The sequence below is a fragment of the Saccoglossus kowalevskii genome, chromosome 12 (assembly GCF_978046115.1).
Source record: "Saccoglossus kowalevskii chromosome 12, keSacKowa6.1, whole genome shotgun sequence".
NCBI classification, from domain to species: Eukaryota; Metazoa; Hemichordata; class Enteropneusta; family Harrimaniidae; genus Saccoglossus; species Saccoglossus kowalevskii.
This window is the reverse complement of record NC_140652.1, coordinates 29,047,098-29,119,186: the sequence shown is the minus strand read 5'-3', so window position 1 is coordinate 29,119,186 and position 72,089 is coordinate 29,047,098. Positions and strand designations below refer to the sequence as shown.

The following is a 72,089-nucleotide window of genomic DNA, read 5'->3' as shown; positions in this document are numbered from 1 at the left end:
CTTTTTAGCACTAGATCTAGTACTTTTTCGGATTAGTGCTACTAGCAATAGCCACTCGCACTACACCCATTTCGACATATTTACATACATGCCATAAAAATACGCCCTCATGAGGTATAAACAGGTAAGGTAACAAAGCATGATAACGAAATAGTATCTGATTAAATATAAGCAACTTAGGGAGCCATAGTTGGCTGGACAGGTGAATTGACTTCTAGTCTAGGTTGTTTCGACTTTTACGTTAATGTTATTTACAAAGCTTATCAACATACAAACATAGTTATGCGCCAACATGTCTCGTCGTTCAAACCCTAGGCCTTTCATGGTAGTCTCAAAGTAAACCATGCCCAATAACCAGGTACACGACTTAACGATCGCATTTTTGGCTTTTCGAAAGCTACTACTCAAAGCAATATCGATTACTTCAGAATTGCAACATCGGGGTTCATCCTGAGTAAATGACAGAATAGAAAGGATGCGAACCACGTTGTGTACGTTCGCCATGCACTCTGAATTTAATGCGAGTTTTCTCATAAAACTAAAAGCATGAACCAAACTACCATGCCAATCACGATTATTATGAAATGAAACGCACCTTTTACACGCATATTTTAAAGAATATCGTCGACGCCCAGTAAAAACACTCTGGGCTTATAATCGTGAATGCTCTCAACTCGAAAAATACCAAGTAAAAATATAGGGATGGGCTTCATACTCGGGAGGGGCTTACGATCGGGGAAGTACGGTACTTTAACGTAACTGGGCTTTCACTCTCAGAATACCGTGGTTCAAACGCATAAGGCTCTAACCCAAGTTATAAAAAGCACATTGTGCATATAAAAGTTGAGTTTATACTAGTAGTACACAATGCTTGGCAGCAAGAACGGCTATGTACAATGGCGTATACGAATGCGATCAGATACTAAAACGTCATAGCTTTGAAAAGTACCCGGATGTTAAATATGTTCGTTCGTTATTTATTCCCCTCCATGAAAGGCCTCCATGGTGTTTAATTGCAAGCACTTCAAATGCCTATCCAAGCTACAGTTATAATTAAAAAAAAATTAAACCACTGCAATATTATTTCGAATACAGTTTAGACTATACACAACTATAAATTAAGGCCGCATTTAGGTTCGCTTTAACTATTTTTTCTAGAAGCTTGCTAATAAGGGGTAACACCGAGATTGGTCTATAGTTTCCGGGGATGTTGTTCGGGCTTTTTTTGTAGATGGGCGTTACCTTTGCCATTTTTAATACATTTGGAAAATGTCCCTGTAAAAATGATCAATTAAAAATAAAAGAGAGTGGTTTAGAAATGATATCAGCTCCATCTACAAGAAGTCGTGCCAGTAAACAGTCATAGCCTGACGATTTATTCTGTTCAAGATGGCTTAATTTCAAAGCTACCTCCTGTTATGTGGTTGGTGCAAGGAAGAAAAAAGAATTCACATTGGGGTCATTAAGATAGTGATCAAAATTGTTTGGGAGAATGGTGATATTTGAGGCAAGCTTGGGTCCAATATTAACAAATTAGTTATTGAAGGCTCCTGCAATGTCAGTGGGATTGGATAGTATTTTATCGGTGTTATCAACATTAATTTTTAGTTCTTTGGGTAAAGTTTGTTTTATGTTTTCAGTGGAACCAAGTAAGTCATTGATAATTTCCCAAGTTTTACCAGAATTATTATGATACTTAGTAAATAGATCCGAATAATAATTTTTCTCTGCTTTTCTCAATACACTGGTAAGCATGTTGCGATATATTTTATAGGTGACAAATTTATGAGAGGCGTGATTACTATTTAAAACTTTGATGTACAGTTTATGTTTTTTCTTAATTGACTTTATAATTGCTTATCTAATCCTAGGCTTTTCCTTCTTCAAATCGTTACACTTTACAATTTTACTCACAATGGGTGCATGTTTATTACATATCTCATTAAAACTGGTGTAGAATGTGTTGTATGCCAAGTTAACACCCTGTTGTCTGTAGACCCTGTCCCAAGATTGAATAGACAAATCGTTTTTAAAATTGTTTGACTTATTGTTATTAAATTCTCTGTAATAATTTTTGTACTGTATGACATATTAACAGAAAGTACATTTTCAAAAATATCATATATTAGGAAGTGGTCAGTTACATCAGTTGTAATCGTACCAACATGTGTGCAACATATATTAATATTGGAATACATGTGGTCAATAATAGTACTTCTGATGTTATGTTTTGAGACATCATTGTTTGCTTGGGTAGCTTCCTGGGTGGCTCCCTGCTTCATGATCTGGAGGCCAGTATCTCCCTAGACAATTGACTGCGTTACTGCTGTAGTTGCGTTATTGGCGTCTGGGTGTTCCATGGTCTATGTTTCTGCACTGATACTAGACTGTGTTGGTGAAAAGGGCATATCAACTCATGTATACTAAAAATACGCCTTTGGTAGCTTTGCTGGTGGATTCCTGCTCATTAGTATGTGTGTCTGAACTAATACATGACTGTGTTACTACTATAGTTTCTTTTGTTGTGCATGGTTGTTCCATGATTACAGTTTCTGTACTGATACTTTTTTGTCTACAGAAGAATCGCGCCAGCAAACAAGCAGTGATACACTGTTGTGACTCCAGTAGCTTATCGAGATGTTGGAAAACATGAAATTCAGGATAATGAGGACTTGCCTTGGGATTAGGTGCCCCGATGATATTACATGACAATAACTCTACACCAGTTAATGGTACATTCTTCAACTTCATAGTGGGAGAATTCGTACTTAGCTGTAGTGGTCCAACTATGGGTTCAACAGTTTCTCCTTGTTGAGCTCTTTACTGAAATGCAGTTACTGCGAGTGCATGAAATGAGATTTTACCATCTGGGGTATCTACCTTTGCATCGATATTGTCGATAGCCGCATAAATAGTTTGGCCCTTACCCAAACCAAAAGGTACATAAACACCTTTGTTGTCATTCGTGTTTGCCTGTACTTCGCCTGTAATCTGTGATATATGTCCTAATGTAGATTTGTATGAGGTTCCAACCCCAGCATGTGCATGTTTTTACTTGTTGCATGGTAACAGTGCGGGGACATTCCGGTCATTAAAGGGGGTTCAGTTGTGTTGCGAAAGCAAGCCATGAGCGACTTAGGTTTATATGCAATCTGTATCTTTGATTGCAAGCGTGTTTTATCTGTTGGGCTAGGGTGTTACAACTGCAGTGAATCATATTAGCACAGAATACTGTCTGGGGTACAGTATGTTTCTGTATTATCCATCTCAGTAGTATGTCAAGCTCAGACAGTCCATTTGTTGCTGCTAGTGAACCACTAAATGTCCATGTCTTGGCTTGTTTGATGGTCCTGCGCACAATTTGTGCCATGTCTTTAGGACTTTATTAATTGAAATAATAAAATAAGTATTATTTCTATCCACTACAATATATATCCAACTTGTTACAGTGATAATTATCACAATATTCAAGAAAGCATCACAGACAATGAACACAAATTTTATTTCTATGATAGCCATTTTGAATTTGGCAGCCATTTTGAATTTTCAGTGTCATCTTTAGTTATATTTCATCAATGTAAATTGATATAGTATTGAAGTAGAATTGAAAAACATAAATTATTCCAAAGAAAGATGGAAAAGGAATGTAAAATAATCAATATGTGTTTTTATGTCAAATTCAAGATGGCTGCCACAAATCCAAGATGGCGTCCGGAAAAAGGTAAACCATATTTTTTTATAATGTTATGATGTACTAAAAAAATTGATTGCAAGATTCTACCCAAATTGTTCACGGGATTTGTTATTGTGACACGAGGGTATGCACTAGTGTGTGTAATAAACGTTGTGACGACTTCCATTTAAATTAACACCTACTAATATGAGTATGAGTATTACAAAAGTGTGCCAAATTTTCAAGACAATCAGGATTCTCCCCTGACCACTTGCCTCCAAAATTTGACATGTCATGCTGGCTACACAAGGTACTTGCATACCAAGATTGAAGATCTACAAATTAGAGTAGAGTTTGACGAGGATACATTATAGGGCATTGACCATTTCTTTGAATTGAATTTATTTCAACAATGGCATTTGTCTGAAATGCAGAATTGACGTATCACATGCATTTGCCATCGTTGTGTCGTTGAACTACGACACCACGGAGATGGCCACGATGCACATATGTTTAGAATCCTGTCAAACTCGCTACGGTCAACAAACTCGCATGAATGCTGCTAAAGAGAATACATTTTAGACGATGCATCACTGTGTGCGAACACCTGATGACCGACCACACCACTTGTAACGCAAAGTAAAATTGTTATATATATGCCGACTAATTTACATTTTCTAATGTGAACCAGGTCGGCGTGACTGTAATTTTTATAAAAAGATTAGATTTAGTAGTCACGTTAAAAAAAAATAATTTTGGAGAAAACAAAAATGTTCATGATTTAGCTATGGGCCGGCGAGTGGGTACACATTTACGGCACGAATTTGGCATTTTTCTTAAACAGCTGTAAAAGAGCCACGAATAAACCAGTAAATTGATTAATTCGTACCGAGTCACATGTAACATTATTGGTCCGTCATCGTCAACTTCAAAGATCGTCTGGTTCGAGTCTCATTCCTGTTACATTTATCCTCATATGTTGCGCTATTTCCGGAATACGCTCTTTATTACCAAGTAAAAGTAAACAATACTAAACACAGTGCATTAATACACGACTAAGGGAATTTCTTGCTCATACCCTCTGTGGCAACTTTTTAAAATTGCGAACACAATTTTCATTGTTTTCGTGGTAATGAGAAAAGCATTAAGAACTGTGTAAATGTTTTTCGAGATTAGATGACGCATCCTGTTTTAGCGGCCCAACGTCACGTGATATTGATTGACAGCAATTAATTATTCAAGCCTAGTGGCGCGTCCTTTTTCCCGGTTTGTGTTTTTGACATTTATCCGACAAAATCCAAACTCGTATACTATATATTGTCATAAATACTATCTGTTGTGATATCCAAAAAAGCACATCAAAGTGGAGTTCTTAGCCATTTTTAGATAGGACTGGGAATTTCTAAATTTTGCAAAAAAACACCAGGCAGCTATCGATTTCTGGCGAACCAGATTTTAACAATATTACATCAGTAGGGTAGGCATCGTAAATAAGCCTCCACAGCAGATCTCCGTTATTTTTGAGAGAGGTGAAATGTAGCACCTGAAGTCGTTTACCCTTTTCATGGAGTGACAGCAAATCGCACACGTTTTCCTGCCAGAATGAATTTCTAGGACAGGACTAAAAATCCATCAATTCTGCCTTACTCTAAATTAAAAGTAGCTTGTAGCGTTGTATATGGAATTAACGTTATACACTAACATTATCATTCACTTTTTTTCAATTGCAATTACCAAATTTATCTGAATTTTGCGTGTTTTGATTCTGGCCTCTTGGAAACTTCCCGACTCAAAGACTTGCAGCAATAGAAACCTTCCCATTCATATTCTTTATAAAATTGATTATAATTGTATTTTGAGTGGATGATTTCATCTCTGATGTGGAAGAACATGTAGCTGAGCACCCATTATTTGCTTCTAATCATTTTGCTCTTGTGACTTTCTTGAAATTGTAATTGTATTTTTTTGTTTCCACACTAATAATACTATTTGTATCACAGGTAAATGGCTCAGATATATGGTCATTTTCTGAAATATGATAAAAAATATTGATAAAATATAATTAGTTATTTGAAATGTAATCAACTTGGTTCATTTTCATATTCAGAAGGATCCCTCTAACATTCCAAATTTGAAATATGTTAATTTGAACCCACGTTCTACTCAAAGACTCCATTGGATTAACTTTTAATATAGTTGCAATATTCTGGGGTAAAACGTAACTCTTTATATGGTTGCAATTAAATTAAACTCAATTAAATTGCAATTCTAAATAATTTTAAGTCAAAGTTAAGGAATAGTATATATGCTATAATTGTGGCTCTGCGTGAATATGTATATTGAAATAATCTAGTACAGCTTAGCATTTCATTGTTGTGAATTATATCTAGTTTTTGATTATAATGCGACCATTCAGTCTAGATTGGTTGGGTATAACGAACTGATGCATTGAAACACACATTTTTGGCCCAATAGTACTACACGTTTGCTAAGCAATTGTGGACTGTGCCCATGTTGGTGTGTCTGACAGGTCACTGCGTTGACGTTCAATAATAGAACAGACCAATCAAGAAAAAGAACTACTAATCTACAACCTACTAATTTTGCATCAAGGTTTTTATCCCCATGTATTATATGACTGCATGTTTATCTGCGTGTCATTTCTAATTTCTGATAAGCGTATTCATCTTCCTGTCCCTTCAAATTATTGAAAATATTGTATTTATTGACATTTATTTTGTAGTAACATTTTTATGCACATGTATACCATAGTATATTTTGTTTACTGATTTGACAACACTTGACTTGACAGTTTCTAGTACTTGTGTTCTGTGTTATCCAGCATAAATATCGGATTGTTCCGTCGGAAGCATAATATAGTAATGTGAATTTCGATCATCAATACTGTATGATGACGCTATCTTCCAGGCCCACCTGTCATTCAGAGTCCCATATTTAGGGGGGCAAGAGGGTAACTGGAAATTCAATTTACAGCTAAAAAATAGGGTTTTACACTTTACAGATAACGCTAATTAAAGATTACGGATGAATAAAATAGCTGATTACATTTTACACCTTCTCTATGTCTACGAAATTACGGTTTTTATTTATTTAAATTACTAGTACATTATTATAATAATGAAAAAAAAATGATTACAGAACACAGAACCAAACCAATATGTCAGCCGTCGCCGTTCACACCAGCGAAATGAGTTTACACATACAAATTGAGAATCACAATCGCATAGAAATGAACACTAATTACAGCTATCCCGGTCAGCAATCGAATCACCAATCTCCATGAATGATGTAACTGGTATTTCCACCCATTTACTTAGTGGTCTGTAAGTGAATGTTGTCAAGTTCGAGAGTGTGTTTTGACGTACAGCCACGTGAACATTATTTCAACAATTTTGGGCTTGAACGTGTTCTATAATCATCCAAAACAACAACGAACCTGAAACAAAAGTAACCGTCCGATCTAAACGACCTGCGTCTGTCTCCTTTGCGTTTCCGAGCGAGAGATGGTCAAGGCCACTCTGCCATGATTGTGTGGTTATCATCAATTCAACCAAGCTGTTAGATAAGGTGACAGGGAACACAAATTTAGGACGTGAATCCCTCCGGCACCGTAAACGGTGATAATAACCAAGGGATGAGAGAATTTTTACCTCGGCGATAGCTACGGTAATTGCGACCCAATCAATTCCGGGAGAACTAGAAACCAGTGAGTCCCTAAATGACACACACTTTTATGACGTGGATTCAGTTTTATTACAGACTCCTGGGGAAATAAACGTGCGTGATTCTCTTTGGCGAGAGAATAGTCAAAGATATTAAATAAACATGGCGACAATAATGCAACATTGTATTCCCCGTCTTTGCTAGTTTTCGGACCCAGGAGGTTTTATAAACTTATGGTAGTGAAATATGTTGCATTGTTTACCGGCCTATTGAATTCTTTCGTTGAAACCATGATTGGGCAGAAAATTGGGAAACTTTCTTATCGGACATACATAAATGTTTCGTAAATGTAAAGTTACACCAAAAATAAACGCAGTTCCAAAATTGCATAGTGACACCATTTGTATTACTTGATTATGAATTCCCGGGGAACAAATATTAGTGTTGTGATTCACCCTGGTGAGGGAATAGGTGACAAAATTCAAAAAAACGTTTTCAAACGTGAATTTCACGACGAACGTTTTAGAAATAGTGACACCATTGTATTACTTGATTATAGTGTAATGAACACTAGCGTTGTGTTCAGGGATCAGGGAACTCCGTCTCGCTTGACCGATATCACACGTAGAGGGCCTAGATTCGACTCAAATGAATACACATAAGTTCATTACAGATAGTCCAGCTTTATTCTCCCAATCGATCAGCCGAGGAAACCCCTCACTGTGCCGGTCTCTCTTTCTCTTTCTCCGTTCACAAAAGTTTACAAACACTTCATTAAAAAGTAAAATGTCTAAGGCGTAGTAGAGTAACCATACGACCAGCCAATCGCTGCAGTCGTTGGCACGATCGCGTGATTACCAGGGTTGTGTCTCACGGTTAAAGCCTTGCGAAGTCGCCACTACTAAATAGAATAAGTAAACAATCTATTTATAAATTCTTGTAATATATGTTTATAATCTCCACCCTAAACATGCAAATTGTTGATTCTAAATAATAGTCTAACGGCATGTGAACAGAGTGTACGAACGTGAAGTCGCTATCATAACACAATCCCTCGCTGACAAATTTGAACTCTCCCTTAGTTCAAGTGGGTGAAGCTAAAATTATAAATAATATAATTCTTTAAATGATCTAATCTACAAAGAATAGAAATAGGTAAATATACAATGTTTTATATACTGAGAGTAACGTTAATACAGTGTTTACATACAGGTTTTATAAATCACTTATCTACTAAGTTATCGCTATCTTCAACTTTATAATATAAGTAAATGCAAAATTACAGTAAAGCAGAGTAAACGTACACTAAGCGTAATTTACATAACACGACTTTGCTTATTGACAGGGTGCTTTAGGCTACACATGGAAGTCAGAGGTTGCTAGTACTTGGCCTACCCCGCATGTCTTCACGAAACGGAGGTAGACCTGAGCTTGTCCCACCAACAAGTGGTACTCCGCCTCATTATTCTCCATGGCAGATATTAATCCGGGATTTAGTCTAGGCAATTTAAGCCATGGTGGAAACTTTCGAACTTTAATTGGACCATCTCCTTCGTTTACGACTTCAGGCCAGGCAAATTTTAATATCGTGTCCGAATCATGTTTTTGCGTGGTTATTATGAATTTCTGATATTGCGTTGTCGATTCGTTTGTTAGGTAATATGTTATTTGAGTTTAATTCTTTTTGAAATATTATGATATTGACGTCTTCAGCGTGATCAATATGTTTTTTTTATTTCATAAACATTACATCTTCTGTTGTCGCTGTTCCAAATAATTTTTTTGATATCTTTCCATTAGAAGGGACACAGGGACCAAGTGTTCCGAATGTGATGTGCGTTATGTGGGATCGCTCCACACATCGGCACGAATGATAGGGTGCGGCTATTACATTAGTATAATATCAGATTTGTTTTGAGTTATCAGAATGAATGATAGTTTGGGAAGAATTTCGTGTTTATCCAATAGTAGTGGGTGACGTAATTTGTATATAATTTCCAGAATGAATAGTTATTAAAATCAATAATAAAAGTTTAGGCTATTTGCTTTTTCCCTATAATATTTTTTGTTTTCACTGCGCCCTCCCATTTTTATGTTTTCTATTCAGCTAAATCTTAAACTGTTTATCAACTTATCTCTAGCTTTACGATTCGAATATGGTGACCCAGTTATCTCGACTGTTTCTTTCTCTAGACCTCGTATTGCTCTGTTGTCCAAATTACTAACCAGTTCCCACGTATTCTATGATGTTGGATACCCCAACCAATAATCAAGTAGAATAGACGTCTGTTTTTATATTTTCCTCGTATTATCTTTTCGATTCCAAAGAATTCTTGTTTCTTTTTCTGACGTCTTTTTTTTTATTTTCCTCTTTATTTGTTAAGAAATTCGCGTCTTTGTTTTTAGAATTTTGCTCCGCGACTATGTTATCGTGTTGAGCATTTGTGGTGTCTATTAATGTTTTGGCCTTTGCAGGGTAAATGTATTTTAGTTGTTTTGAGGCGGCTGATCTGCACTGGCTCGGAAGATGAATTCTGATTGGCTAAAAAAACAAAACAAAAAACTTGTGGCGTTGAATGCACGTTCATTGTCAGTATTGTTATGCAAATTCACACTAGCTAATCATTTACAACCTTCCGAGCCAGTGCAGATTAGCCCTTTTGAGGCCGGGCTTTTGTCTTTGTTAGCGGAATGTGCATCATTTTCTTCTTTATTGAATTTTGTTCCAATAGAGGCTTTTTATAGTCTATTTACGTGTACCACGTTTCTAATTATCGAACCATCGCAGATTCGTTGTAGTTTAAAGTTCACTGGCGATTTTTTCGCATACAACTTGTCCGGACCATAAATATTGTGATTTATTAGATAATCCTTTTAGGTGTATGTGGGTAAACTACTAGTATATCGCCTATTTCAAAATTACTTTGTTGGCTTTTGGTCGTAATTATGCTACATTTTGTCTTGACTTAGTATTATGTTTTGTCCGGCAATTTCGTGTATGACTTTTACTCCATCTTTCAATTTTTCAACGAATTCTAGGGCTGTTTGATTTTCTACTGGTTTTTTTTCTAATAATATTGTCTCTATTGGTAATACTGTTTCTCTCCTATTCATCATAGCGAACGGTGTTATTTTTGTCTCGTGTTTTGATATTCAGTAATCCATTAAAATTGCTGGGATGAATTTGTCCCAGTCGGTCTGATGGGTATTACACTACATCGATATTCCTTGTATTAAAGTCCCATTATACTTTTCTAAAACGCTTTGATTCATCGGATGAAAAGAGAAGGATACTGTCTTATCAATGTTTAACAATTTACATGTCCCTTTAACGACTTTTGAAAGAAAGTATTTGTCTTAGAGAACCATGCCTGCAAATGATTCCATCGAATGAAATACGTGCAGTTGTCTCTGTAGTTTGACCTGGTGTTGCAAAGACCTCAGGATATTTTGTGAAATTGTCTACGATTACCAATATATGTTTGTTTCCTTGGGAACTTTTGTGAATCGGGCCAATATAATCTATCGTTAGTGAATTAAATGGAATGTTGTTGGTTTTGGTCGGTATTAATGGCGCCGGGTGTCGATTGTTAGGCGATTTTTTGCGATGTGCAAAGCGTGCATGATGCGACATATTTATATATATTCCTACTCATTCCTGGCCAATAATATCGTTCACTAACAACTTATTTCTATCCATAATATATTCATCACGGGTGTGTAAGATTACTCTAGCCTTACGAGAATTATTTTGGAGTTCCTGTGTTTCTAAATATATTATTATCTCATTTAATTGCTGATCTTGACTTTGCAAGGTTGACAAGTTCTCCAATAATGTTTTATCTGTATTTTCTGTACCAGGTGTTTTTTTTATTAACCGTATTCGTCGTTGTGGGTGGGTCTATGCTTTATTGCTAACTCACCATGCCTGCCAATCCGATACAATCGTTCTGTGTTAGTTGTCCTTTTTGTTCGGTGTTAGGAGTCGTTAACCCTATTATTTCTATGAGGTCATTGTCAGATTTTTCTAGCAGGCAGCACATGCAATAAAATAACAAGCAGAAGTCACGCCAGTGTGCGGTTCAGAATTAATACGCTTTATTAAGCTGGTAGTGAGTTCTATACACAATGGGATGATGCTAAGGGAAATATTACTAGTTGTATTAATACATGTCACAATTCATAAAATGCCATACAATTATAAGACAAACTAGACTACACGCTCATCAAAATTACAATAATGCGTGAAGCATACACGCTATAAATACAAGCAGTAAATTAAGAACTAGCATTACACGTTGGTAATACAACCGGTTAGACCTCATGAACACGTCACAACCAGTTCAGACTGTCCTAATGCCCGGTAAGTTCAAACGTTCACTTGCTCGACACTTGCTTCACTCCACATAATCCAGAATTCCACTTCACAGCCCCCCACTCGGACTGCGCTCCATGCGTCACGACGGCTCACCACTCACAGGTCATCTGGAAAAGGGACAAGTACATTCCATAATACCTGCCGTTTTAAACACAACTAAATAAACGTAATATGGATGTTTTTAATCGGGCTACCGTGCCCGGCACACTTGAATGAAATACTAGGAAATTATTAAACTGAAATCTCAACTTACAGTTTCTGTGTGCTGGCGTCTTGTTCATCTCCCTCACCAAAAGGTGGAATCTCCAAGTCTCAGGAATATCCCCAAGCTGCAAAACCAATTTGGCAGATCTCTACTCTATATACTTGGCTGACCTAGTACAGCAAAGTCACCACTGACCCCCACCAACTCAAAGCCTGAACGCCTTGCCAGTTGATAGTAAAATTACGAGTAGAATTGCAGGAGATACTCACTACTGGACAACTGATAGACAACTAACCACATCACACTGCAGAATTACCAAGCACACTGACCTACTTTGCATCACAAAAGCAGTTCTATTCATCACTCCAGCCTACTCGAGTAAACTTCCATACGCCCACCTGTAAGTGCATACCACTAACTTCCAATACACACTCGCAAACCAGACAATAACTAGACAATAACAAATAACATCCAAAATAGTGACAATTTTGTCACAGTCATCGTCCTCTATGATTTTGTTTTCTTCACTGTTTTCTAGGTTTGAGTATTTTCGTCTCAATAGTCCGTCAGGATTTTGGTGTTTCGTGCCTGGTCTGTGTACAATAGTAAAGTCGTGCTGTTGTAGTGCCAGGGTTTTTTCAAGCCAAATAAGTATGTCAGTGCATTGTGACCCGTAATTATCTTAAATTTAGCGTGCCTAAAATAAGCGTCGAAATACTTTACACCAACGATCACTGCTAAGGCTTCTAGTTGTGTTATTCCGTATTTAGTTTCTGTTGAGGTTAAACCTCGCCCCCCTTAAGCTATGTTACGTTTATGTCCGTCTTGGTAATACTATCCCAGGCCCGTTTGCGAAGCGTCACAGTACAACTTGAAAGGCTTTTCGAAATCTGGATAACATAATACGGGTGGCTTCACTAATGCATCCTTTAATGTTTGGAACGCCTTATCACACTATGTGGAACATACAAACTTTACGTCCTTTTGTGTTTAATTGTATAATGGTCTAGCAATTTCCGAGTAAATTCACAGAACGCTCGTAGAGTCTTAACGTTTGTCGGTACTGGAAATTCCCTAATTTTCTTCGTTGTTTCATGATTTGTTTTAATGCCATCCTTAGATATTATGTGTCCTAAGAATTTTATTTCTTTGCATCCAAATCTGCACTTGCTTAATTTCAATTTCAAATTGGCTTTTCGAAATCTCTGAAATATATCATTTAAATCTTGCAGATATTGTTTGAAAGTTGACAATTACGTCGTCGATATAACTAGACAATTTTGCCATGTGAATTATCGTAGAACTGTGTTCATCATATTCACTACCATTGCACATCGTTTAAACATATATGTATTACCATAAGTCGTAAATGTTGTAAATTCCCGAGAATCTGGGTGTAGGTATAATTGGAAATAGCGGCTTTTTAAGGCCAGTGTAGAAAAATATTTCGGTTTAGCTAAACCCAGTGAATCTAGACAACAAGTTATTATTGGTAAAGGATAGACGTTGTCTTTAGTTACAGCATTTAATTTACGGTAGTCAACGCAGGAACGATACGCGTGGTCCGGTATTTGCTATCTTTTAGCTCGATTTTATGGTTCGTATTATTACAATGTCCCATTTCTCCTGTTTCTGCAAATATATTACTATTATCATTGAACAATTGACTCAACTCTAATTCTTCTTGTCTATTTAAATCTGTGTCTGAAATGTTATGCTCTATGTCGAGTTTCTTTCTTGTAATATTCTGACCGTTTTCGTGGTTTTTATTTTTGTCAAGTGTATGTATTTGTGTGTGCTCGTCAATACATAGGAATCGTCCGAGGTTTGCACCTCGTTTGACATATACTTCCCTATCGTAAAGGTTTAATATTTTATTGGTACTTTATTATCTTTTACATTACAAATTCCTGTGGCCGGAATAATCCCCAATCTTGATAGTTTATGATCTCTTACAGTTTCACCTAGCAATCTATTTCGCGCTCAATAGATTTTAGGTCATGTTTTCTTAAAAAGTCCGAGGCAATAATTATATATATCTTCATATCATATATTATATGAAAGGGGATTATTACTCGGCTTTTCGCAATTTCTGTTGGGATGTCAACAAGAACTTTTAAATGAACCAATGCACCATTATTCGTCTCAGCCTTGGGAGGGGGGGGGGTAAATGTTATATTGTTTCAAAGGCGTATTTGCATTCATATTTTTTTTCAGAAATCACTGATAAGTGGCCCCTTTACTCAACAAGGCTGTAGTGTTAACAGTTTTAATTTTATTTAATTATCACGTAGAATATTTGTTTATAAACATTTATAATAGCGAATAGCCGGTTTTAGTTCTATCAACCAAAATTAGCAAAGTTGCCAAACTACATATATCTGAACGACGTTTTTTTTTTTTGAGGCGCCGCAAAATTGACTACTTCAATATATAAACATAGATACACACATGGCGCGTTAACAACGCTTTGCCGCCACTGCGAAGACACTGGCATATACCTGACACAGAGCCAATCAAGGACAAGGCAGCATGTTTGATGTGGTAATAAATTTATTACACAACTCTAAACATGAACGTAGTACTGCAACACTAAACTCTCAGATAATCCTGTGTATGTAAAACTCTAAAATATCCGTAAGCATTATGATGGATAGTGCATCGTACACCGCCACAGGCACACTATCATGTAAAATAGTACGGTAAAGGTCTCTGTGCAGAACAGTTGTCAATTTGTTGAAACATTCTTCAACAGGGTTTAGTTCAGGGGAGTGCACTAGCATAAATACAAGTTCCATTCCCATATCTCCCAACCAGTTTGACAAAAGACGTTATTCCTCGTGTCCGTGAAACGGTGCATTGTCGACTACTATAGTATCACCTGATAGCAATATTGGTTGACCATCATTATCATGTGCCTCGGCTGCGTCAACGAAAAATCTCAAAAATTCATTTGATTTGAAGGTCCAACAATGACGTCACTGTACTTCACTCCATTTACACCTATGGGAAGACTAAGGGAATAGTTGGCACTGTTTGCGTATTTACTAATCTCAAAACATCTCTCCTCCCGGGGGGGATGTCCATAGCGCGACTGGCCACTGTTTATTTTTTATGATTGTTTGTTTGGATGTACTGAATAAAAGCGTTGTAATATCGTATATTTTCTGGAGTAAACTTTTGCTGTGGTATTAGCACTAACCGTTTATGTGTTCAATTACCACCATTTAATTTTTGCCGAACTGTTTTTCCGGTTGTAATTCTGAAAAAATTTTCTACAGGCGCGTAATGAAGAAGCTCCTCTTTGATTTCAGCATACGTTGTTGAAGGCCTCTCTCCTTTAAGTCCCTCAATTAGGTTTTCCTGATCCATGCCTTCTGTTGTGTTTACGTGATAGTACATCTCTAGTCTCACAATAAATATTCCATATGCGTCTGACTGTTTTAATATCTACGGATAATTTGACAGCAACTTTGCTCAAACTTCCATATGGGAAATGCCCTTTATAAATCAGTTGTCTGAGATTAAGTCAAGTTTATTCTGGGCAGCATTTGATGGAATATACTTGTAATGTATTGCTGGAAGAACCGTGAATATTCACTAACGAATAGTTTTGGTCATGTTGAAATGCACTTGTGAATAAAAATAATACACACAAAAAATGTGATTACACCCCTGTATAAAAATCTATATGAAATCGTTGCCAATTTCATAACATGGTGTTCTGAAATGGAAGGCACTCCACAACATCGTCAAGTAATTGTCGAATTTCTCATTTCTGTCGACCCAGCACTGCTAAAAAATGTCGATGATTTTAAGCGACTGGATTTTATAGTGTGTCCACGATGAGGTTTTTCCACGATTTTGAGAAGTTTGTGACCAAGGTCAGCACTGTACACAAGCGAATGGTACTGAATGCAGTTGCCAAGATACAAACACCGAGATCTAAACTCGGTATTAACAATTCGGAAACCTCTCCGTGTGTAGCATCTGATGAAGGGAGTGGTGACAGCAGTAATTGTAGTAGTTGTGGTGGTGGTGATGGTGGTGTTTGAGTATCAAAGCACCCTCGACTGAGTCTAACGACGCGTCCGAATATCGATCTTGGGAAAATTACACTTACCAGACGCCCCAAGAATTGGCATTGGAGGCGCTGAAAGTTGAAATAGGTGAATTGACGACTGAGTTGAATTTGGCCTAGACGAAATATGAGCAGTTAACTGACAAGCTCTGTGACGAGGTCCGGGACAAACAAAAAGTGTACCAACTGTCATACTTACGGGAATCATGACAAACGAACATGTCCGTACGACAAATGTATGACACCTGAACAGTGCGGAATTGTTGCAAATCACCCAGAATACAAATACGAAATTTCGTGACCGGCGCATTTGATTGCGTTTATTTTGTATTTTTATTTTCGAAATGTAGCACTCGCTGCTTTTATTTTGTCATGTCTCGCAACTGAACGTCTAAGATGACTTTGTTTTGGCTGTAAAGAAGAAGCAAGTCGCACATGATATACAGAAAACAGCGTTTCAGTCATACAGCGTCTTATCCGTGACAGCGTCGGTATTGTTGCCCGTACTCCACTAATAAAAGGATACATCGCTATTCTTGAATCGCACTTTAAAAGGAAAGTTCCTGGTAATATCAGCGCTACCAGTATCAATTTTCAGACAATAATTAACAACTTCAATCAAAAGCACAACCGTCTTCAGAAATATAGTTCTTATGCAGAGATCAGTGAGTCACATTCAAACTCGCAATCAAAGTGAATGTGATAGAAGCATAATTACGCCGCGCACACTTCCCATGTCACAGTCTCCACGCGACGCCATGGAATTACACACCACTTAGACAACCAGTACAGTGCCGAACCGTGAACGTTGTAGTATTTCCACAGCACCATATATGAGTATTCAAAGTCCACTTATCCCGCACACCGTCCCGACTGTTGACAATAATACAACACAGTCTGCTTCGTAGCAATATCCATGGCAGTACTGGTGTCCAAATACAAGTCTGATGCAGTCTCCAAACTACGGGTCTACATTCCCGCAGTATACACCAACCCCTCCAGCAACCCAGCCACTGTTGGCGAAATCGTCACCGCCGACACGCCCACCATCACACGAGCAGGGTGACAGCGAATAAATATTGACTTTTCTAAACAAATTTGGGATTTTGTTCTTGCTTTTTTTTTCAGCCTTAGCATGACCTCATAGATGCAGATTAAGTGTTTACTACTATAATGTGTTTATGTATTTGAAAGTGATGTTTAATGAAAAAAGACTAAAGAATAATGAAAGAAATATTTATTTTAAAACGAGTGGAAAGTTTGCTTTCACCGCCTATTTCGTTTGCCAGTTGTATCTTATCCTTGCTATGTACTTGGATTTCATTTAAAATTTTCATTGCTTACAACATTTCGCGATTGTCCGTCCGTAGGTCAATGTCTTTACTTAGAATTATTGTTAACTGTTGAATGTATTTCTGTTAATGAGAGAATATACCTTATTTTTCTTGCACGCTGTTTTATTTTACTAAAATTGAAAAAAAATAGCGAACTACCGATATTATAATTGTTACTCTGACGTCTGACAGTGGCGTCAACAACGCTCGTTTGTATCAGTTAAAATGTAACAATATTGTATATCGTGTCGGCGCCTCAAATGAAAAAAACGTTCTCTACCCCAACGTAGCTTGGCAACTTTGGTAAGTTTGGTTACTAAACTCTTGATATTATTCATTTCACAGTTGATGACTTTGCACCTCGGATTACGGAGCATCCAACCAGCGAAATATTTCCTGAAGACAAACATGAAATATCTGCAACGATATTTTGCAATGCCGAGGGACAGCCAACGCCTAGCATAAAAGTATAACACAATTTACATTTCTGATAGCAATTCTCTCACATCTTAGTTTAATAAAGTTCAGTTTTTCAACATTTGAAGAAGACACACAAAGTTAAATCTTGCTTTGAAAATTAGAAAAATTAGCACATACATGAGAAAAATGTTTTTAGGGCTTGTACCAATATGCTAATAGTACTTAAAATTTATTTACATTTTGTTAGAAAAAAAATGTTATATGTATTTTCACTAATTCTTATGACCCGTGATACAAAAATACCAATTCCGATGTAAATTGTTGTTGTTGGTTTGTTGTTCTGATTCTGAGATGTTACCCCGTCATTCATTTTCACACTTCCACCCCTATTACTTCAAGGGTTTCATCCAGCATACTTTAAATGCACCACACCACTTCATAGTAAAGGGGAGGTGAACAGGTCAAGTGGGTGATGTCAGTTGCTGTCCTTATATTAACAAAGGAAGTGTACCAATGTTCAATGATCGATCACGAATAATCAACTCATTTCCATCTGTGTCAATTTGTTATAGTTCAACGAATGCACTTCTGATAAATATCGGAGTCTCTTATGACAATAGCGAACGAGCATTATGCGGAGGCGTGAACAAAAAATTACATTTTTTCACTCGAGAAAAATAAATACAGCGAGTCTGCCAACATTTTCTTTGTACCAATAGTATCTGTGTTTAACACTACATATGGTAATAATCTGAATTATTTGAAAACCAATTTTAAATTTTTACCTTGATACACAACCGTTTCCTGAACTGATTTTGTACAGATCCCGAGTGGTAATGAATTTCACAAAATCAAGTTGAGTAAGCTTGTTAACTGAGGGAAGTCGGTTTTCACACAAAACATAAAATTGTGTACGACTGTATTGGTGATTTGAAGCACCCCAAAAATGTTGTCATTCATGTTTACACTTTTTTTATAATATGTGAATTTTATTTTACCAATCACATCACTGTAGTAAAATGTTTTTAAGATCACTGTAATATCAATGTACGATTTTCTGTTGCATCAATGACGTGTCATTGAATTGGCACAAGTAGTTGTTTCACGGCAAAACTTTATACATGATCAGTGGCACATCATACCGACACATGGGGCACACTGATGCACAATTAGTATAAAGTCCCACAGTTTTTATTCTGCCAATCATTAATTTGGTCCTAAAGTTTCAACCTTAAATTTATCTTGCGTGTAGATTCTTCGAAAATGCTTCTACATTTTCTATCTACGTGTTGGAATACACTGAGATCATATGGTCCAAATTCGCAGAGTTTATTTGAATTTGCAAGCCCAGTAGTCAGGAAATAATGAGTAGTGTGCTGCTGAATGAAATTCAGATAAAACGTTTTAATTAAAAAATTCCTAGAAAAAATGAAAACCATTATTTCCATACCACATTATAGTCTGGTAGGAAATATTTTATACTTGTAGCACTTGTAAAAACAAAATTGCCCTATAGGGGGGTCTCTGTATTGACTAATAATAATCTCCACATCTTAGAAAGAAGAAGCTAGTGACCATGGTGCTCACTAATTAAGTTGAGAAGTATGCATGACCACAAAATGTCACATATTCTGGTACTTTGGGAAAGTAGAACCATGTTATCAATTGGATTTTTTTAGTTATGCCCCCAACTAATGTAATAAGTTGGTGTTGAAGTTGAAAATAAATGTTGCTGTATTTGAACAGTAAGATGAAGGGTCAATTATGTCAATGCATTTTTCGGTATTACCGGTAGACAAATAATTTCTGGTTACAAACTGATTAATGAACTATACAAGTGTAGAACGTACTTGACCCACTGAATACAAATACAATAAATGCACTTTGGATTATGTGAGCTTCTATTGGAGATAAATTTTACAAAATGTCATAATTGATAAACACTTTTTTACAGTGGTATAAGGATGGCGAATTGGTGAAAAGACATCGGGTCAGATATTTGACGAAACAAAATAGATCATCTCTGCTTTTATTCAAAGCAAGCATTGGAAGGACAATTGCAGGGGTGTATCAATGTGCCGCTACAAACTACTTAGGAACTACATATAGTAATAATGCTACGTTAGAATTTTTAAGTAAGTTTTACTTCTGTAAACCCCCCCCCTCAGATTTCTACATCCAATAGTACCTACCATTCCTATAGGATGATTCAATTTTTAGTTGGATTACAGAGACAATACTTTTACTAGACTTAATTTGAAATTTCGTCAAGTAATAAAATTATTGTACAACATTTCCATTGTGTGTAATTCAAAATGGCAGCCATCTTGGATTGATGTACATTTCTATAAAAAAATAGATTTTCAGCCAGATCTTGTTAAATTTCAGAATGTTAAAACACAGCCAGTGATTGTTACAAACTCAACCTATCTTAATACTGATGATTAATCTCAACTATATCTTCAAAAGGTTCCACGTCTACATCTATGAAAACAATGTCACCCCTACTTCCCAATCCCTCCTTGTTTACATTCCGGACGTTCTCCATTTTATTAGAAATGTCAGATCCCAAACTTGTTTTCAAACTTCTTCAGAGCCCCGCTGGTTTAGAAATGATACAGCACACTTTTTTCTGTCAGATGATCCACATTGTTTGATACAGTAAACTATAAACCACCTTATGAAACGAGTGGAAAGTTTGCTTTCACCGTCTATTTCTTTTGCCAGTTGTATCTTATCCTTGCTATGTACTTGGATTTCATTTAAAAATTTCATTGCTTACAACATTTCGCGATTGTCCGTCCGTAGGTTAATGTCTTTACTTAGAATTATTGTTAACTGTTAAATTTATGTCTGTTAATGAGAGAATATACCTTATTTTTCTTGCACGCCGTTTTATTTTACTTAAAATTGAAAAAAAAATTAGCGAACTACCGATATTAATAATTGTTTACTCTGACATCTGACAGTGGCGTCAACAACGCTCGTTTGTATCAGTTAAAATGTAACAATATTGTCCATCGTGTCGGCGCCTCAAATGAAAAAAAAAACGTTCTCTAGCCCAACTTAGCTTGGCAACTTTGGTAATTTTGGTTACTAATCTCTTGATATTATTTATTTCACAGATGACTTTGCACCTCGGATTACGGAGCATCCACCCAGCAAAATACTTCCTTATTACAAAGATGCAGGTATAGATTGCCAAACCGAAGGACAGCCAATGCCAAGGATAAAAGTATAACACAATTTACATTTCTGATTGCAATTCTCTCACATCTTAGTTTAATAAAGTTCAGTTTTTCAACATTTGAAGAAGACACACAAAGTTAAATCTTGCTTTGAAAATTAGGAAAAATAGCACATACATGAAAAAAATGTTTTTAGGATTTATACCAATATGCTAATACAAAGATATTTACATTTTTGCAGAAAAAAAATGTTGTATGTATTTTCACTAATTCTTATGACCTGTGATACAAAAATATCATTTCAGATGTAAATTGTTGTTGTTGATATGTTGTTGAAATTGTTTTCATAAATAACAGAGATTTGTCTAAGTCCAAAATAAATCATATTTTAATGATCCAGTATACAATAAATAAAGTATTTATATGTACATAAAATACAAAGTAACTTTTGTAATACATGTAAAAGTATAATGTTAAATTCTGAGATGTTACCCCGTAATTCAGTTTTACACTTCCACCACTATTACTTCAAGGGTTTCATCCAGCATACTTTAAATGCACCACACCACTTCATAGTAAAGGAGAAGTCAACAGGTCGACTGGGTGATGTCAGTTGTTTTTATTCTGCCAATCATTAATTTGGTTCTAAAGTTTCAACCTAAAATTGATCTTGCGTGTAGATTCTTCGAAAATACTTCTACATTTTCTATCTACGTGTTGGAATACACTGAGATCATACGGTCCAAATTCGCAGAGTTTGTTTGAATTTGCAAGCCCAGTAGTCAGGAAATAATGAGTAGTGTTCTGCTGAATGAAATTCAGATAAAACGTTTTAATTAAAAAATTCCTAGAAAAAATGAAAACCATTTTTTCTATACCACATTATAGTCTGGTAGGAAATATGTTATACTTGTAGCACTTGTAAAAACAAGATTGCCCTATAGGGGGGGTCTCTGTATTGACTAATAATGATCTCCACATCTTAGAAAGAAGAAGCTAGTGACCATGGTGCTCACTATTTAAGTGGAGAAGTATGCATGACCCCAAAATGTCACATATCCTGGTACTTTGGAAAAGTAGAACCATGTTATCAATTGGATTTTTTTAGTTATGCCCCCAACTAATGTAATAAGTTGGTGTTGAAGTTGAAAATAAATGTTGCTGTATTTGAACAGTAAGATGAAGGGTCAATTATGTCAATGCATTTTTCGGTATTACCGGTAGACAAATAATTTCTGAATATAAACTGATTAATGAACTATACAAGTGTAGAACGTACTTGACCCAATGAATACAAATACAATAAATGCACTTTGGATTATGTGAGCTTTTACTGGAGATAAATTTTACAAAATTTCATAATTGATAAACATTTTTTTACAGTGGTATAAAGATGGCGAATTGGTGGAATGGCATCATTATGAGTCACCGTTCAGTGGATCTCTGTTTTTTGATAGTACCAATGAGTATGCAAGATGGAGGAAGTCAGATGTAGGGGTGTATCAATGTGTCGCTACAAACTACTTAGGAACTGCATATAGTAATAATGCTACGTTAGAATTAGGTAAGTTTTACTTCTGTACCCCCCCCCCCCCCAGATTTCTACATCCCATAGTACCTTGCATTTCTATAGGATAATTCAATTTTTAGTTGGATTACAGAGACAATACTTTTACTAGACTTAGTTTGAAATTTCGTCAAGTAATAAAATTATTGTACAACATTTCCATTTTGTGTAATTCAAAATGGCAGCCATCTTGAATTGATGTACATTTCTCTACAAAAATAGATTTTTAGCCAGATCTTGTTAAATTTCAGAATGTTAAAACACAACCAGTGATTGTTACAAACTCAACCTATCTTAATATTTGTGATTAATCTCAACAATATGTTCAAGAGGTTCCATGTCTACATCTATGAAAATAATGTCACCCCTACTTCTCAATCCCTCCTTGTTTACATTCCGGACGTTCTCCATTTTTTTAGAAATGTCAGATCTCAAACTTGTTTTCAAACTTCTTCAGAGCCCCGCTGGTTTAGAAATTATACAGCACACTTTTTTCTGTCAGATGATCCACGTTTTTTGATACAGTAAACTATAAACCACCTTATGAAACGAGTGGAAAGTTTGCTTTCACCGTCTATTTCGTTTGCCAGTTGTATCTTATCCTTGCTATGTACTTGGTTTTTATTTGAAAATTTCATTGCTTACAACATTTCGCGATTGTCCATCCTTAGGTCAATGTTTTTACTCAGAATTATTGTTAACTGTTGAATGTATTTCTGTTAATGAGAGAATATACCTTATTTTTCTTGCACGCCGTTTTATTTTACTTAAAATTGATAAAAAACAAGCGAACTACCGATATTAATAATTGTTTACTCTGACGTCTGACAGTGGCGCCAACAACGCTCGTTTATATCAGTTAAAATGTAACAATATTTTCTATCGTGTTGGCGCCTCAAATGAGAAAAAAACGTTCTCTAGCCAAACATAACTTGATAACTTTGGTAATTTTGGTTACTAAACTCTTGATATTATTTTTTTCACAGTTGATGACTTTTCACCTTGGATTATGGAGCATCCAACCAGCAAAATACTTCATGAAGCCAACTATGTGAGCTATGTTAGGATGGATTGCAAAGTCGATGGACAGCCAACACCTAGGATAAAAGTATAACACAATTTACATTTCTGATTGCAATTCTCTCACATCTTAGTTTAATGAAGTTCAGTTTTTTTAACATTTGAAGAAGACACACAAAGTTAAATCTTGCTTTGAAAATTAGAAAAACTAGCATATACATGACAAAAATGTTTTTAGGACTTGTACCAATATGCTAATAGTACTAAAAAGTTATTTACATTTTTGCAGAAAAAAAATGTTGTATTTATTTTCACTAATTCTTATGACCTGTGATACAAAAATACCATTTCAGATGTAAATTGTTGTTGTTGATTTGTTGTTGAAATTGTTTTCATAAATGACAGAGATATGTCTAAGTCCAAAATAAATCATATTTTAATGATCCAGTATACAATAAATACAATATTTATATGTACGTAAAATACAAAGTAACTTTTGTAATACATGTAAAAGTATAATGTTAAATTCTGAGATGTTACCCCGTCATTCATTTTTACACTTCCACCCCTATTACTTCAAGGGTTTCATCCAGCATACTTCAAATGCACCACACCACTTCATAGTATAGGAGAGGTCAACAGGTCGAGTGGGTGATGTCAGTTGTTTTTATTCTGCCAATCATTAATTTGGTCCTAAAGTTTCAACCTTAAATTGATCTTGCGTGTAGATTTTTCGAAAATGCTTCTTCATTTTCTATCAATGTGTTGGAATACACTGAGATCATACGGTCCAAATTCGCAGAGTTTTTTTGAATTTGCAATCCCAGTAGTCAAGAAATAATGAGTAGTGTGCTGCTAAATGAAATTCAGATAAAACGTTTTAATTAAAAAATTCCTAGAAAAAATGAAAACCATTTTTTCCATACCACATTATAGTCTGGTAGGAAATATGTTATACTTGTAAAAACAAGATTGCCCTATAGGGGGGGTCTCTGCATTGACTAATAATGATCTCCACATCTTAGAAAGAAGAAGCTAGTGACCATGGTGCTCACTAATTAAGTTGAGAAGTATGCATGACCCCAATATGTCACATATCCTAGTACTTTGGGAAAGTAGAGCCATGTTATCAATTGGATTTGTTTAGTTATCCACCCAACTAATGTAATAAGTTGGTCTTGAAGTTGAAAATAAATGTTGCTGTATTTGAACAGTAAGATGAAGAGTCAATTATGTCAATGAATTTTTCGGTATTACCGGTAGACAAATAATTTCTGGTTACAAACTGATTAATGAACTATACAAGTGTAGAACGTACTTGACCCACTGAATACAATTACAATAAATGCACTTAGGATTATGTGAGCTTCTATCGGAGATAAATTTTACAAAATTTCATAATTGATAAACACTTTTTACAGTGGTATAAGGATGGCGAATTGATGGTACCTGAACCTGGGGCCGTTGATTTCTTCTCCAGTGAATACCTGATTATTGAACGTAAAGACTTTAGAAGACGGATAAAGCCAGATGTAGGGGTGTATCAATGTGTCGCTACAAACTACTTAGGAACTGCATATAGTAATAATGCTACGGTAGAATTTGCAAGTAAGTTTTATTTCCGTAACCCCCCCCCCCCCCCCCAGATTTCTACATCCCATAGTACCTAGCATTCCTAGAGGATAATTCAATTTTTAGTTGGATTACAGAGACAAGACTTTTACTAGACTTAGTTTGAAATTTCGTCAAGTAATAAAATTATTGCACAACATTTCCATTGTGTGTAATTCAAAATGGCAGGCATCTTGGATTGATGTACATTTCTATAAAAAAAATAGATTTTCAGCCAGATTTTGTTAAATTTCAGAATGTTAAAACACAACCAGTGATTGTTACAAACTCAACCTATCTTAATATTGGTGATTAATCTCAACAATATCTTCAAGAGGTTCCACGTCTACATCTATGAAAATAATGTCACCCCTACTTCTCAATCCCTCCTTGTTTACATTCCGGACGTTCTCCATTTTATTAGAAATGTCAGATCCCAAACTTGTTTTCAAACTTCTTCAGAGCCCCGCTGGTTTAGAAATTATACAGCACACTTTTTTTCTGTCAGATGATCCACACTGTTTGATACAGTAAACTATAAACCACCTTATGAATACTATTTTCAGGCCTTTATACATTAATAAAATCTATTGTTTATTATATCTAAAAATCGTTTTTTAGAAACATATATGTACCAGTCTCCTCAATCTCAGCCACCCTATTCATAAATAATTTAACTCATTATCAACAACTGTGTTGCCCTTAAATATACCGCTGTGATTGGTTTATTTGATTTATGATTAACTGGAAGTTGTTTGTTTTATTTTTACTCCTGTTGTACTTTCACTTTCTTAGTTTTAATACGTTTCTTCATTACACTTAGCTAATTAAGCAGTATTGGTTTAATGGTTAATGGCACAGGAAGAGATATTGGATGCTGTTCTTCTTTGCTGTACTTGGATTCTGGATTTACTGAACTGTGCTGAAAGACACTGTGCTTATAACTTCATACCCTAGCAACGGCTGTTGTCAAGGCTAGAATGTTAGCACTGTTTAAACTTATAGCCCGTAGTGACATATATAGGTATCATTGAAAACTCAACAATCATTTTATTTCTTTTTTAATTCAATAAAGTTTATACAAAACAATATTTTTATAATTTCTTCGCCTAATAATTGCTAATAATGAAAATAGGGTTAACTATATAACTATAATTATATAATATAACTCAGTGTGCATTGGTTTATAAAAAGACCTCGATATTATTTTTATATTTGACGGTTGCCCAGAAATAATGGGTAAGAGTGTTATTTTACAATAATTTTTCTCTTTAGTATACATTAAATGTGTCAAGTTAACTCCAATAGAAGTCGTTGGGGAAATAATAATGTGAAATCCATTTATTTACCTGATATATATTATACATATGTTAACCATAGTAAGAAGTGTCATTTATTGCTTCTGAATAAAACACTTATAAGTGTTGTGAATTTTCCCTTCCACATTTCTTTATTTCAAGTACATCATTGACATTACTGTGAGTTTTGTAGGGCTGGCTGTGAACATACTCAAAAATATCACGTGGCACAAGTACAAGATCAAAGAATGTAAAATAAAAACTCACAATTTTGTCTTGTCACTGAAACATTGTTAGTTTTTTGACACGTCATAACAACATATTGGTTTTATTAAAATAATGTTTGATTTCAACATATCATTCCTGTGTCTCGCATATTTACAAAGTGGTTTTAATCAATATTGGATTATGTTAAGGACGACGTCAAAAGATCGATGTCGGATAAAAAACTTATTTCATTTTGTTTGGGGGTGCGGGGTTTTGACCTCAAAAAGTTTCCATCCTACAAAAACGATTTTATTTTTTAATGAAGTCAAAAACATCTTGGAGTATTTGTAGTTGGGTTTTTTTCTATCAAATCATGGACAGAAATACCCCAAAAGGGGAAAAAAAACAGAAAAATGGTTTGGTTCGAGTGTAAATCTGTGCGTCAAATTAGGTGCATTTGTAAAGTCTTTTTACACTCTCCCGACAACCAACTGCTATGCAATACTACTGTCCGATTATCAATTTGTATTTAATGGTGAATGTAGTCTGACGCCATGACCAATATTTATCAATTAAGTTTCAGTGGGGGGTAGGGGGGTTGAAAAAAAAAACTAAAGGAATTAAGTTTTTTATCCGACATCGATTTTTTGACGTTGTCCCTTATATACTCACAACTTTGTGAATTTGATTGATCTAATTGCCATGAGACTATTAGTGTACATGCTTTGGTGACCATAGACAAGTTCGAAAGACATAACCTTACTCACATCTGATATGCAAATTACGTCTACATTCCAACTTTGCATTTATTCATTCACTTACAATTTGTTTAGATACATTAAAAACTATGAGTGAGTGTCGTAAAACAGTGGAAGATTATAGTTTGTATTATATAAACTATATATATCAATGTGGTAAATAATTATCTGAGCCAGCTAACATCTTGGGATACCATGTCCTGGTTTTTCTTCTCATTACTTACTGCACGGAAGAGAGAACTTCATTGGACTTCGAGGCTAGTAACACAAACAATGCACGGCGTTACCGTTCCCGTTGTTTTGAAAAACAATTAGACTACATGCTACAACATGGCTCAGTTCTGCAGTGCATCATTGATTTATCACTTGGTAAAAACTATTATGTTATTTACATACATCATAAAACTCCCTCTTCTTACAATTATTGATGTAACATACAATACAGATGAACGCCCAAGCAATTTAAGTTGATTCTAAACGTTACATTTTGAATCGGGGTATACACTAAACATCGTACTTTTCCCTCTCAAGTCGATTATAAAAGTACATGTAGCAATAACATTTAGTTCATGTTTTTTTGCTTACATATTCTATATAAGCGAAGGTTTCTATCATATAAAATTATACATGTACACTTATCAGAAGCTAAAAAAACAAACTTAACACATACCATTTATGATTTCATGGATTAATTAATTATGAAAAGTGTGTATCGCCTTTCATAGAGAGCATTTGTACATTAAGCTCTCATTGGTTCAACCTGAAACCTTTTTTACAATGGTGGTGTACACACCCACCTCATTTATACAATAGTATATTGTGACATAAATGAAAAGAGCCAATCAAATAAAGTGTGATGCGATATATTTTAATTGTTGATTTAATTTTAATTGCAAATTAAGTCATTGGTGGATAAACATTCATGGCTAAAACGTGGAAATAACATACTTTAAAAATCAAACTTTGGTCTTGTAATAACAGTGTTCAAATCATCATGCTTTTTAATTTGGCTAAGTTGGCACTGACCAAAATCACCGGCCCCAACATTGTTACACTGTATCAACGTAATTCCAAGTCAACTTTGAACTTTGAATGAACTATAAATGTTGCGTTCAATCTCAGACCACTAATAAATTAGTTTTATTTATTTGTTGTTCTAGGTTCAATCAAAGAATCTAGAAAATACAATCGCAAAATGATCAGCCATTGTAAATCCGATCTGAAAATTAAAATGACGTGCATCTGGAACCCATAATGTCTAATGTATGTACCAAGTTTAAACACACTCAATCCATAAATGCCAGAAATGCTTGATATTTGATGATTTTTTAGCACAAAAATGACCACCATTCGGCCATTTTGAATAGGATCGTCAAACCAATCTGTCTGTATATCTATGATATGATTTATAATGACCATTTAAAATTTGAACATAATCAGTATAAGCAAGTCAGAGATATGGCACTAGAACCACATTCTTTAAAACAAAATGGCTGCCAGTCGGCCATTTTGAATCATGTATCTGAAAAACAAAATGATGTGCATCCATGTCCTATAATGTCCAACGTATATACAAGGTTTGAACAAAATCCATCTGTAAACAGTCGGGAAATGGGTTTTTTATGATTTTTAGCACAAAAATAGCCGCCATTCGGCCATCTTGAATCAGATCGTGAAACAAATTGACGTGCATATGTATAATATAATGTATGATGTATGTGTGAAGTTTGATTGTGATTGGTCCAAGCATTTCTAAGATACAGGTCCGGTCGCACACACGGACACACGAACGCACGGAGGCACGGAGGTCAAAACACAAGTCCCCGTTTTCGGACTGCGTAGATAATTTAGTTGGACGTAGTCTGTGGTATAATATTCAATGTTCCTTTACAGACGCGTATATATTAAAACCTTGCGTTGAATTATTTCTAATATGTTAACGAAGTAATGTTAGTAAGCAGACCGCGCAGACTTGGGGGCACACTCAAGCTCGTTTCGGAGAATAGTTATATACAATGTTCTAATCGTTCTAATCGTATCGTCGTATTTCTAAATTTATTAGACTAAGATGTAGAAAACAATTTGCAGCCACTGTTTTTCTTGTTGTAGTTGGGTAGACCCAGGCACAACTTCAAATTGATAGGTAGCCACCCAAAATCGAACCAAATTTATGTGCAAATATTTGTAATTATGTTTTTTTGAATTCATGGTTTAGATTCACGTGATAAACGCTAGCAATCACACCAAAAATAAAACTTTCGGCAAATTGGACAGTAAATCACATGACTGCAAATAAGTACGACGTTTGTAGCTGTTATTTACATTACATAAAATTTACATAACACTACGTAGCAGCCAACTAGTGAAAATGGCGTTGTTATCCGTTTTTTTTTTTTTTTTTTTTTTTTTTTTTTTTGCGTCAATCGTTATTTTTGTATAGTATGTACAACCAGAACATGCAATTTTAAACGAAACTGCCATTAAATATCGATCGTCTCTCTTGAAACAGCAGCCATGCGGTCATGTGCTTCGAACGCCTGTGCTTAGTCAGAAACCGTCCGCGGAAACTTATACATGTTCTCGTTGTCCTAATACTGGCACCGTTTCATCAGTTGCTTTCACCAATATTAATCCTTGCCATATGGCCAGTCGTGTCCCACAGTACAGTACAGTCGTGGTCGCGTTCATAGCGCCCTCTTTTGGTGGAGTTGGTATATCCCTCATGACGTGAAAACAATGGAAGTTATCTTCTTTGTGGGAGCGAATAACTTACAGTGAATGAATAGAGCATACCAGACTAAAATGAAATACCTGATAAATCCCCCAGTATTTACTCCAACGTATTCCCAAGTTACAGTATAGTGCAGTGACCCGACCCTGTATACATGGCGCATTTACAATGGGAAAAGATTGTGGAAATAAAAATAAACTGCCTGGCTAAAATACCGTGCATTGACACGTTTGCTATAATGACTTGGATTATAAATTGTGTATGATTTTCTTTATATTCTGGTTGAAATTCACTGATAAAATCATATTGTACATTACATTACCAGACTCACATTTCGAAAATGAAATAGATGTAGTGAACATATCCTTGAATTCCACGCAAACTTCCATGGAAATGCTGTAACATATTAAAAGCATGCTGTATGTGATGAAATTACAATGTACCAATAACTTCTGATTATTAATCATCTTAACATCGACAATTTGATTGGCTGAAACTCACCAATTCGCCATAGAAATTCTGGTAGGGGAGATGGTCAAAATAGGCAATTATTTTTCTTCACCGTGTTACTGTAAACACACCATTATCAAATACGATTTTTTTTTTTTTTTATTTTCTTGCATAAATACTTTTGTTTGTTTGTTTGGGGTCCAACTTTCTTCTTCAAAGATTCCTCTATTTCCCAAATCTGCGATCCCCCGCCCACCAAAATGACAACATTGTCTATGAAAGGTGAAATTGTTATGAATATTTCTTTACAACCACTCTGGTCTCGGATCTATTCTGGTACCAGAGGCTCTCTGTCAATACTGATCGTCATATAGTGTGTTCCCTGATCGAAGTACCCGTAGTCTAAATATACGGTTATGCGCCACTGTTTTGACCCCCCAATTCCGATCCAGTTTTGAACTTGTATGTACACTGCATAGCAAAGAGTCTACGTAACATGCTTTGAATTATACCAAACTCCTAATTGAATAATATTCCCCGTATCTCAATTATCACAGTTCATGCATTGAACATTTGTACATACTGGTTGATTCATTTTACAAATCGAACCGTGACACAGTCTGATGTCATTGTATACAACACCATGCACATATGTTCTTCTTTTTTTTTTTTAAATTTCCCTCTGATTGGTTGAACGTCATAATGTTTCCTTCTAAAATTTCAGTGCAGCATACTGTTCATTTTATGTATTTTTCTATAATTTCTTTGATAATTTTTGATCAGTTAATTGCTGTTTTAATATTGCTGCTCCATTCGCGGTCACAGTAAATTTCCCACGTTTCCTATTCCCCTTTATTAGCATATATGAGTACGAATATTGTTATTTCCGAACATTAAATAAACCTGGTGTCCGGACAAATTATTGTAATTTTTTTAATCGCTTGCTAATAAAACAGCTGATTTTCCTCCTGTGAATCAGGAGGTTGGTGCGTTTTTTAAAACAACTACTTGGTGAAAACATGTTCCCGATACATGCCATCATTATTATGAGACAACTAAACAAGACGTACCTTTCTGTTAGAAAGTTTGCCCCAAAGGACAAGCTTTATCACTATGGTTACGCCCGTGTAGGTTTCATCGTGACCTTTGACACCGGTTACATGATGACGTGTATTAGGAGAGTTAACCGAAGCCGCACGCGAACAGCTGATCGTCGAAATGTACCATGCCTCGACGCTTGGTTTTCTGTTCTTTATCGCGCTTTTACCCAATTTTGCTCCTCATAATGGACACCAATGCGTGACTGTCTCGGCATTGGATGGCAGGTAGGTCTTATTTTATTCCTTGAATTACCGGCTTCGTGACACGGAATTTTCCATTGTTCGCGCGATGTTATATTTTAGTTTCTTGAGTAGCAGAACATTGACTGCCTTCAAATTTTCGTTCACTGTAACGAAGTATAATATTCAAAAATAAATGCATTTTTCTGTCACTTTTTGATTTGTATTTAATGAAAGTAATGCTGTCAAGCAAAACTGACCCTGCCGTGAAGATCGTCTTTCGATAGTCTAGGTTGGCGACCCAACCTGTTCAGTTGGATGACGTTGTCTGCTCAGTAGCCGATCAAACTGAAATCACAAGTGCTTCCGGGATATTAACCTTACGACGTGCATACGACCACGATCGTCGAATGCCTTTATTATATTGTAATAATAAATAAAACAATATACCTCCATAGCACGGAAATTATCATGCACCAGCCCTCAATGTAAAGTAGAGATCGATCGAGATAAATCGTAGAGGTCAGTGGATACGTCATCTTGGCTGTATACGAGCGTTGTCTCACCATCTACTATAACCCATTTTAAAAGACTCGCCATTGCCATTTAATTTGTAAAGAGTATCATCAATTTAATTAATGGCCAGTTATTAATTATAACTGCTCCTGTGACTTCGGTATTCGGACGACAATTAACTGCGTACACATCTCGTAAACCGGGCTAAAATTTATATAACTGCATCTTGTCGTGTCACCCCAAAAAACAAGTTCATGAAGCTAATGTGTTGTGTCAAAAATACTAGAATGTTCCGTGTCATCGGCGCTATTCTATACATTCCCACTGTACCGTTATTTGAAGTGTGTAGGCCAATCAGTGACACTGCTTTGAAAGAGACAGCTCACATTTTAACATGTAAACACATCGCCTATATTGGTATTCAATAATGTGTGTCCATTTTATTGTGAAACAGACAACAAACAAAATTAAGGTCATCAGACAAATATCTAGCCTGACAAAGTTCAAATAGGTGAATATTTTGTCCAGTGTTGAGAACTGTATGAAATCCAGGGGGTGCATTTTTTAAAGAGAAAACAGGGCAATGACAAATGTCCAGTACATCAAAAACTCTTGGATTCATAAGAGTAGCCATGTTTTACCTAACTTTGGTGTATTGGTTTTAAAATTAGGAAAACAACTAAGTGAAATAGAAAATTGTCTTTCAAATCAAAGTTCCCCACATATTTAAAAATATCAGTTCCCATGGTCTAATGGATCCAGATGTTTTACTGAGCAAGATAATACAAAATATTTTCAAATGCTGCTCCACAAATGAACAAAAATATTAGCAATGCCTGTCTATGCTTGCCAAACTGTTTTGTGGCTTAGTCCAAACAGTTGTCACTGTTAGATGTTTTTAAAATTAAAATCTGATCTAAGTACAACTAAATTACATATGATCAAATAATATTCAATTCAAATTCAGGTAGTTTTTTTTGATGGTATTTGTTAACCAGTTAATGCTTCTCATCTGCAATAATTTTTATTATATACTGTAGAATACTTTATTTTCGCTTGAAATATATTTTCGCTGAAGGGATGATTCCGCAAAAATAAAATCAGGCGAATATACATTTTTTCCTATATTTCACATTCAACTTATCAAAAATCAGTGAAAATAAATTCCATAAAGAAGGACCAAACAGCCTTTTCAGCAAAAATTAATTCCAGCGAAAATAAAGTATTCCACTGTATTTTTTGAAAGTCCTTGTGGGTACTGGGAACTGATATTAATGTCAGATAGTAACATCAGCAATTGATATGCTAATGATATATTCCACAATAAATATACATCATCGATAAAGCCAACATTATGTACTAAATTTCTAGCATTACAACAAGTTAAAACAAATTTGCACAATCAAGTTTTTTTCTTTCTGCCCTACTGATACATTTTGTTTAGGACTGGGTCAATCATAAGGCTGTTTTATTTATTATGATTGTTCACATGGTAACATAAGTAGATGGAGTGTACATTGACCCACAGGCATGATCTATGTTCATGTTACAAAATGTCACATGCCAAATATCTTCAATCTTTGATGTTTGTGAAGGGGTTACAGCAGTTGTGCTCATGTTAATGGAACCCACTTCGCGATCGACCCACTAAGGACTTACTGGGCTTTGTTGCACCCTAATTCGTCAACCTGTTGACCCAAAACACATGGCAAACAGTATGCATGTTCTGCACATGCTATTTGCTGTTATGGCATTTATTATGAATCATTGCACAATTAAATGACAAAAGAGAATTTAAATAACAGCTATTTTTTCATGTCAATGTAGCATTGCAAGAAGAAACCAATTGCAGCATAAATGTCCATTGCTGGCAAAATTGTTATACATTAATTTATTTTTTCATGGCAGGAGCTAGTGCTCAGGCCACAAAGGTGATTTGTATGGAGTGGAACCATACATGTACATGGATCACCTATTATACAATAAAGCTGTCATAGAATCAATATATTTATACCAGTACATGCTAAAATGGAAGTGTTTGGTTTTTGCTTGTGCTGAGTGTGATCATGACTTGTGCTGAGTTTGAACTTGGCTTGTGCTGAATTTCAACTTGGCTTGTGCTGAATTTCAACTTGGCTTGTGCTGAATTTCAACTTGGCTTGTGCTGAGTTTCAACTTGGCTTGTGCTGAGTTTGAACTTGGCTTGTGCTGAATTTCAACTTGGCTTGTGCTGAATTTCAACTTGGCTTGTGCTGAATTTCAACTTGGCTTGTGCTGAATTTCAACTTGGCTTGTGCTGAATTTCAACTTGGCTTGTGCTGAATTTCAACTTGGCTTGTGCTGAATTTCAACTTGGCTTGTGCTGAATTTCAACTTGGCTTGTGCTGAGTTTCAACTTGGCTTGTGCTGAGTTTGAACTTGGCTTGTGCTGAATTTCAACTTGGCTTGTGCTGAATTTCAACTTGGCTTGTGCTGAATTTCAACTTGGCTTGTGCTGAATTTCAACCCCAATTCTCTATTGGAACCAAAAACAAGTTTTTTACAACACATGCCAAATCAATCCTGTTCACACACACATTTCAGCTCATGTTAGCGGGTCCCATCGCTCAGCATGTGCGGAGATCTCTAACAAATCATCACTATGGTTATCAATGTAGTATTTACATTAACCTTGACTACATGGTTATCAATAGGTGACTATTAATAGTTTATCAATACAGTTTCTCACAATCTGAACCACCTTGAACTTGAGGTTATTTCAAATTGAATAAATGTCTTCTGTCTTGTGTATTGACTATGAATATAAGAGTGAAGGAACCTTTCTTTACTAATATCTATTTACCAGACAATATTTAATTTTCACCTTCCTGTCAACTTCAGAATAAGGAAGTCTCCCAATTCCTAAATTATCTTGTGGTATTAAATATTCCTCTTGAATTCACACAACATATGATGTACAGTTTGAAGATACAACTACAAGATTTGTGAATGAATTATTGTTATTTGCAACTACCAAAATTATTCATACTAATCTTCAGAAAATCTATCCTCATGTCACCAAATCATGTTTTCTCATTTTTAAATTGTCAATGTCAAAGATCCAACCACATGCAATGAGTAATTAAAGTAAAGATTGACATTTATTAAATGACTATTTTTTCTCTTATTTAAATTATTATTTATAATATGATAATTAGCAACAATACTTCGCTATTATTGGTAATGAGCGAAAGTTCAGTTTTGTGACTGCATTTGGTGAATAGTCCTGTTTAACACATTCCATCAAACTAAACAAACCTGAAATAAATTAACAAAAATATTGTATCTCCAATATAAACCAAAAATCCTATTTGTTGTATACTGAATCATTAACCTTTTTACCACCAATTCTCTCTTTTCATCACAAATTAACAAAATAGTCTGTTTATAGTCTGCACTTGCCTTCAATTGACAAAAATCAACAATTGAAAATTGACTTAAATGTTGTCTGTTAATTAAGGTTCATTTCCAGAAATATTGAAGACTATAAAAAAAAAAGTTGTGGAAAATTTGGTCTAAAAAGTCTGCTCGTGAAAAGCTTAATATATGCCTTATTTTGATTATAGAAACAACTTTTTAATTTATGTAAGCGCTACTAATAGAATAAATAAGGTAACTAAAAACTTGCAAGGAATTACTGAAAACATTTTATCAAACAGACATTTAGTACTCGTACTGATAACTTTTAGTTAACTTGTCATCACTAAATGTTTTTGTAGTTATTGTGATTCACAAGCTTTCCCAGATAAGCATTAATTGACAGCACTATAGACATCATTTCATAGTGGTCCCACATTGATACTATAATTTCGTCATCCAAAACCCTATTGAGGCAGTTCAAGCCAAATTCAAATTTTACACTACTAAGGATACGTACTGCACATCTATATAGCCTCCCTAATCCTGGGGAAAATGGCGAATTTCTGTTTCACTCTATAGGATGTGAGATTTGTTCACACTGGAACCTCAGTAATAAAAAACAATCTTAGTTGCTTTTGCAAAAGCTGGGAGTATGGAAACAGTTGACTGAAATTAGGATGGGAGGAATCCCTGTGGTATTACGATGGTTAGGCTGGGTTATCAGTCCTATCCCGGAAACAACATTTCAAAAATTGGTAGTATTTGGACGCAGTAAAGTGGCTGGCAGTCAGGCGACATAAGTGGCAGACAGTATAAGAGTTAAATTAATAATTAAAAAATTATAAATGTAGGTAGATATATTTAGCACATTGTATTGTGCAGCTTTTGATAATAGGCTCATGCATATTCATTTATATATAATTATTATTTTATAACCCAGTAAACATATAACACTTCAATCTGAAAAAAAAATCTTTCGTTGTAATTGGGAAAAAAAAATCTTTTGTTCAATTAGTGAAGTGAATATGAATAGGGCAGCAGCAGGACTATACCATCGACTCACGACTCAATAATCTTAACCTAATCTGTCATGTAATTTTTAATCTAAAACTATTGTAATTTTTGTGATAATTTTCTCAAATTTCACTGTTTGTGATAAATAAAATTTGTTACTAGTAAATTATTTCCTGGTTTGATGTCGATATCAAATATTACTGTAGTTTAATGTTCAATATGTCATGTTGGTGGATATTTGAAAAACAAATAAATATGCATATATGTTCAAAATTAATTTCATGGAAAATGATTATTTAATTTTACCTGGTAGTAGAATTTAACTATATACGTGTATGTAACACTTAAAAAAACAAAACACAGATGCAGCATTTTGTCAATATAATAATATGAATTTAAGCATAATTCAATCATAACCAGATGTTGTCCAGTATGGTTCAGTGGATACACCTACTTTCATTTATGATCTAGTGGAATTTCATAAATAATTTATCACAGAGTTATGATAAGGATATAGCAAAGTATACACAAAGGTAGTTCATCAGGAATATCATGAATATATACCAATATTTTGAAGTGTCCTCATATTATTTGAAATTAGTTTCCCAACAAGGTTAGCAACTGCATCCCATATGTGACATTACAAAATGGCATCACACTGTGATGATGCAGTTACAGATGTGTTGTACGAGGTGATTACAAGAACACCATATAGTATCCATGACAACAGTACAGTGAGAATATTGATGGTCAATGTAATCATTCACTTGAGTGGCTATTTTGTGATATCTTCATAATAACTTATTATTATACATCTTCCAAACCTATTAACTGCTTGGTATGTGAAGCTGAGAACAAAGCAAGGCAGTGAAATTTGATTATACTTTCTTGTTATACATGTACGGTATATAGACTTTGTTTACAAACATGTCCGCCATATTGGAAATATTGAGTAATTATTGAATCTACACTTTCTAATATAAAACTTACAAGATATGATATGCAAATATTGTCATTCTGTAGTGGATATGTCATTCTCACTTTTGTACAAGTTTGTACAGAAGTGTAGTTTAATTAACAAAAACCTTCTATTCTAGTTAATTATTTTTCAAATTCAAACATTCAAATCTAGCGAAACGCAAATTCAGTAAAAATTTCTGCCTTGATAACACATGGCAACTCAACTTCTCAGTTACTGTAAAATATTTTTTGAAGTTATTTTCGCTGCAAGAATAATTCATCAAAAATAAAATCCAGCGAATATATTTCAATTTATATTTTACATTTATTTTATCAAAAATCAGTGACCTCCATACAAAACACCCAATAATTCATTTCAGCGAAAATTAATTCCGGCTATAATGAAGTATTTTACAGTAGTGTTAAAATCATGATCTGTGCATGTATATACAGTAGGACATTTATTTTACATAATGACTTACATGTACATATCCATGACATTCGTATCTTCATTTCAACCATTTGTAACATGCTTATATCATCACAATCAAATCATGAATCACTGAATGGAATATGTGACTTACATCGTGTTCGATTCTCAACATTGATAAGTGCGGTAAACAATAATTGTATCTTTAACAGATTAAATTACATCCTGGACAAAAATCAAATGCGTTTTTTTCATCACATTTTTGGAACTATGTTTAATACCTAATGTAACATCATGTGATATCTGCGAAAATATTCGCAACAGTACTTTGTAACATGATGTAAATATAGCAAAGATGTAATTTATTACTTATAAAAAATGAGATTCTAAAAATAGCAACTGTTATTGCCGATACTGTCTGTGCAGACATGCATGCATAATTATGAAATTTGCTGTTCATTTCCGAACTCGTTAATTAACAGGACATTCATTTCTAACTTAAAAATGGCTATAATATTTATATTATAATTATTGTGCACTGCCTGTTATTAGTTCCCATTCAAACACAGTCCAAAACAGCGACTTATGTTTTAATCTTAATTCGTGCATATGTATCCATCTGTATCTCAGACACACCTGGTCAGATCACATTCAAACGTTACAAATATATCACACATCTTAAGCGTGCATGACCATTTGTTTTATGATCTGAATCAAAATGGCCAAATAGCAGCCATTTTTGTGATGAAATTTCATTAAAATCAAGTATTTCTGCCTTTCATGAAGCAGATCTCAGTCATGTATAGACTGATTTTGTTCAAACTTGTACATACTTTACTTTTTTTTAGTGAATGCAGTTTTAAAGTCATACATATCTCAGACATTCTGAGTTAATTTCAAACAAGGTTTTCAAATCATTTGACACGTTGCATTGTTTCTGAACTCAATTTGAACTGTGACCTCTTGTTACCCTTTGGATATATATACATCTACTATGTGCCATATTTGCCACATTAATGATTCAGATTCTCACCTGTCATCAGGAATTTGCTGATATTTTTCAAAATGTCCTTATTTTGTTCACAATTTCAGAGCAAAGCACTTATAACAAGTGTTTCTGTTAGATTCACTGTTTTATCCAAACAATAATTATAATTTTATCCCTGAAGCTACTGGTAGTTGCTATTTTGGACAAAATGTTCTAAATAATTTTGAGACAGAACTCGTGTTACATCTCCAAGTGCATGTAAACCAAAAATTGAAAGATTAAAATATTACTTATTTTACCTTAAATTTGTAATTTACAGATTTACATGTAATGTTAACACATATGTGTTATTTATTTAAAGAGGATAAAAACATGTTAAGCTATAGGCTTATCCCACACATGGTCCTCAAAAATTAATACTATATACAAAAATTAGTAATACATTTTTAAATAAAGAAGTACAGATTTAAAATAGGTACGTTTATAAGCTCCAATTAAGTCACTATCCTGAATTGGTAGAGGTATCTTATTCCAAAATTCAGCAGCTGGGAATTGGAAGCTATCTGAATATACTTTAAGAATTTTAACAAGTGTAACTTGGAACTGGTAGTCCTAGTGCTGACTTCTCTGACCAATTTAAACACTTGTCTCATATAAGTTGGAGCAAGATTATTTAATTAATGGTTTATAGATCATAACAGAGTGCGGTAATCAACCTTATCTATCACAGTCATCCATCTCAATTTTTGAAATATCGTAGAGGTTTAGTGACAGTTCGCGAATGAAAGATCAAAAATAATCCTAGATGCTCTTTTCTGTATTAATAGAACAAATATGACAGTTTAACCTTGATCTTGTCTAGTCAATGTCAAAAGTACATGTACATTGGGCTGTAAGGATATGCTGCACATCAAGCATTATAAAATTCAAAAAATGGGATGGTGGACGTTTTTGGTGCTAAAACGTTTGACAGCCCAAACATTTTGCAGGTTTGATCATTTTTTTGTCAACAGAGGGCAATGGGCAGTGGTGAAATTAGCCTGACAAGTTGGCATAGGTGGCGCCCTGGACTGCTGAGATCCCCACCAGGGAGCAGTCCAGGGCAGCAGTCCAGGGCAGCAGTCCAGGGAGCAGTCCAGGACAGCAGTCCAGGGCAGCAGTCCAGGGAGCAGTCCAGGACAGCAGTCCAGGGAGCAGTCCAGGGCGCCACCTACGCCAACTTGTCAGGCTAAGGTGAAATAAGTGGGGGGAAAAAAGATGGCCCACATTTTTTTGGACAAAGAACATTTTTAGTTCTTCAGCAACTCAAGTACAACAAGGAAAATGTCTGTGACAACTGCAATAAGAATGTCAGTTTTGTTTATTGAATCAATTTTTGTTATGTCGAAATATAACTGTAACACCAAGAAAACGATTTGTGGCATTAACAAACATACACCCAGAATTGATTTGAATATTCTGGATCTATGGGCAGATTGCTGAAGTCATCGTGTTGTTGTTACAAATTACCTCGATTCGAAACAAACAAATTCAGTTAAATTTTTTGTTCATCACAAAGAAGGAAGTTAGCAATCTAATTTGCAATAAATTCAGGGTATATTTTGATAATGCGGTATTACCAGTAATGCTTGGAATATGAGTTTCAATCAATACTAGCTATAATGCTGGTGAATAACAATTCATTGAATGACAGTACAAATACTGTGATGCTGTAGACTAAAAATAGTCATGAACTTAAAAATTCTAAATGTTTTATTCATTTAAAAATTAAAATTTTCACTGCAATGGCATCATCCCTCTCATGAAATGTTTTCTCTAAACAGTGCATGCAGGCAGCTTGATTAAGTCTTCTATTCATGTCCTAAATGTCATGCTTTTCAATACCTGCATGGAATGCATACCATAAATTTGATTGCCTAATTGTTTTCAGTTAAATTTGGGGAAAACCCTACCCGTGTGATATACCCACTCTGTATACTACAAGTCACTTCCAATTTGGTGTTCAATCTTGTGTGGGAAACTCAAGACCCACCTTTCAAGGGACCAGAATTTATTGCTGTTTGCCATTATGGAAGTGAAGACTCCATAGGTTTCCAGTTTTAAAAAGATTCTATTGAAAAATTATTTACTACAATATTTGTTCTATTACGATAGAAGCACATTACATGAACTAAAACTAACATTTGTAGTATACTGAATCATCAAAATATTCTCTATTTTAACCACAAATGCCTGTGTGATTTGCTTATGAGCACACACTCTACTCAATCTAGACATGAATATGATTAGGAAACCAATTGATTGCCCCCATTGCTGTGATATAATACCCTTATTCAGATTGTGGGAAATTTGGGAACATTTCTAGTGATGAAAATAAATTTAAAAAGATATGAATATAAATATTGTCATGTAATGAATTGCTGGTATGTAATTATGAGGTGAATCTAACAATAGCAGTTGTTGATGATTCTTAGTCTCATCACGCTGTAATCTCTCGATGGACTGCAATCAAAGAACCGATTGTGGTATCAGCCAACCAACAAGGTATTGTTTTGTTATTACTTTAAGGCTAAGCAATACAGTTTCACAAATGTGGATGAGTTTGAAATGAACATGCACATGTTTCATGTGAGAAGACATTATATCAATAATGTACTACCGGTATATTAGTGTAATAATAAATAGTTGCATACCATCTTTTTGTTTTTATAGCCAAGCAGGACCCTATGTAAACAACATTTGTATGAAAACATTTTATATATATAATACAGGACTACAATTTATTGAATAGACACAAGCTGTTTTATTATGCATCTATCACTGTGATGCCATAAATCACAGTGTACCGCAATTTTGCGGTATCGCACTGGGTATTTACATCCAACCATATTAGGAAATGTGAATTCCAAATATGGAGTGATTACGCACGTGAGCTCATGCTCAGACAGGACGCTGTAGCATCAACCTTCACTGCACGCCGTTCGATACTCCCGCTGTACTGTCTTTGTGCATATTTTTCGGTATCCTCTTAATAACCTCTTATTATATCTACGAAAGTTTATAAAAATCATAAATTAAAATGAGAGATTACATTTTCTCAGACAAGGACATTCCTGTAACATCTCAGTTTGTACTTGTTGATCTGCACGGCAATCAAACTCACCATCTTAAGTTTATACGAGACCCATATATCTCGCGCATGTGTGGCGCGACGACTACCGCCCTTTAAATAATTTGTTTTGACTGCTGGACTGATTGTGGATTTTCGGTGATTTAAATTTTTGTCTATCTGAATCAAACAAACATGGGTAATCAATTACTAATTAGTGGTGTCATTCAATGCTATGCAGGCGTTATGCAATGAAATGCTGGTATACCTTGATATAGCAATTCTAACAATAGCATTTGCTGGTGTTCAAGAGTATATCTATCGCATTTATCACAGTACGCTGTAGTCTTCAAATGGACCACAATCAAGGAAACAGTTGTGGTATTGGCCAAACAACATCAAGGTACTTTTTTTTTCATTACTTAAATTAGTCAAAATGGGTGGGCTCAAAATGGGTGTGCATGGGTTTTCCAGTGGAACACATTTTAATGGCCATATATACTGAAACTGTAAACTTTTATAAATAAGTCCTTACCCTCCTTTTTTAGCTCCGCTGTCGACTTTGTCGAGCGGAGCTCATCATATTAGTGATTGTCCGTCGTCCGTGTCAATGTTTTACATTTTCGACTTCTTCTTGAAACTACAAGCCTGAATGCTTTGATACTTAGTGTATATGTACCTTGGGTAGACCTCTCTCAGATTTGTTCATTTCATGATGATATCTTCAATTCTCTAATTTTGGTGAATATTTTTGTCATTTTTGGTAAAAAGTGATATTTTCGACTTCTTGTTAAAAACCGCAAGTCCAATTGCTTTGATATAACATATATAGGTACTACATGTGAACCACTCTCAAATTTGTTCATTTTGTAATGATATCGTCAATTCTCCAATTTTGGTGAATATTTTTGTTATTTTTGGTAAAAAGTGATATTTTCGACTTCTTGTTAAAAACCGCAAGTCCAATTGCTTTGATATTACATATATAGGTACTACATGTGGACCACTCTCAAATTTGTTCATTTTGTAATGATATCGTCAATTCTCCAATTTTGGTGAATATTTTTGTTATTTTTGGTAAAAAGTGATATTTTCTTCTTGTTAAAAACCACAATCATTTATGGTGAAAAATTATATTTTTGAATTTTTGTTGAAAACAGCAAGTCCCATTGCATTGATACTATGCATATTGTTCATTTTCTAATGATATCTTCTGTTCTATAATTGAAATGTGCATTGCAAACAGCGGAGCTATCTCAGCCGAGAGGCTGCTTGTTTATTTTTATATAGATGTAATAACAATATTAAATCAGTCTTGTTATGCATTTTACAAATTGAGAATATTTTTTTTTTATAAATCAATCATGTTTGAAATCTTCTGAGTAAATACCCACATATTTGGCTAGTCTGAAAAAATACATCTGTAGCGACCTAAACTCTGACTTTTGTTTTTTCATTATTGGCGCTGCAAATAATGCCCATGTTCATACACGTCATTACTAAATAATTGCAATCCATTGAACACTGTGGATGGACTAGATGCCTTCTGTGCCTTACCTACTTATATGTACTAGAAGGTGTTCCCAATACAATTCAATTAATGATGACACAGAATTCTGGACTAATACATTCATATGTCTTCCTTATTTGGAAACCTTGCGTGATATTTGCATATTTTCTTTTGATTACATGTGACACAACAAAAATGTATCTCATGTCACTGATCATGCACGGAAGAATTAATTTTGCTGGCATTTTTAGTTGTATCTCTCTAAATTAGGAGTACAAACAGAAAAAGATGTTAAATAATTGGTTTATCTCATAAATACATATACATATGGTCACCATACTTTATGATATTCTCGTAATAACCTCAGTGTACATGTATGTACCTTTAAGGAGTCAATGACTGTGATTTTAAACATTTTCTGTATAAATATATCCACATAAAGATGACCAAATCTTACCAAAATATTGTTTTAGACACAAGTGACCATGCACAAGCCTAATATCACATAAGATGTGGTTAAGTAATCACCAGTAAGACGTCGTCAGAGAGTGGCTTTATACTGTCCACATTTTGGCAATGGTCATTACAAATTGACACTGATGATGCAGGAAATGTTTTATTAAAATAGGAAATTGGAGAAAAATTATTGATATCCCCGGTAGTTCCAGCTATTGTTACTTTAAAGCTTAGTAATAAAGTACGAACTCAGCAATATCGGTAAACGGTTTCATCTTTATTAGAATCCCGTTCACAGAAATACAGACTGCACAGCTCCTGAAAACACACGGAGCATGTGACTCCAAGTACTGCACATGCGCAGTTCACTACATGAAAGGTCAACCGGATGTTTACCCCAATGCATGCTGGGAGTTTATCGTACATCAAGTTAACCCTTAGTTTAACCTTTTTAGCACCTAGGTCAACTTATATTGCTATTTATGGAATGAAAATGTATTTCACAATTTTCCCAAATTCTGATCAAAACGTGAAACCATTGGGAAATTACGTCCATCTGGGGTGGGGATTGGTACAAGAGGGCGACAGGCGATCTGGATGGAACGTTTCGAAGTTAATAGGGCAGGGCCATCGTCGAAGCAACAACATCTCTTTTACGAATAGATAAAATAATTGTAGCTCCTAGTGATAGAATTGACATGTTGGCTACAAGAATGTTTTTTGGCACAATTGTACTGGAAAGACTAGTTCTTCAATGCTCATGAATGTTAATTTATGCAAATGAGACAATTATTTCATATCTCTAACCTGCCTTGACCAATCATGTTCAAACTTGTTAGATACATCATACATCATGTCGCACATATGCACATATACCGGTATTTGTTGATGATTATGGTAGATTGAAGATGGCTGAATGGCGACCATTTTAATGTTAAAATTAATCAAATCAACCCTGATCCTGGTTATACATGTATATGGGGACAACTACAATGTATTGTCCATCTTGGTACAACAATGGGAACATCTTTTCTTTTAATTAGATTCAAAATAGTTGAATACAAATGCTGTTTTAGAGCTAAATCATACATTGACTGTATGTCGTGAAAAGAAATGAAAACAGGTCTGGAATAGACATTCTTACTTTCTCACTCTCATGTAATTTATTGCATGTTCTGATTCAAAATGGCTGACTCATTTCAGTTCTGGTTACTATTTAAACTAACAGGGACTCTGTTATGTCCCGACTTGTTTGTCAACCCTCACACTGTATCAAAAAAACTTTGAGAACATTACAAAAAACTACAAATTATCCATAAGTCATTTTCTAGTCATTTTATTAATAATAATTTGACCAATCAAAGTGAATGTGCATTTTACACCTGTATTAGTTCCCATTGTTTTATTTATTTTTGAATGAACTGGTCTGCAAATTAAAGGGCATATCCAGTAGTAATTCACAGCCCCATGTTAATGTGTATGCCTCTAAGCTAATATATACATACATTTTTCATGACATAACATCTTGTGCTCACTCCCTGGTATGTCATTGACTCAATAGGAAAATTCCTTTGAAAAATATATTATTATTATATTGTTGAGGAATTTTAATTTATTAAAAAATTTTGTTTGCTCCTTCAGAAGTCTCCATCTACAATATAATTTTATTTACTTGTCGAATACTTCCCAGTAGTCAACAAGCTGACCCAGTTTTGGAAATTCTGTTTTGACTTGTAATTAGTCTTATTATTAAACTGATATTTGTTTTCAATGAAAATCATTAATAAATAAAAATTTACCTCTGTAAAAAGCAATAATTGTTAAGTTCACCTACTCAACAAACAAAAATATAACTTTACTGTAAAATCTGTATTAGAAGCTGCGACTTCTATTAAAATGGTACAATGCAACAGAGGGGATGCGATTTTTATTATGGCATCTACACATACGAGGAATGATAAATTTTTGGTTCTCAATTGTTCAAAAAGAATGGGTGTGACTTGTATTAGAGATGCGGCTTCTGATACAGATTTTACGGTAATAATGACCTTTTACATGTATGCACTTTTAAAGCATAGGCTTAGAGCAAATATTATACATCGTATTTCCCATCACATTTTAAAACTAGAGGTCAAAGCAAATGCTTTTGTAAAATATAATTCAATTTTGAAAAAAATGTTTAGTGTATTATTTATTGGCACTTTCCTTTGTAGACTAAACTGTGGTGAACTATTCATAGCCTATCTATGATATTACCGGTATGACAGTCTCTATGCAGTGTTAGCGCTGCATGTATTGACAACAGTGACACATACACACTGATATGTCATGGTAATTTATATGCAAATTATACCCACAGTCCCTCTATAGAGGGACTGTGTTATACCATTGTAAATTGCGCAGTTTATCTGAAAACGGGAAATTGCTGATTTTTTTAATGATACCTTCACAGCTGCTTGTTTCCATTGTTTGGAGCAATTGCTATACATGTTTTACATAAATTTCAAATATATTACTCTCTGTTCAGTGCGTGTTTTTGTTATCATCATGCTGTTTTTTTTCGTACGGAAAATTTGAGAAACATTATCTGATTGATAGAATTTAATTTGTTCATGCACTATCTTTTGAAATATTTTTTAGCAAATTAGCATCTCATTATTTTGGTCGGATGAGGTGATTGTTGTGAGGTAATTATGTACAGATGACCTGCAATTAAATGTTTAAACCCTCAGTTATTTGTGAATTCAAAGCAAAAAAGGAAAAAAAACCTAATAGACTGAAGGAGCCTTATTACAGGAAACGTATACATGTAGAAGACAGTAATATTTTCTTTTTAAAATGAGATGGTTAAAATGTGATTACAAAGATGAAAGGTATCGGTATTAAATGCGCTAACCACATGTGCATAACGAGTTACACAAAATCAATAAAAGGGTGACGTGAATGCTAAAATAATGACAAATTGAACTGCATATTGTATATGTGGCCCGTATATGTTCGAATAAAAATAGAAATTTGAATTCTGATGTGTTTCCAATATTGATTGAATTTTCTCAAGTATTGCTCCAGTGCTTCAGTTGTAAAACCATTTATTTTCACTAACAATTTAATTTGGGTGTTTTGAACATATTCACTGTTTTAATTTCATGATTTTGTCATGAAAACAATAAGTTTTATTCTTATTTTGTTATGTTCACGTCGATTTAATTTAGTGGATTTTACTTATCAGCGAAAATAAAACCCAGTGAATAATTAATGCATTTACAGTATGTGAAGCACTATGAACAGCGCCCTCTGTAGCTGTAAAATGATTTCTGTACCAAACAAGAGCTACAAAGTTTGGTTCTGAAATTAATTTAACCATACTCAGTCTGAGCTAACTAGTGATAATGTGTTTTTTTTAATCTTATAGATTAGATTATTCATACATGTGCTGGATTACAAAATCTAGGTTAAAAACTATCAAAAAGATTTTGAATTTATCATCTAAGGTTGTTTTTTTAATGCCATCAACACATTAGAAAAAAACATGTGGAAACACTGAGAAAATACTATTTTGTCTCCATCAGTACATGTCATTATGCTATCATAAAATAGTGAAATTAAAAAAAAATATAATTATTATTATATGTTGTATGCAGAAATATATTAAATGTTACTGTCATTTTCCCCCCAACAGCCGTCAAGTCGTCAAGCCCCTATGTTTTTGGGGGGCTTTTCATGCCATTTTTGTATATTGTATCTCGGTCCCCTTAACTAAGAAAACTGAATAACTTCAAAATACTATCAAATACTTTATTTTAGCTGGAATTAATTTTCGCTGAAAAGACTTTTTGGGTGTTTTGTATGGAATTTATTTTCACTGATTTTTGACGAGTTGAACGTAAAATATAGGAAAAAAGGTATTTTCGCTGGATTTTATTTTCACCGAACCATTCCTTCAGCGAAAATAGCGAAAATTAATTCCAAGCGAAAATAAGTATACTACAGTAGACATTAAAAAGTAAAAACAAATTTTTAAAATATTATAGCCTATACCTACATCAGATTTTATTCAGGTTGGAACTGACTGATAAGGAACTCTGAAACTTGTCGGCGCTACTGTAAAGTTCTATACACAAGGGCCTAAGAGTTTAGACGAGGCAGCGATTGACAAATTATTGTTTGGTAATGTAATGTAAATATTGGTACAGGTAAATGTACCGTAACTGTACAAGTAGGGACGACATCTACACTGTATAATGCAATCACATTCAAGTACAAGATATACATGATCAAATTAAAAAAAAAAACACTGATTGTTTCTTTCTGTGTTCGTTACCTTTTCTAGTTGTCCACTTACAAACAATGATAGAAGTGGTTGCCAAGGCGATAAGGTGTCAGTAGAGAAAATTCTTCGGGTCACACCAGCTACCCAGACACCAGCCACACATGTAACCGAAGACATCGATGGCAATGATGATGAATCAGACTGCGATAAGGACATGCTGCCAAAGTTCAAGGGTGAGTGTACACCTCCCATAGAAGTACATGAAAATTGCAAGAAATAAATGCCAAAAATGAGACATACCAAATTTCTGATGATTATTGGTATCCTAATGACCCACTAGACTGGTTGTCAGAGATGTCAATTTCACCATCTGATCAGGTGTTTTCATGCAATATAATAGCCAGTTATGAACACATTAAAAATGAGGGCGCACTTCATTAACCTGAACACACAAGGGAATCCAAAAACACTGGGCCAAAAAAACTATCATTCTCATTCCTTCAAAAATTTCAGTTTTATTTATTCCAGTATCTGTTTTTGATTTCAGTTTAAGCCATGTAGGTACAAATAGGTAGCCGGTACCTTGGGTGGTCATCTTTCAGATTTGTTATTAATATGATAACATTAATTATTTACATTAGCGAACATTTTTGTTATTTTTGGTAAGAATTTACATCGCCTACTTCTCAAAAACTACCAGCCCCATAGACAATTAGCCGTTTTCAAATGCTCATGTCACCGGTCACTGGTAGCATAGTGGTTGTCGCATCAGACTCAAGTTCAAATCCTACCTTAGGCTGAACATCAAAGGGTCGACCCCCACCTTGGGTGAGTGTGCCACAGACTCAATGGGAAGGCAAATTCCACAGGCCGAGATTCATTCACTAACGAATGCGACTTTGGGGGAACCTTGGTTAAGGTCCGCAGGTGCTTGTGTTCGACCGGGTCTGGTTGACGTCAGGATAGCGCATTACAATTTTCCATTTGACAGAGAGATGGCCGCACAGCCCTGTCATGTAGTCCCAAACATGAATATGACTTCTGTGGCAACATGCACTATGTGTCATCACTAGCACTTGCAATTTGCACATACAGAAAGAAAATAAAAAAGTCAGGAGAGACAACAGTGACACTCAATGTCCAGAACTGTCGCCTGGCACAAAAAAAATATTTAAAAAAAAAAAAAAAAAAATGCTCATGTTGGTATGTTATTTGATTATGTCAGTAGATCTTTGCAGGCTTGTGCAGTGACTGCACATTTGCAGTATATCATATTTACATGCAAATATACCTGTGTTGTATCATCTGAATATTTTTACTACAAACAAGGTTGACAAAATGGTGGATAATTATTACGTAATCAATCAAAAATACTCAAAAACCTACAAATAGTCAATTGCTTTGATACTTGATATGTAACTTGGGTGGACCTTTGTCAGCTTTGTCCATAGCATGAATATATTAATAACTTTCCTTTTTTAGCAAATAAGTTTTTGTTTTTTTGTACAAAATGATATATTTGAATTATTAAACTACTAGCCTTCTATCTTTGATATTTGAGATGTACATAACTTACTTTTTTTGAAGGAGGTTTGTGATCTTGAAGAATATTTCATCTTGTGAATGTTTAATCAATTGGATGTAAACAATTTGTTTGATGAAGTTACTTACGCATGTTCCTAACAGGCAGAGCCAAACTATTGTCTTGTAGATAACCATGGTTTTGTTTTATTGGTGTGTACTTGATTTGCATATCACAATGCTCGTAAAGAGCAGCAGAGCTTTTTTGACTGTCAGGAAACTTGTTTGTTTTTTTCATACTAAACAAAGCATGGTTTTACCATTTCAAATTTTTCTTTTGATGTAGCTATGTCATCTGGTGACTTCCTCAAAAACCGCTCCATGGTCCTGGAAGTTTCTAAAAAGATGCGAGAGGTAATGCTGTCCGAATCGTTGTTCAAATCCTTGGATGACACGATAGACCGGGTCAATAAAAGTCAGTTCCATGTGGATATATATGATGTGTGCCGGGATGCTGAGAGGGAAGTGTTACAACAATATGGAGTGGATCCGGATATCATGCCTGGAAGACTTCCATTTTTTGCCTTCATTGTGCCAATTTATAAAATGGATATGGAGGTGAGTTCTTCTAGTATGAAGGAACAAATTTCTATATTTGCTTGGGCTATATATTGTTATCACGTGTCTTTTAGATGATCTTTTGTGGGCAGAATCCTAAACATGCATTCTGTGTAGCAATGCACAAATAAATATTCCTGTTGTAAACCATATAACGCATTTATGTTAAAGTGAAGGCATGAAATAAAACAGTAAATTATTGTCATTTATAAGGCCTTCATGGATTAATACAGTTAATATTTTTTTGGCTATTTTATGTTTGGTTATTTGAATACTAATGCTTGTACTGTGCAATTTTATAACATCAGGTCTAATAATTGATGATACTAGTAAATCATAATCCTCAGTAACATACCCGGTAAGTAATGTCAATAATATTGGTTGTATTTTTCAGATTATGCAGTGTTTTGATTTTGTTGGCAAAGGCGTTAGTGATCTGCTTCAGGCCGAAATCTCAGTTGGTGATAGAAGACCTGAAGTTGATGTTATATCTATAGAAACAAGAAACAGGGTCAAGCTATCGAAACTGAGAACAAAATCCAACCGCGTAATGGTTTTGATTGCATCATCACAAAGCTGACCTATCATGAGGGTAGGTAATTGGCCTTTGACCCCTTGCTGACACTGGTTCAGCATTTATACATGCATGTATATATGTATGCGATATTTTTAGATGGAGTAGTCAGCTAGTAAATTTTTCAATATATTGCTAAAAGCTGTTTGAATGAATCATCTTCATTGTTGAGACTTTCTACTCCTAGATTGATACGACTTTGTCGAGCAGAGCTAATCATATGAGTGATTGTCCGTCGTCGTCCGTGTCAATGTTTTACCTTTTGGACTTCTTCTTGAAAACAACAAACCTGAATGCTTTGATACTTGGTGTGTATACGTACTTGTGGTAGACCTCTCTGAGATTTGTTCATTTGATGATGATAATCTTCAATTCTCTAATTTTGGTGAATATTTTTGTAATTTTTGGTAAAAAGTGATATTTTTGACTTCTTATTAAAAACCGCAAGTCCAATTGCTTTGATATTGCATATATAGATGCTACATGTGGACCTTTCTCAGATTTGTTCATTTCGTGATGATATCTTCAATTCTCTAATTTTGGTGAATATTTTTGTAATTTTAGTAAAAAGTTATATTTTCGACTTTTTGTTAAAAACCGCAAGTCCAACTGCTTTGATATTACATATATAGGTACTACATGTGGACCTCTCTCAGATTTGTTCATTTCGTGATGATATCTTCAATTATCTAATTTTGATGAATATTTATGTCCTGTTTGGTAAAAAGTGATATTTTTGAATTCTTGTTGAAAACAGCAAGTCCGATTGCTATACATACTTTACATATTGTTCATTTTCTAATGATATCTTCTCTTCTTTAATTGAACTATGCATTGCTAACAGCGGAGCTATCTCAGCCGACTGGCTGCTTGTATTGAAAACTGAACCAAATTTAACTCTTTTGAATTTTTTTTGGTAAACTGAATACTAGTATGTGACTTATTGCCTTTAGAACATGTCAATATTCCTGCCTTTTTAGTTAACTAATAATTACCATATTTCTTCACTTTAACCATCCATACTATAATTCAAAAATCATCAATAAAGTTATTTTAGATGTATTATTTGAAGTTTTTTTTTTCCTCTTCATTTCAGACCATCATTGAAGGTGGTCCTCTTTTAAAAATGTTTAAGCGCTACCACGATAGGGTGGACTTTGTGTTCATCTATCTGCTGGAGGCGCATCCTAAAGATGGCTGGAGCTTTGGTGACAAATTCTCTGCCGTCAAACAACATCAGACGTTAGAAGATAGGATAGAGGCAGCAAGGTGAGTTGCACTATTTGACGTTTTCTCAGCTGTTGTTAAATATTAGTATGGTTCCGTGGCAAAATGTACTATATGTCAGCAGTTGCAAATGCACATAAAAAATAAGTCATGAGACACATGTAACTGTGCCTGCCATAAATATAGTTGAAAAAATAATATGCAATTACTTCTTCTCTGAAAGTATAGATACTAAATAAAGTAGATGAAAAGTTTTGACCTACATCACATGACAGTTTGAATGATATAATTGCACAGTGTCTGGTGGAATATGTGAAGAATAATTAGACTTAAAAACGCTGAACTTCAAATGCATACAAATGGGAAAAATGATATTAGTAAATGTCCGCCTTCAATTCCTTGTCACCACTTAACTAACAAAGAGACTATCCAAAGAAGCTCATTTTTATTACAGCTGCAGTAAATTCAATTGTCATAATTCAGACACAGTTAACACATTTTCGGCTCAACAATTTCCTGAAATTTTGCAAAATCCGATTAAAATCTAGCAGCCTTTGATTGCTTTTAGTCAACAATCACTGGTTTTTAACTGCTGTGCACATGTTTGATCTCATCTGAATGCAAATTGAGTTTTGCCACTCTTGATGGATTTATTAACTTCTTAGCATGCACCTTAATAAACAGGCCATGCTCTTCTAGAAAGTAGCCAGTACCGGTAACACGAGAACTGAATGGAGTCTGAGAGACTTGAACATGATTTGTGTACTGTAAAATACTTTATTTCCGCTTGAATGGATGATTCAGAGATAAAATCCAGCAAATATACCTTTTTTCCTATAATTTACATTAGAAATTTATTTGATTATTTTTATGAATTAAGAATTTTGACCAATTTGACCAATAGAGAGCATTTAAATATCAACACATCCTCCCTAGATTTTAAAATGTTCATTTCTTTGTATCAGCCTCCTTACACACAATTTAATAACTTGTCTTTGTTATTTTGTAGAATGTTGGTTGATTTAAATACAGAACTCTTATCAACCGATCACAAAGCCAAGAACAAAGTCCGTGTACTTGTTGACAACATGGAAAATAGTTTTGCGATGAGTTACGCCGCCTGGCCTGATAGAATAATCATCGCTGAAGGCGAAACCGTGTCCTTTGTCAGTGATCACGTGACCCAAGTGATGCAAAATCCACAGAATATTATGACAATAGCAGCTAATGCATGGTTGGAGCAGTATTTCAGTAAAAACGAGTTGTAAAATGTCTAAGCAGAAATGTTATAATTTATAAATAATTCTTGGATGTATGTGTTTCTTGTTTTGAATATCTCAAAAAAAAAATATTAATTGCTGAAAAAGTCTTGAAATAGAAGTTTGACTGTATTAGTGTAAATTCTGTCTAAGGTAAAACTTTTAATGAGTACCTTCTTCAAATGTAGTTGTTTTATTTGCTTTAATTTCGCCAACAAAATTTGTTCTTGATTGTCTCCATGTCTTGTATACCGGTATATCAAATATTTATAAAAGTATTTGTAATACTCTATCATTTGATTGGCTGTCACAAACCATGTCTTTGGCCAATCAGAACAAAGAAAATGTTTGTCAGAATATGGTTTAATCCACTCGCAACATCAAAATACATTCAGAACTTTTTTTTTATTTTTTAATAATTCTTTTTTTTAGAAAAATTAACCAATCTTTAACAATGTTCTTTATTTCTAAAAAAAATTTCTGTCGAAGTATGTGTTCTATAAGGGCCAGTCTTGATAAGTCTAATCTTATAGCTAACTCGCAGATTAAAAATCAACAGAGATTAAAAAGCAGATTAAGATAGAAGCCTATTGGTCGATATTTGATATGGGTCCCATACTATGGGTCAAATGCATTGTTTATTTACACAAGATAAAATGAAATGCATTCATTCATGATTTCCTTTAAAATTTCTACAAAAGAACAAGTGTTGGCTGTTATGTTCATTTGTAGAAATTTCCTTCTGAACAGAAAGTACTGTTTGAAAATTGAAAACTGAACTGAAATTTGGAAATGTGTGAAATTTATTGTTATCATTCAAACCCATACTGAGCAATGAGGCATTATATTATGCAAGGAAAATTCTCTTGAAAATAAATACATCTCATTGGAAACTTGCTTGTCGTCAGCGGTTTCAAATTTTACATGTTTTGTATGTCACTATGAGACCAATATCGAAGAAGACTTTTAAAAGACAGTTTGCTGAAAAATGTATAATAATATAAGAATTGATATCAATGAGAATATATGAAGTTATTAAAGAAAAAAAGAAAAAACTTGTTCTAGAAACCAGAGTAAAAACAAGGAGAAATTGAAAATAATGCCACTTTCTCAAAAAAAATACCCATGTTACCCCATATTATGTTTGTATGCAGGTAGTATGATATTATTCAATCTATAAAGAATTTAGATTTCCATTTAAAGTTTGTCTTAATAGTGCTGTAAAATATGAGGTTTCAAAGAGTTGTTTACCAATGCATATCAAACCATCATTTCAATAATTCAGGGCTTGAACTTCATAGATATTTTTATTCATATATTCATATGCTAAGGCTATGTTTGGCATTGAAACTGGGTGAAACTCTGAACTTCAAGCCCTGTGATTGAAGCAAATGTTTTTTCAATCATAGTAGATTTTTCTTTGGAAATGGTAGAAATGCAAGTCATGCTGCTAGTGTCTCCATTGAATACGTACCAGTGTACCAGCTTTTGTCTATTTTGTAATTGCAGAATTTCAAGAAATTTGTCTGGAGTCTGGATCAATCAGCTGATGCATTGTTTCACAAACACACTAAATTGCCGAATCAGCTTATGACGTCATGTAAAGGAATTCTATTTTTAGAAATTTATGTGACTGATGATTTCTGGTTTTGCAAGATAGTGATGTGATGTGACAGTTTCCCCATGATGCTTTTCATTCAACATGAACAAATGCATCATGGGGAATTTTAAATTCAGCTTCCCTGTTGAAATATTTCTTGGAGTTTGTTCTTTTATAAAAGTGCTTTATATTCTTCACTATACAGATGCTTGTAGTATATAGCGCCATCTAGTGGCGAAAAAGAAGTAAACAAATATACTTCACACATACTTATTTTTTCAAAACTTTTTTAATCATTACATGTTAACTTCAAGAGAAAAAAGTCATTGTATATTTTAAATATTTTTAACTTCTCCATTAAAAGTTATTTGGAGCACATCATATTCATGATGCACTGAAATAGTTGGAAAGTGGCCGCCAAGTGGCCCTTTTTGAAAAGTTGGAATTTTTGTGGTTTAGGAAGCCTTTCGCCTTATTTTGAAGATTTGGTAAAATATAATTTTGATGGTCTTGCATCTCTAATAGTTCCTGAATGTGTACCTTCTAGCAAAATGTTATTCTGTGACATAGATTGGTGAAAGAGAGGCTCTTCTATTGTGATAAACTTTTGCATGTCAGTTGAAAATAGACTTGTTCTTGTTTCCAACAAAATATTGTGAACAAAATAAAATTACAGAAAGAAAAACATTTGTGTAATTAATTGCACCATTTTTTTGAACTTCTCGAAACAAGATACCTGATACTAGTCTGCCAATAAAAAGTAAGGTTTTTGAACTTTATTTTTCTGTTGCTGTACAACCATACAAAGTTGTTACTGTGAATGAAAGTTGTGATGTCATTTTAGTGCATTATCACTAAAAGGTTGAACTTGCGTACTGTACCTGAGCCACACCATTTTGTTGAATACTATTCAATGTAAATCACTCAATAATTTATATAAATTAAAAAAAAATATGTATTCAGCACTTCGATTTACTGCAACATTCAATAAGTAGTTTAAATATTATTGTAATGTTAGTCACATTTATTTGTTCAGTTATTATGCACAGCGCCCTCACTAATGTACTGCATGTTCTTTGGGAAGTTTAGTCTGAGGGCAGTGCTCCATGTAATTTCTAAGCGCATTGATATGTAGTGAATTGAGAATCTGGTCAGTTGAAATATTGTTTTGAGCTCAACTTCAATTGTTGACTGATGCATCATGGGAAATATGTGTTTATGATCCATCACGAGAAACGTTGTCTACAAAGATATATTAGAATAAATTATAATGACTTATTGTGTGATACATTGTAGCAAATATTGTGATTTGTGACCAGTGAAGCAAATGTGTGTACGTCTATAATTTCTGTTTTGATTGCTGAATGTGCCTCTCTTTTTAAAAGATTGTCAATTGACGAGATTTTATCCAACATGTGATTCTCAAAGACTTCTAAGTTTCAACCTTGAACACAGAGAAATGTGCAAATAAATATACACACGCACACACACCCACCCTTCCCGTCTTATTAACAGTGGATGTCTTTCAGCCAGCCAGCCAGTTATGTTGGACGTTCTTTTAGTAATAATAAAAACTTTACAATGAATCATTGGGTGTAAAGATGACCTAGTATAATAAAGTCGTACATTCGCTGTGCATTAATAATATATTAACACTAGATATGAACACATATGGAATATAAGTTACACCAGGGCCAACGACCAACCTGTTTTGGAGCCGTGACGTCTTTTATTTATCAGGACAATGTGAAAACTCAACTAAGCGATCTTTGTCATTAGGAAGTCAATGGGAAACTGATTTTAATAAAGCAGATAATTTCAATTATCTCTGTCTATTCTCTTTTTTTATATAATTACAGAGCAAACATGTTTTGTCGCATTTGTGGGGCAGTATTTAACCATAGTCCTATAGAGGGACTGTGATTTAACCAAGAAAAAAAGAAAATGAACTACGACACAACTAACTACCTGTGTACATCTACTATATCGCGTTATTTGATAAAATAATAAAGGATATTGCGTTACTACATTATATTCGCGTTATTTCAATCAGTTGTTTATTGTCAAGCCCCTAAACAAACGTGGCACGCTCCTGACTGAGGAAAAGCCGTGTTGCTCGTCTGTTCTACAGTAGTCTGAGGAATAACTTTGTTTTCTATCATCGACTTCAAAAAAGACCTTCGTCACTAGAGGGCGCAATTTTATTATACTGAATATTTCTAATAATTAACTTCTAAAAGAAGTGATTATGCTCTTCCGTGACGTAAAAATTACATAGTCGAGTATGGGCAACGTGGTTCAAACTGAGTATTGTGATTGGTTGCGAGGTCGTTCATCTATTAGAATAAATTAAAACTCCAGAAAAACAGTATTTTGTGTTTAGGGACGAGCACAGGTTAAATTAATATGATCGTTCAAACAAAGTACTGTCTCTTGCCGGATGGGAGGGGGCGTAACAGCATATTCATTAATATAATCAAATAATAATGTTCTTGCCATCACATACGCACGCATCTGATGCGTAAGTCAACTTCCTGTTTCCGGTGTCAATTTTCTCACGAACGGCGATAATGCACGGAAAAAACATCAGCCGCATAGTTCACATTCGGACAGTCATGCGCGATTAAACGTCGATCATATATCTGCCAAACGCCATAACGACAGTGTTTACTCGACAGCTTTAATTTTGTAAATACTGGCGTACAAACCCGACAGAGCTGTCTGATTTCCAATACCACATCAACCTTCCCGAAGGCGGGTGGGTAATCATGTTTGCTGCTTTGTTCTAGAAAAGTTCCAAATGTAAATTGAAATGACGTCATGAGCATGAATACAATTTTGAGATATTTGGGAATGTGTCGTTTTGTGTGAATTCGTCGTTTTGTGTGTATTTGCCGTTTAATAACCTAGTTCATCCATAATACCATAATATAATGCCCTCTGTATATGTGGGGATGATTTGTGAAAATAACTAAACTTTAAAACTTTTGCACAGATTAAAGATCAGTCTTTTATTTTGGTAGATAACATTTCTGAAATCATTCCTGGTATTGAGAAAATCAAATAGAACATTTGTTTTATTTCAAAACACATACTAGTAGTTGACAATTTGTTAAACATTCGACATTTCAATCGAATGTAAATAAACGTAACACAATTCACCCTTTCCACGCAGTTTCGCACGCATCATTCAAAGAACAATATTGTGACCAATAGAATGACGGCAGCGCCCTTCAAAACGCCGTCAAGCAACATATTGTTGTCAGCCACTAGTAAATATTCAGACAGAAAATATATTTAATAAGTGCGTCTTTGATTAAATATTTTGCGAGAAATGATGTCATTTTATATATAATTTGGAACGTAACCAGTATTATGTAGGTTCAGTTTGGGTGGATTCTGCTGGTAAGTGTTATCACAGTTCTGAAGATCGTATACCAGTTATATATAAATACAATCATAATGCTGAAACTTAATTATTTCTGCATTTCAAAACATTATTTCTGTTATTCATTAAAGGAGGAAAAATGATTTCATTTGTTATCAGCTATTAAACCAAAGACAAGAGAAGATATTCTCTATAGTATTTGATTACATACGCGTAACAAGCACAGAGAAGTGTAAAGCATTATATTAACATTCTTCACAGTTTTGACTTACAAATTTCGCATTTCATTTTAGTCAAACCGAATTTGTGTATTCGAAGCTGTTGAATATTGGTGGTCCGCATTTGTAGCTAATTGTTGTTAACTCCATTTTATAATAATTAGTCACGTTAATAATTATGTAAAACACCACTATTACTGAATGTTGGATTTGAAAGATGACATGAATTCTTCACCATATATCCACCTCCATCACCACCATGTGAGCCCTCATAGCGAGCAAACAAACTGATGGCGTAATCTAACGGAAAGCCAAACGCAGCAGTAATTAGCAAATAAACATATCGATATAAACAAATAAGCAAAGTTTTCTGTCATTTTTCTTGTCTCTTAATTTTCCGTAACTATATTGCGTTGATTTGAGTTATGTCATAATAACCTTGTGACTATTAAAGTGGGGGAGTCGTCACCTGCGCATGCGTCAGGTGGCCATATAGTGTCATTGTTTACAAACAAGCGTCTACCCATGAGCCTTTGCGTTCTTAGCGTGTGTTGTTATCGTTGCATGGGACTCAATGCCCGCGCGTGCGCAGGTGACGACCCTCCCGTTTTAAAGCAAAACTTCATTGAATCACGCTACACTATAGTAACACTAGTAAAGACAATATACAACACTCCTAAACAAGCTGCTGCAGTTTGTCAAAAAAAATGTACTACGTTTTGATAAACCAAGGCAAAAATCGACAGAATATTGGACCTGCAACTTTCAAAAAATGTTTAGTATGAATGAATGAATGTTTCTATGAATGAAACCTCACAGCCATAGGTCAGAAACAGTACAACTAGACGATCAAACAATTTCTACGGTGGAATGACTCGCACCTATTTATCTATTTATAACGGTGGTGGCGTTCACATAAATGTACAAAGGTTGATAGCGAACTTTCCGGGGATCAACAGCAAATTACTAAAATAAAGTTGTAACGCATAGGGATTAAAGGTGGAGGGACGTCACCTACGCACGCGCGGGAATTGAGTCCCATAACAACACACGCTAAGAACGCAAAGGCTCATGGGTAGACGTTTGTTTGTAAACAATGACACGCTATGATCATCTGACGCATGCACAGATGACGACTCACCCGCTTTAAAACATAAATGTCCTATTTTGATTTGATTCACGCGATGAGCAACGTTGTATTATTACTTAAGTTTTATATTCGACTTTGTTGACCTAGCATAGCACAATTGCTCGATTTGTGAATCATAAGCGAGTCAGACAAATTGCGTGCCGAAGCCATTAGTCAAATTCGACTCGTATTACCCAATCGATGACTGAACACCTCACCTCACACAACTTCGTTCAAGAAAATATGAAACGAAACCTTTGCAGGCTAGGCTACTCGGGTCTGAAAAGTATAGGAAATTGTCCGGTGACCCTTGACATTAACTTTTAATGAGGAGAGCATGAAGAAGATATAATTTTCAATTTGACTAGAACTACATTCTACTTTAAAGGGCGGTGGTCGTCACGCCGCGTCCTGTTCGATATGGGACTCATAGCGACGTATACAACGCGTGTAAAATACATTGTTTATTTACATGAAATTCCAACACGCGCTGCGCGACGACCACCGCCCTTTAATTTTGTCTTGGATGGGCCCGGGGAGGGAGCCTAATTATAATTTTTGTCTAAAATAGGCGTATAGGGTAATTCTACATACACTATTACAAAAACTGAAGACAATTCAAAGTTCTGCTTTACATATTACATATATTAATTATCCAGCTCCCGAGTTGCCAACGTATTAGTTCAGCTACCACCGACTCGTGTGTACTCGTGAGTCGAACCAACCTTCATCTCGACAAAACTATAAAACCGTTTCAAATTTCTTCGTTACATGACTGATATCTGATATTCAAGACGCAAAAACGCGATGAGTGACCGGCAAGCGCTGCAGGAGACACATTTCTGGAACAACAACGCACTTCAGAGAAGATATCAAAATGAACAAGACGGACGTATCCGATGACAAGCAAGAGGTGGAATAGGGTATCAGTTGCTGTGAGCATTGATTCATGTGACCCGTCAAATAGACTCCCTATCATGCCGCTTTTTAAGATAGCATCATAAGTTTTGACAACAAATTAAAATACAATTAATTGAAATATGAAAACAAACTTGAACTAGTATAACACATTTTTTCTCTTACTCATATAATTCTATGTTTGAAAACACTGTGACTGTACAATGATTTTTTTCATCTCTATCATTCTATCATTATAAACGAAATAAATACACAATTGCAAAAAATAACACCAGATCGCTAGCTGCTCTGTGCTCACAGTGTTCGGTATGGTCCCATACTTTATACTACGCGTGTAACTATGGTTGCGTTTAATTTAATCTAATTAGCAATTAATTAGGGTTAATTAATTAATTATTTAATAAATAAATAAATAAATAAATAAATAAATAAATAAATAAATAAATAAATAAATAAATAAATAAATAAATAAATAAATAAATAAATAAATAAATAAATAAATAAATAAATCAATCAATCAATCAATCAATCAATCAATAAATAAATAAATAAATATTATTATTATATAAATATAGTTAGGTTTTACTATAACCCGTATATATGTATATCATATATCAGATTTTGTTAAGTTCGCGAATTGCATTCAGTCTAAAATTAGTAATCATGATACCGAAACTGTAAATATAAAATTGTGGTAGTTTGCAAGTATTAAAAGTTGCGAAACGAAATAAATCTGATATCACAAGGTTCTACATGATGTATCTATATTTTATTTACATCATGTTATGTTTTATGTATGTATTCGGTACAATAAAGATAATTTTAGTAGCACGATATTATTTGGGATATTGAAAACAAGAAACAAATTGGATTTATGGATTTGTGTTTGTTACAATATTTTTACAGAAATGTACATCCTCTACGAATTAGCCATTAACACAATGTTTTAGAATCCTAACAGTGTAAGAATTCAGAAAGTAGACAAAATATATTTGGCACATGGGACCCGTATCAATATGTTTTTTAATCATTGATTTTTTTCTGAACGAGATAGTAATTAGTAATTAACCTTGTCGATGCGATCGTAAATACTGAGTGTGAACGGTCCAATGGCCGGAAACGGCTCATAAAATATATTATTATTACCGACACGTGCATGCCTTTATTCGACATAATGCCCATATACTTAGGGGGCCTAGGGTGTCATTTACATTACGCAGATGACGTATCAGCTTCGAGGTATTTAAATAGGAATAACATCACCACTGGCTCACAGACGAACGCATTAACTCCGGTGTCTTTCGTTACGTGACTAACGGTTTCCCCCTTTCTATCTGAACGTTTGGGACTTTCATACATCTGTTTTGGTGTTGTTTTTTTCTCGACGAACAGTGGAAAGATTGCAAGCGTGTCTTGTCCCCGAGTATCGTAACTATTCACCACTCTGATGCATTCAGGGTCAATACATATATCGCACATCAGCTGTTTGTCTCATTAAGACTAATTTCGGGTGGAATTTAAAGATTACTTTCGCGGAGTGAAGGTAGGTCAAGCATTCTTGTAATTGTCCTTACTTAAAACATATTGAAAGATGCTTACGTGATATGACAACAATCTTGCAGAAATGCTCGTGTAATAGTTACATAGATACGTGTGTTATACGCGTACCATGTGAAGTAATTTTACTCAGATCGTGTCAGGTCACCAGTGCCATGCAAACTGCCATGCATCCGGCCCACGCAGTTAACAAGAAACGAACAATGTCTTCTATAATCCAATCAGGTCAAGTCCGGATGACCTCATCTCCGACGATGTGACACCAGACGTAAACAAGCACGTAATCAGACAGTATGATTTCGACGTAATACATATCAAATGGGCACTCAAAACAGTAATAGGTTTTTAGATACCACCCACAAATGCAAATACAAATGCTGGTACGTTCACGGTGGTGGGGATTGGACAATATACTGAATAAAATATGGCACGCAAGCTGAAGTAAAAAAAAACGCGTAAAAGGGGTGTTATTTTATATATTTGACGCGTGTACGGTGTTTAGGGTCGAAAGTGTGAAAAAAGGAATCTCATGAATTTATGTTACCTCGACTTTTAAACAGTACTAATTTTAGTATGTATATAGGGTATCTATTTTAAGTTTCTGCACTTGAAAAGGGGGATAATTTCACAAAAATAAGTACGTGTTTAGCGGCTTTTTTGAATGGGTACAAGGTCTGACTCAATCTGATTAAAATCTGATGTAGTGTACGGGCTTTAATTATTTTGGCTATAAACTTATTTTAATTTTATTTTTTATTACTTTTGTTATTAATGCCCTTTTATTTTATTATTTTACTTTGATTTTGTGATTTTTTTTAAATTCTGCCCTCCCTACATCTGATCCGACGCCTATGTAAGTCCCGTTCAAATCTCGCGTAAGTAACAGCCAATCACAGCCCCCCTTTTATACAGGCTGTCGGTTGCTTACTTTTCAGTGTAGCGATACTCTACGGGCAATCTTTCTGTACATTATATTTTGCCCACTTGAATAAACCATTAATAGAAAATTGCTAGTATATTTTTATTTGCAAAAGAAATTCCTCAGCATTTTACAATTTTTGTCATTACATTGAATATTTTTTTCACTTCCAACAAATGTGTACACTTCCAGATACATCTTCGCCAGCCAAGGTTCGTTCCTTCAGTCATCGCTTCAATTTTACATCACTGAGCATAATTATCTAGAATGGAAGCAAAAAAATAAATAAATCGTAATGATTAGAACACTGTAAACAGCTATAGTAAACAATGCAAACTGATTTTAAATTGTATAACGGTCACCGGCCCACAGCATCGACGCAGACAATTGGAGCAAACAAATATTTCCTGATCAATTGCGATGTGTTCCAAATAAAAAATATTTTATTCCAGTTCAAATCAGCTCAATTACTTTAATAAAGAGTTATTGTATAATGTACAAAATGTTGATACAATTTGATGAATATTTACAGCTACGGCTTCAATACCGTAGACGATGTTGGCCCGATCTTCAACAAAACATCACCCGTCTCCAGGGCAGGCGACTGGAAAAAGACACTGGTGTTCGGTCGAAACGGTGGAAACAAAATCGTCACTCCCAGAATAACTATGCAAAATAATGATCTAAAGTCGAATCATTCGAGCCACAATATTAACATAAAAATTACTTTAGTTGCATTTGACAATAATAAACTTACCGTAAAGCCGTGTTATTCTCAATCGCTAACGTCGGTATAATCCGCCATTTTATTTGAGTGTTTGCCACCCGACTCCGCCCGGTGACGTCATCATGTGCGCTATAGAAGGAGGTCTGTGATTCGTTGACTAAAATCGTCGATAGTGGGTCTCGTTGAAATCTCGTTACATAGGCATCGGCTCAGATGTAGGTAGGGCGGAATTAAAAAACTCACAAAATCAAAATCAAAGTAAAATAATAAAATAAAATAAAATAAAAGGGCATTAATAACAAAAGTAATAAAAAATAAAATTAAAATAAGTTTATAGCCAAAATAATTAAAGCCCGTACACTACATCAGATTTTAATCAGATTGGGTCTGACTTGGAGTACCGCCCCTGGGAATATACCTCTGGTTGTATTTTCACTTCTTGTTTTTTGATCTGACCAACCTTTTACAGAACAACCTAGCGCGGCAAACAACCTAGTTCACGTACATATTCAACATGTATGGACATACTATTAAAAACTCCGTGGATGAATTTACTGTGCATAGAATGTGTTTCCTGTACTTAGTGTTGAACTTGATTGTTATCCTGATGACCTTGCTGTACATTCATGGGATGCTTTTCGCCATCAAAATATACCCCAGGAATTTTAATGGTCAACCCCTTAACAACCACAAACATACAGGATGCCACATATCGCCAAACCAATATATACTATGGGAGCTGTGTTGTAAATTGTCGCGAGTACTTCCGTTTGCTATACATGTGTAAATGCCGGAAGGTTCTGAAAAATTGTAATCTTGGAAACCGCATTTTTTTCTTCTTCTTCTTCCTTCTGTAAATGGTTTTGATCTTATTTATAAGAGGCACTCACCACTTCAGTCTACTCTGTCTGCTCACTAGTTTCAAGTACGTCTGGCTATGACGTCACAGGTTTATTCCGGTTACTTGGTTACCATCCCTGTGACTGCTCACGTTTTATTTCTCTGCAGGCGAGATACTAACACTGCAAGTTATTATAATATAATCAGTAAATGCCGATAACTTGGTATATATGATGTTGCTAAAGTCTGGTACGGGCCGAGTAAACTTTTAAACGAATTGCCATGGCTTCAAATTTGAATTTCTCCGAAACAAAAACAGAATTACATCTTGTTGCATGTGACAAACGTTTAAAAAATGGCAATTAATTCTGTAAAATATTAAAACGAATCTTCTCCAATCAGTCAGCAAAGCATAGTACTGTTATCACGAATCAAAATGGAATGTTTTCTCAAAGGACATGTTGTCTGCCCCAGGCGGAACAGGAAACCGATGATGAGGTGAACGTGTAATTGTACCAATTTAAATATCCAGCAATTAGACAACTGGGGTATAACGCATGCGCATAGACTGCGAATTACTGTATTTCCTAAGTGTAATATTGTATGTCAGTACATGGCATGACCTAATCATTCCACTTTATTACAAATAATCATAACATTTCTGTAGTTTGCTGTAAATGTAAGCTGATCGAATGAGGTAATTTATGAGATTTTTGAATAAAATAACTATTCGGCCTGCTTAAATCTCATTGTTAACCTATTTAGATTTCAGAGTCGTGTTACTCTAAAAATTGTTCGATGACTCTTGACATTAACCATTAATTCAATTTGACCGGAACTGATGTACGCACATAAAACGAAAGTAATTGTGTCTATTTAATGAAAGCTCACTGTTCAAAGTTGAACGTTTGGGCTTAGTTGGTCAAAATAACTGACATAAATCTGTGAAGTCAGTTTTAAATTTCACAAAACGAATACAACACAAGAAAAGAACAAAACGGACTAGAAAACAAGTCACACTGGCGGCGGCACCGAGGGGTGCGAGGGGCGGTCGCCCCTCGAAATAAATGCTTGGGGCATCGCCCCTCCAAATCAAGCTGAAACCTTTTGTGTCAGCAAAATGCAGAAAGTAGTGTTTCAGAGGGCCTAGATTTCAACATTTTTAAAGGGAGCATGGTCCGGACCCCCTAGTTAGGTCGAGCAGATCTCGCCCTCATGCAACATTTCGTGTCGCCGCTTCTGAGTCAGAACTAGACTGGCGCCTAGACACCTCCATTTCGCGATTTTTTTTATTTTATTTAGACTACAAAAACAAATTAATCGCCCCGACTGCGCCAGTCTAAGTCAGAACATACAACAGAACAAAATAGAATAGAAGAACAAAAAAGTGCGGTCACTGAACTGAAAATTAGGTCAAAGGTCACGGAGATTTGTGAGCATTTTACCTTTATATATGGTTACGCACGAAGACACAATCAATATAGCGACGATTAATATTTATTTTTCAAATATTTTACTTTTTTTTTCTCTCTCTCTAATCAGGTATTCACACACATATTACTTTTTCGAAAAATTGTGACCAAGATCTGTGGCCATCAATGAAAATGATATCCATTTGGTCCAAAATAAAAAGAAATACGTAAAAAGTACCAAATGTGTCACCAAAATATCGCGTTCAAGAGTGAATTAATCATATTATTTTTTGAAAAAATATGCTAATTTCGACACTTTGTTTATTATTCAAACGTCATGTTATTAATAATCATGATATGTATTCTATTTTTCCTATCAAAATGAAATATTACACCGGATTATTTAAATATATTCAAAATTGCTTAAAGTTATCCATATTGCCAAATCACTGATAGATGAGATAAAACATTCTCCGATGTCAATGCAATTTCTTTTGTGATTCTTTTTATTATTAGATAAATTGAAACAGTTGTTGGTTAGTTGTCGGTTTTAAATAGCATAACCCACGTTCTCATACGTCTAAAAACGCCGGTGTTAACGCTGTTTTTTTGATGTGCAAATATTGGATAATTCTGACTTAGTAAAAATACCCGTCTTTGAGAATTGAATGCTGGCCTTCCACCTAATATTTCGTGTTGTTTATCCCCAAATGGTATAGTTTTCAGGGGCGGATACAGGATTTTTTTATTGGGGGGGGGTCCAAATTTTAAAATCGCCAGACTAAGTTAATGATTATTTTATATTATACAAAAACAAATTTAATAAATTTTCCAACTGGGGGGGACCCCAAGAACCCCCCCCCCCACACACACACACACGATCCGCCACTGGTTTACGCATCTCTACCTACAGGCGTCGTATTTTGTTCACAACACGCATTTTAACAACGTTCTCAAATAAAAGGCGTTCTGACAACGGCTTATTTCGTCCAGTGAGAAACTCGAACAGAAAATAAACATTTTGGTTTCGTCTCTATGTCTCTTTTCCGCCAGGTTTCTATCATATACGTAGACGTTTTGAACGGTTTTCGAACTTACGATTTTTCGATTTACTGTAAAATAATTTATTTTCGCTTGGAGTTAATTTTAGCTAAAGGACTGATTCAGTGAAAATGAAATCCAGCGAATATACCTTTTTTCTTATATTTTACATTCAGCTTGTCGAAAATTAATGAAAATAAATATAATACAAAACGATCTGAAAGTCTTTTCAGCGAAAATTAATTCCACCTAAATTATTATACAGTACGCCATGAAAGCGATCCGTCGATAGAGGGCGCGTTGTCACGCTCCAATAAGCGGCTAATCACGCATTATTTCTTACTGGAATTTGTTTTATATGATACACATGTGATGGAGAGTCCATTTGCCCATGTTGGTTCTCTGAAAAAGAGTAGGGAAGTTCAGCGTCCGGTGTACTGGGGAATACTCGAGCGCCGTATACCGATAATTGTTAGTCTAGGGCCTCGCGCCATCCCACTCAAAAGCGTAGCGCGTGAAACGCGTGTGCTAGTATTACGTCACACTGTGAATGTAAAAGGCAATGATACTCCCTTGTGATATTATTGGGTACTCGGGCAATGCAAAACAACGTAACTTTAAACAACAAGATGGGCTACCCAAACCAAACACCAACATTTGTAACGCGCTGACCAATTTAGAAAGCGGTTTTTATGACAATTTTGTTTTTCGACGTATCGAATTCCGTCTTGGACATCGACTTTATTGCAATCTGGAAGTAAATCTACTTACTTATCTTCTTATTAAAATTACCATGACAAATACTAGAAGTATATATTTCATAACGGTGCCCACGGTGAATTGGAAAATGCAAAAAAATATAACAAAATAAGCAATAATAAGAACAAAACTATTAGACTAAGCTCCGTCTGAATTCCTTTCTCGAGGCCCAAATTGTCTTAATGAATTTCCTGATTAAGATGGATGTTTCTTTCCCAGGAGTATTGTTCATTTTCTATAACATATCACTAAAAAGAAAGGAAAATCTAAAGTTCCGACTGCCTGAATTAAATGTTTTTATTGCACCAGATTTTAAGTAAAATGTTCTTCTGATCCTGATGAAACTTTATACAAGAATTAAATCCTCAATTTCAAGGCGGTCATTGAGTCAGACATACTTTTCACTTTTGTTGTATTTTTTAGTTAGTGAGCTAATTTTTCCTATTGTTTTCTGAAAAAGTCATTAGCTTTGCTAATTTTATAGAATTTCCCCCGCCATTTAACCTTATTACGTACATTTTCGTGTATATCATCATTAGTTTGACGTCTCTTGTTGAGGTTGATTTGACTAAGCTTGTTCTAATCGCGTAACTATCTCGAGAGCGCATAGCAAACTAGTCAGTAGCTTAGCTGGCAATGTTGCTGTTTTGGCGATGACAGCGACAAATAACATAGTTTGCATGCGTTGTATATGTCACATGGAGTCGACTGTTTTATAGGACTATAGTGATCTCTGATCTCTTCAACAAAGTGCATATGTGGGTGAGAATTAATGTGATATTAACAAATTAGATTTTATGTAACCATGAAAAAAGCAATTATCTAACAGGAAATGTATCTCAGTTGTTAAAATGTAAAATTTGCTCATAAGTCACAACGCGGAAATTACAATTCAAAATTGAATTGTCGGTTCCGATTTACCCATGTTCAGCTAGAAACCTATTAATTAATAGAGCGTTATTAATTAAGCCTCTCTGTATTTAGTAATGGAATCCGCCGATGCGAGCAATGACATCAATACATTTATTGCATCCGTCCTCCACGAGCGTAATACATGACTCTTTGTTCAACCCAGAAAACCAAACAACACGACCCTAACTTGGGGAACGAGGCGAAACTCATCTTGAATTTGTAATGTTTCAGCTTACTGTCAGATATTTGTTTGAGAGGGGCATTCCGTATAAATGGATTCGCAACGATTTGTGTACGATTTGTGAATCCGCGACGGCTTGTTTACCGTGGTTGGTTGCATATCAATGCACCAGTTCTCACTAAAACAATTTTAATGCTCAAAAAAAGAAAGAAAAAAAGTCGTGTTTTTTTGTTGGTGTAATTCCGGTAATAGTCGATTGTATTCTCTTCTGAGTGCATTGAATATATATTTTATTAAATTATGTTTATTCATTAATCTGTTTATAAATATGACAATTTTATTTTACTTTTCAGAGTGTAATCGGACGAATTCTGTAAAGTGCAAGCTTGCTAGTTGGTGTATGCGTATTTGACATTCGATACTTCGGAGTGGATGACCTTTTATTCTACGAGCCAAGCAGTGTGTAGACGTTCTCGTTCGTGTGGCCGTATTTCTAGAAACGTCTTGCGGAATTTCGCTGCACAACATTTGCCTTACTGCTTTTAGCACGTGATATTGTGTAAATCTTGTGGTATATTTTGACTGGACTCCTATCAAAATGGCGACTGCTGAGCTGAGTTCTCCCGATGGCGACTTACCAGGGCCCCATCCGTTCATTTCTCCATATGGCGAGAGGCTATCTAAGTTCCATGTGACAACGGAATACCCAAAGTCATTCACTCCTCAGAAAAGACGTCACCCACGACGGAAATTAGCCAGGTACAAAACACAGCCTATTACTTTTACAGAAATTAAAGAAGTCGACGAAATTGACATGGAGCAAGATCCAAAAAGCCCGAAGAGTCCGACGCCTGGGGAGCTCAAATGTCCAGAGAAAATGGAGGCTCTAAACGCAGCAATAGCAAGAACTCTTGATAAACTCGAAAAACCGACAGAAGCAATACCTTCTTACAGGAGGCAAGTCAGCCTGCAAAGATCGGCAGAAATATGACGTCACATCAGGCTTTTGATTGAAAGACAGGAGGAGAAACAGATTTCCGTCTGCGAAGGGGAGCTTGTGAGGTGATTCCGCGTTGGTGATTACTGTGACGCAGCTGAAATGTGACAGCTATCTACAGCAGCTATAAGGAACTTGACTTTTGTAAACGTAAAATTGATAACAGATGTTTAGTTTATTACTTTTGACTGTTCAGGGAGTCGTAATAGCCTGTTGTTTGGGGAAAACATCGCAATGGTCGTTAGTGGAATAGCCGACGATTGCCCTGTAACGTCTTTCCAGTGACCTTCAAAGTCTGGAAACTAGTCATCAATCAGACATTACTGGACTACAGTTTCTCGAAGAGATTGTCACCCGAAGACATCTTCAATGCATTTCTCCTTCATTCCACGTTTTCTGTGGCACCACTTTTTTATGGCATGTGTTGTAAGTGTCACCACTTGTGCCCATCGTGCGTGTTGTCCTGCAACAACTTCTTAATGATGCTAGACCGACTAAACAGATCAGATCAATACAATGGTGCTTTTTAGTTTTCAATATAAATCTGTCTTTTCTTGATTCTTGCTTTAGTCATTTTTTTTCGATGCAGTTGAAATTAGAGTTTATAAACAAAATCCAATCTCAGTTGTTTTTGTTGAATAACGATGAGCTAATTGTTAGACCAAAAGTGTTGCTGTGAGCAGTTACACTATTTCTAAATGAAAAAAGGGGGTGAAAAATAGGCACATTTTTAACGAGTCTGAAAAGTCTATTGTATCAAAGCGGGGGGGGGGGGGATCGTCACCTGCGCACGCGTGGGAATTGAGCGATGATAACAACACACGCTAAAAACGCAAAGGCTCATGGGTAGACGCTTGTTTGTAAACAATGACACGCTATGTCCACCTGACGCATGAGCAGATGACGACACCCGCTTTAACTCGATAAGAAATACTTCACCTAATGCGTTCCTATACGTCACAAGTGTTGTCCTAATTATTATGAGTGTATCCTATTATATTCTAACGATAAAAACCAATGAAATCTCCGTTTTCCCAGCAATCAACATATGCAATTTAATTGTTCACGTGTGACTCGAGGCCAGCGAAAATGTTTGATTAGTACAACGGACAACTGAAATAGCAACAGACGTAAATATGAAAATAATTTTGATTGGAGTCAAAACTTGATTTATCGCCTATGCACATTCACACGCCACTTTTCATGATTACGTCAGTTATATTTTTAGTACTCTTGGCAAACGCTATTGGTTATCAACGCAATGTTTCCCTGTAAAACATTGGTTCGTAGTCAAATCAGCGACCGCGTTTGATAAACCCTATCAAAGTATTGGCGTTATGAGACAAGGTATATCATTGGTTAACAGAACATTGGTTAACATATGTTGATCAGCATGAACTTTTGTAAATATATTCCAGGCATGTCACCATAGTAACTGGTTAGATCACGTTATGAATGAGTAATAAAATTTTGAAAGAAAAAGAACAAAACAGAAGAATCTCATTATTTACTAGCCAAGCCGTGGTAATTTATTACGTTATGTTGATACCTGCTTTTATGAACGAATTTTGAAAATATTTGCTTGGACTTAGATTTAAAAAAAAAGAAAAGAATACATTATCATAAAAGCAAAAGAAAAAAAATGCCTAGGCCTGAACAGCCAATCATGGAGCGCCATGCTTAATCATTCTCAAACATCGACTGAGTTTTCCGTTGGTGGCGTACTTTCGAGCATGTGACTTTAGTCCACGTGAC

At 34.9% G+C, this 72,089-nt stretch overlaps 1 protein-coding gene, 1 long non-coding RNA gene and 1 pseudogene across 3 annotated transcripts; 2 read left to right on the top strand and 1 right to left on the bottom strand.

The window, feature by feature from the left end:
* Positions 1-31,771: 31,771 nt before the first annotated feature.
* On the top strand, positions 31,772-54,191 carry LOC100366877 (uncharacterized; annotated as a pseudogene). Its single transcript, XR_014931253.1, has 6 exons — positions 31,772-31,930; positions 48,598-48,770; positions 50,405-50,676; positions 51,071-51,268; positions 52,347-52,519; positions 53,487-54,191. The product of XR_014931253.1 is annotated as an uncharacterized LOC100366877 (transcript).
* An 8,055-nt stretch (positions 54,192-62,246) lies between these two features.
* Positions 62,247-70,892, top strand: LOC146735704 (uncharacterized). The gene is made up of 2 exons (XM_085506558.1): positions 62,247-62,532; positions 69,691-70,892. Exon 2 carries the CDS (start codon positions 69,936-69,938, stop codon positions 70,326-70,328), a length of 393 nt encoding a protein of 130 aa, XP_085362684.1. The 5' UTR covers positions 62,247-62,532; positions 69,691-69,935; the 3' UTR covers positions 70,329-70,892.
* Positions 63,554-64,392, bottom strand: LOC146735705 (uncharacterized). Its single transcript, XR_014931185.1, has 2 exons — positions 64,223-64,392; positions 63,554-63,727 (listed from the first exon to the last, which is right to left on the bottom strand). It is a non-coding gene; the product is annotated as an uncharacterized LOC146735705 (long non-coding RNA).
* Positions 70,893-72,089: the final 1,197 nt, after the last annotated feature.

Coding starts and splice junctions, on each gene's coding strand:
- LOC146735704 (XM_085506558.1), top strand. CDS start 69,936: ATGGCGACTGCTGAGCTGAGTTCTCCCGATGGCGACTTACCAGGGCCC.